The sequence below is a fragment of the Castanea sativa genome, chromosome 11, assembly GCF_040712315.1.
Source record: "Castanea sativa cultivar Marrone di Chiusa Pesio chromosome 11, ASM4071231v1".
NCBI classification, from domain to species: domain Eukaryota; kingdom Viridiplantae; phylum Streptophyta; class Magnoliopsida; order Fagales; family Fagaceae; genus Castanea; species Castanea sativa.
The window spans coordinates 14,111,581-14,183,669 of NC_134023.1; the positions used below are offsets into that span (position 1 = coordinate 14,111,581).

Sequence of the window (72,089 nt, forward strand, 5' to 3'; positions counted from 1 at the left end):
AAACATTTGAATCTACCCATTTGTTTGAAATAAAAGTGAAGATTTAGAAAAGAAATGGGGTAAAATTAATGGCCGAGGACGATAGTCGAGGAGAAAAAGAATTTAGAAGCGTGAAAACTTACGAGAAAATGAGTAGACGACTCTTCAAGAGCTTCTTGAGAGTTAAGAAAATGAGGAATTCTTAAGAGCTGGTCGATTTTTAGAGTAATGGAGAAATTGCAACTTCCCAGGCGTTTTATATGAGAGACGGCATCGAATGGGAGTTATCCCGCTCAAAATTCAACGAAAAGTCTAGACCGTTAGATGTACATCTCACCGTTGGACGTGAGAGACAATGCATTGCTTGGGGCAACTAATAGGGGTGTTGTGGACTTTGAGGCGTTAGAAACAGTTTTGAAGGAGGGAAATGATGTTTTTACCTGTAGTAGTTTAAGAAGCGTGCAAAAGCTAGGTCATGGGGTCAAAACCTCAATTTTCTCCTCGGATGGAGAAGAAAAATGAAGTTTTGAGGGGCTATTGTGAGAATAAAAGGTCCAGGGCATGTTCTTGGGTCTTGGGCCTGATCTGAGGTTATTTACTTGTCCAATGAGGGTTTAATGGTAATAATGATATCAAACTTAAAGGCCCATGAGCAAACTGTTGCGAGAGAGGCTGGCGGAAATAGTCCGAGGAGGGGTATCTCTTCGGCTAAGTGAAGTGAAGGTTAGTTGGTAGGCCATGGTGATTAGAATGATATTCTAGAAGGTCTCGTGGATGAAGATATGTTTCACAAGGGCACAGAGAGGAAGAATGGATGGGAAATATCTTAGGGAAAGCTGCTACCACCGCATTAAATGCTCCGTACCTAAATCTCTGGCCGCATTAATGAGGAAGTGACATCCGAATAGCGGTGATCAGCCTTACAGCTATCGTCTGAATAGTTCGAGAAAGGGGCTGATGGGACAAGTATCTTGATCGGTGATCTAATCCATACGTGGAAGATGTGGAGAAGGAGGAGGATAATGTAAAAGGAAAAGAAAGACATTCAGGAGGGGAGGCAGAGAAGAAAGAGAGAAAACACTGTACACACCACCATCCATAATTGTAACCTATTTTTGGAAGAAGGAAATATCATACAAATCATCATCGGCTTGTGTCTGAGGAGAGATTCAATTACATAAACAGTTCATTGTATGTGACGTGGAAATCTAGTCGACCATTTTTGTTAACCTATATCACCAGAACCTAGATTTCAAGCCTACTTTCTACAAATTTCATTTTATTGGGCTTTTTGGGCCTATCCTCTTCTTACTGTTGGGTTTGGGTGCAAATTGTGACCCTACAATTATTATTATTATTATTATTATTATTATTATTATTATTATTATTATTATTATTATTTATGTTTTGTCACTCCAGCTATTTAGGAAGATCAGAATTTTATGGAAATAATGAACTGATGACTTTTGAGCTAGACATTTAGCACGTTGTCAAGGAAACTGCAAAATAAGAAAAAGGCATCATCCTGGCATAATTGTTTAACTAAATTATTTTAATTTAGGCACATCCCAAATTCACAAGTAAAAAAGACCAATCAAGATCTTAGAGGTTTTGGGAAATTCTGATTGCTCAGTTTTTATTCATAATGATTATGGTTTTGATATTCCTAATCATTGGTTATATATGGTGCAGCTGATGAAGGATGTTCTTGACCTCCTGGTTTTACAAATTTTTATTGTACTATGAAATACGCTCATGACCAACATCGGAATGCTTCGATCGATTAATAAAAGTTTAATATATATAAAGTAATAACATCAAAAGAGGGTCCAATCCGAAAATCTTATTACACACCCTGTATTGTACATTCTGTACACACTTTGTTTCTCTTCTGAAATATTTTTTCTAAACAACTCATAATTTCAATTTTAATTATGAAATCGTGTTTTAAAATCATTATTTAGAATTTAATAGAAATCATTTTTTAAAAGTAGAATTTTAGTTCATGTGGTAGAATGTGTAAGGTGAGTGTGTATTACGGAGTATGTGACGTGTTGTGATATCATTAGTCGGTTCTAATTTTGTGTTGTAAAATTCCAATTCTTGCATACAGTGGTAAAGTCAATATCATACTTGGTTTCTTTTTGGGAGAAAAAGTAGGGGGATTTAATTAATGACTAACTATTTACAATTTGATTTAATTAAACATACTTTAAATAAAAGATAAAATAGAATAATAATAGATGAACATTTATTTTCTCTTCTTTTTTCTTTTTTTTTTTTATAGAAAAAATTTCATAACAGTTTGATTTATTATAGCAGTAAACTTACATTCTTTTGAGAGTATCCAAAAAACAGAACGTTAGATTCAATTTTGAAGATATTTTACATTCCTTTTGCTAAGGAAATTTTATATATGCCAATAAAATTCTTGTGTATTCTAGTTGCACTCTCTTCCCTTGTCATTGACACATTTCTGAAGCCTTTTTAGTAAGTTGAATTTAGATCAGCTATTGAAAAAAATTTAATTGTTGTCACTTTTATTTTGCTTCATGCTAAATCACAAGAGCTACTTTCAAATAGCATGACATTTATATATTTTAGAGATAAGTACAACATGTTGCTAAGCACTTTGTACATGGGGAGATGTCAATTCAGCTATAAAGCCCTTGGTCAGCATATAATCTTTTTTAGATGCATGTAACCATGAGGCATATGCTCATTGCCTACTCTGTGCATCTTTGATGTGGGGAAGAAAGCAAGGAGGGGACCTCTACGATGTTCAAAATCTTTTGTTTTGGCTTTTGTTTTTGTTTTGTTCATTATGTAAAACTCATATTGCTCGCTATTTGATAAATATTATGTAGAGATAAATAAGTATTGTTTTATTCTTTTTAATCATCTCTTGATAACTTTGGTCATATTTAACTCCAAAACATTTTTTTCTCTCCTGCTCTAGGGTAGGAGTTCTCTCTCTCGTGTATACGAGTCTCTTCTTCCCTTAGTTTCTGCTAAGGGTTTGATTCTTTCCTTTATTTTGGTCTTTGCCCTTACTGCATTATGGCGGATGATGTGATACATAGTATGGAGAATATGAAGTTGACTACGGAGGAGGAAGAAGTTATTGCTATTTCAGATGAGGGAAGGCAGGAGGAGATTGAGAGTTGTACTCACAGTTTGATTGGGAAGTTTCTCACTTGTAAGACCTTTAATAAGAGGGCTGCTCAAAGTACACTGAAGAGAGGTTGGGGTTTAGAGAATAAAGTCCAGGTGGTGGAAGTTGGAGCAAACCTCTTTCAATTCAAGTTTCACAATGAATTTGATATGGAGAGGGTTCTGAGAGATGGGCCATGGACGTTTGATAATCAGGTTTTATTGTTAATCAGGTGGCAAGCTGGGATGACTGCAAGCAATGTCAGGTTTGAATCAGCCTCCTTTTGGGTGCAAATTTGGGGGGCCCCGTTTGATATGGTTTCTCCAAAAGTTGCAGAAGAGATTGGTAGCCGTCTAGGGGCTGTGGAGGAAGTGGAGAAGAGGCAGAAAACGGATGCGCCAAACTTTTTATGAGAGTAAAGGTTGCACTCCCTATATCCAAGCCTATTCGGAGAGGGGCTTTTTTGGCTGGATCGAGTGGACAGAAGACATGGGTAACGTTTAAGTATGAAAGGCTATCCCTCTTTTGCCATCACTGTGGGTTGCTTGGACATGATCTGAAACATTGTGCTCAGTACTTTGCATTGACTAAGAATAAGGGGGAGGTAGCATGCCAATATGGGGAGTGGATGAAGGCATCGGGAATTCGTGTCCGTTCACCGAAGTCGTAGAGGTCAAGCTCGAGAGATGGATGATCAGAGGTCTGATGAGAGGAGGGCAAAGTCACAATGGGAGAAGGTGACGGTAGGGGTGAAGGATGACGGCGGCAGGGATGAAACAGAGGCTAGGGTTGGCGTCGACAAACGTATTGATGGCGATAGCATGAATATCGGGATTGGTCCAAAAATTTCGGTGCATGATTCCGTGGATCATGGAGAGAGGGATACGGAGAGGGATGACATGGATGAAAGCACGTTGGGTGATGCAATTGGTAGTCCTAGTGTGGATGGGCCAGGGGCTCTTGATGGGCTTAAAAATGAGTGTGGAAATATTAGGCCTCAGGAACTTGACAAGCAACGTACCTGGACCAGATTGACCCGCATGAATTATGGGCCTTTGGAGTTAATAAAGGATGGTGCAAAATCAGTTTTAGGCAAAAGAATAAACCAAGAACAACAGCAAGTAAGTCTGGGCAGTAGTGAGGAGCATGCAGAGAAGAGGTTTAAAACTGGGGAGGTTTTTCCATCAATTGAAGCGGCGGGGGTGGTTGAACACCCTTGCCGAACACAATGAAACTACTAAGTTGGAACTGCCAAGGGCTTGGGAACCCTTGGACAGTTCGAAGCCTCCACAATTTAGTGAAGGACCAAGCTCCCAATGTATGTTTCCTTATGGAAACAAGAATTGATAGAGAAGGCTTTATGCATTTTTGTCGAGACTTAGCTTATCCGAATAAATTGATTATTAAGAAGCCTGATTCTGGTGGAGGGTTAGCATTGATTTGGAAAGAGGAGGTTCGGTTAGAGGTGATTAACTATACAGACAATCATGTCTTGGCGAAAGTGGTAGAGGATGATGGTCTTCAATGGTTTTTAACAGGATTTTATGGTTGGCCGGAAACAAATCAAAAGCACAAATCTTGGGCTCTTTTAAGGCATATCTCTTCATTGGTGAATGGTCCATGGTGCTGTGTTGGTGATTTTAATGCATTTTTACACTCGTCGGAGAAGTTGAGTATTCACCCGCCACCAGTAAAACAGATGGAGGAGTTCGGGGCTGCTTTGGAGGCTTGTCAGTTGATGGATTTGGGATTTCATGGATATAAATTTACTTGGAATAACAAGCGTGCAGGTGCAGCAAATACTAGAGAAAAACTTGATTGAGTGGTTGCGAATAAGGAGTGGACTGATATGTTTTCGGCAAGCATTGTGTCTCATAAATTCTCACATGCTTCAGACCACTTGCCAATATTTTTACAAACCGGGAGGGATAACAGGTTTTATGGGAGGATTGCACGGGGTTTTAAATTTGAAGAAGTGTGGCTGTTAGATGAGGATTGTGAGAAGGTGGTTGGAGATGCATGGGACTGAATGGGGAGTGGAGGTTTGTCACTAGCCAGTGTTAATGCAAAAATAAAGCAATGTGGGGATGATTTACATGCGTGGGGTTCATCTAGGACAAATCCTCAGGTGGCCGAAATTAAAAGATTAAAGAAGGTGCTTGAGAGGTTAAATGAAAGTGCTCCAAATGAGGAAACCAGGTCTGACTTTGTAGCAGCCAGTAAACAGCTTGATGATCTTCTTCTTAAGCAAGAAATTTTTTGGGCACAACGCTCTCGGTTGTCTTGGCTAAAGTCTGGGGATAAAAATACTAAATTTTTTCATTCAAAGGCTTCGCAACAGCGTCGTAGGAATTTTATTGAGGGCATTAAAAATTCTGAAGGGGTGTGGGTTGATGAGATTGAGGATGTAGCGGAGGTGGCAGTCCACTATTTTGAAAATATATTTTCTTCAGGTGGAGGTGACCAGATGGATGAATGTCTTAATGCTGTCAATCACAAGATGTCTTCAGATATGCTTCATATTTTATCCAGTGAGTTTAGTGCTGAGGAGGTAAAGTTGGCGGTGTTTCAAATGGGACCAACTAAAGCGCCTGGACCGGATGGTATGAATGCCCTTTTTTATCAAAAAGTTTGGCATATTGTTGGTAATGATGTGACTAATGCTGTTTTGGAATTTTTGAATACTAATAATATGTTGCCTGAAATAAATTACACCCATATTGTGCTCATTCCTAAGGTGAAGTCTCCAGAAAAAATGTCAGATTTTAGACCTATTAGCCTGTGCAACGTTATTTATAAAATTATTTCTAAGGTACTGGCTAACAGATTGAAGCTGATCTTGCCCCAATTAATTTCACCTACTCAAAGTGCTTTTGTTCCGGGACGATTGATAACTGATAATGTGCTTGTGGCCTATGAAACTTTGCATGCCATGCATGGCAGGAAAAAGGGTAAAAAAGGTTCTCTTGCATTAAAGCTGGATATTAGCAAAGCGTATGACAGGGTTGAGTGGTCTTTTTTGAAAGGGATGATGATAAAATTGGGCTTTTCCCAAAGATGGGTTGACCGGATTATGAGTTGTGTCACTACTTCCTCTTTCTCTGTCCGTATTAATGGCAAGGCATATGGTAATTTCAGGCCCACTAGAGGGATTCGCCAGGGTGATCCCTTATCCCCCTATTTATTTCTGATTTGTGCTGAGGCCTTTACATCTTTGTTGGCTAGGGAGGAGGAGAACGGTCGGCTTCATGGTGTGTCCATTAGTCGAAATGCCCCCACCATTTCCCATTTGCTTTTTGCTGATGACTCTCTTCTGTTTTGTCAAACTACACAGGAGGAAGTGCAGGTGATCTCTAAAGTCTTAGAATTGTATGGCGTGGCTTCTGGCCAATGCATCAATTTAGAAAAGTCCTTCGTGTTTTTTAGTAGCAATACAACAGAGGTGCAAAGAGGTTGGATAACCGCTGCATTGGGAGTGAAGGAGGTGGACAAATTTGAATCCTATCTGGGATTACCCACATTGATTGGCAGATCAAAATATCAAGCTTTCTCTTTTCTCAAAGAGAGGGTTTGGAAGAAGATTCAGGGATGGAAAGGGAAGTTGTTATCTAAAGCTGGGAAGGAAGTCCTCATCAAAGCTGTGGCTCAATCAATTCCTACATATACGATGGGAGTTTTTCAACTTCCAGAAAAACTTTGTCATGAATTAAATATGATGTGTGCGAGGTTTTGGTGGGGTCAATGTGGGGATGATAAGAAAATTCATTGGAAGAGTTGGGATTCACTGGTTCAGCCAAAAAAGGAGGGTGGTATGGGGTTTAGAGACATTCGAAGTTTTAATCTAGCGATGTTGGCAAAGCAAGGGTGGAGAATGTTGACTGATCACAACTCTCTTCTCTATCAATGCTTTAAGGCTAAATATTTCCCTCACTGCACCTTTTTGGAGGCGGTTGATCATCCACACAGCTCCTATGTTTGGAAGAGCTTAATTGCAGCTCAGCCGATTTTGAGAAAAGGATGTTGCTGGCGTGTGGGCACGGGCTCTTCTATTCAGGTTTTTTCTGACAAGTGGATTCCAAACCACCCCACTAATAAAATTCTGGTTCCACCCAATGAAATAGATGAAAGTTGGCATGTGTCGGAGTTGATAGATTGGGCAAACTTTCAATGGAATCGTGGCTTCATAGAAGCGGTTTTTAACAGGTATGATGCTCAGGCTATTTTTCGGATTCCTCTAAGTCGACGGTGTGTACCAGATGTGATGGTTTGGCTTCACAATAAAAATGGAAGATACTCAGTGAAGTCTGGTTATCATACGGCAAGGATTTTGATGAAAGAGGCAAGCCGGAAGGGAGAAGGGTCCAATATGATGTCTAGCAGCAAAGTTTGGGCAAGAATTTGGCAGCTTCACATCCCAAATAAGATTAAAGTCTTTGCGTGGCGAATGCTTCACAATATTCTTCCTACTTATGATAGATTACGGCAACGGCGGATTTTAGAGAATGATATGTGCCCCATTTGCAACCGATTTCCTGAAACTACAATACATGCGCTATGGGAGTGTGGAGCTGCTCAGGATGTGTGGGCTGGATGTGCACACCGAATATTGCAGAAAGGGCTGACCGATCAGGCTGATATAATACATTTATTTGAGAATATTATGCAAAAGGCTTCTGAGGACGTGCTTGAGTTTTTCTTGGTGCAAGGGTGGCTAATTTGGCATCAACGTAATCGGGTTGTGCATGGAGGTAGGTTGCAGGAACCGGGTAGGTTGAATGTGCGGGCTAGCAGCTTTTTAGAGGAGTATAAGGAGGCACAGTCACAATTAGCGGTCCCTGTTACTATTGGTCACTCACAGTCATGGCTGCCACCTGAAGGTATGATATATAAACTAAATTTTGATGCAGCAGTTTTCATGGATGCTTCAGCTTCAGGTGTTGGTGTGATTATTCGGAATGAAAGGGGTGAGGTTATGGCAGCGTTGTCATCAAGGGGCAGTGCAGTGATGGATAGTGAAGAGGCAGAGGTTTTGGCGTGTAGACAAGCTATGGAATTTGCGATAGATGCTGGGTTTGCTGATTTAATTGTGGAGGGAGATAATTCAACTGTGATGAAGTCTATTGTCTCAGCTCAGACAGATTGGTCTCGCTTGGGAAATATTTATGATGATATTCGTTGCTTGGCTGGAAGGATGCGACATGTGGAATTTCGGGGCGTTCGACGTAGCGCCAATGGGGTAGCACATTCTTTAGCTCGTTTTGCTAAGCATATTAGTGAGGATATTGTTTGGTTGGAGGAGTCTCCTCCACCGGCTTTAGAAGCTTTGTATTTGGACTCAATTGCTATTGGTAATTAAATGATATTGGTTTTGCTTTCAAAAAAAAAAGATAACTTTGGTCAAAGTGCAAATAATTTTCTTTCATAAATACCCTTAAGTTATTACTATTTGTTATATAATGGAGAACCTTTTTCTAAATATGTATACATCCATATTTAATGTTTTAATAAGATAAATGATATGTCCACAACATTTTTATAACACTTTTACAACAAATCCTAAGTGACAGGCTGTTACTGGTTGTTATTATTGGGGTAAAAAAGTAATCTTAGCATTAGATTCAAATTTGAACTAAAAACAATTAACCACTTGTGATTTGTTGTAAAAATGTTGTAAAAATGTTATGGATGTAACATCTTTCTTTTAATAACAACTAATTGGGGGGAGTTGGCTTAGGGGTTACAACTAAGAAAAGTTTAATTAGTTGCTTTATCTCTTAAAACTTTTATGAAAGAAAATGATATCATTCATTTTTTAAGTCATTCATACGCTAGACTCCTTTAACTTTGAAGACGTGTGACACCATCGGTAGTCTTTTTTTTTTTTTTCTTTTTTCTTTTTTTAGGGAAATACCATTAGAAAACTTAAATCCTGTTTGCGTTTTAACAAGTCTTTGATCATTCTTTGGGACTTCAAAAGACTTTGAAAATTCAAGTCATGGAATTTTGTTCTTTGATTACTATAGTCTTGGAATTTTGGACTATATTAGAATTGTTTGATGCAACTTGCAAAGTTATAGACAAAACGTGTGGCAACTGATTAAACATGTAGCAATCATGTTATCCGAATAAGTTTTATGTCATCCTTTCTTTTTTCTCAAATTAATTAATAAAAATGATTTTATGATTAGATATACTCATTTTTCCTTGTAATAATCAAGCAAATTCATTTTTACATAATGCATTTAATTACAAACAGTACTTAATTAAAGCTGAAGCTCTAGGAGGAAGACAAGCAAGATCAAATGATGTCGTCCAGCTTTAGTTAACAAAATTATCAAAACGACGTCACTCAACTTAAATGAATCCTCATTGAACCAAAACATTACCGTTTACATTAACTATACAGTACTGTTTTGTGGCTGAACTGGAATATGACCGTTAGAAACATAGCCGTTAGAATCTCTTTTTTCTAATCTCCTTTTTCTATTCTTCTATCAATTACACTACTTTGTGTTCAGGGGTCATCCTAATCCTCTTCCAACCTTTAAATAAGACTAATATATATATATATTCGAACTTAATTTTTTTTCATTTAAAATATTTAAAACTCTCTTAATATAGTCAAGAAGAAAAAATCTTATATGTACTACGTAGCCTTATAGTTATTCTTTTTATTATTATTATTATTATTATTATTATAGATAATGAAATGAAATACTAATGCAACTTCTCAAATAAATGTGTCAAATTTTATATATTGTTGTTTAGCTTCAGTTTCTTGTTCGTTGCTTTTGACTCAATCTTTCATGAATGTGTGTATTGGAGAAAAAAATAGCACTACTCTTTCTATATCCCACAAATTCATTCAACCATGAAAGCTCATGCTGGTTAATAGACAAAGATCCCAAAGACTTGGTGAAATGCACGCGGGTTGAATGAAAAATATCTGTCATCAATTTGTATGCCAGAAAACAAAATACAACTATTCTTACTATAAGGCATAATGAAAGATATATGTCATCAATTTGTGTGGAAGAAAATAACATACAATTATTCTTACTAAAAGCCATTGAAAACATGTGGTATAGGTTAGATTTCCAGTTAATGCTTCACAAGTTTTTGGTCATTGTTTAGAACTCACAAAGACTTTGGAAAAGTTGTAGTCATGGAAATTTGGACTGTATAAGAATTGTTTGATACTGATTGCATAGTTGCGGGCATAATGTGTAGATATTATGTTATCTAGTTCCCTCTATTATTCATGCTAGATTGAACATGTGGTATAGGTTAGATTTTCTAGTTAATACTTCACAAGTTTTTGGTCATTGTTTGGATTCTGCAACTTTGCAATCAATATCAAACAAATCTTATATAGTCCAAAATTCCAAGACTTTGGAAAGTTATAGTCTTGGAATTTTGGACTATATAAGATTTGTTTGATACTGATTGCAAAGTTGCAGAAAGATAATGTGTAGATATTATGTTATCTAGGTCCCTCTATTGTTCATGCTAGATTGAACGTGTAGCAATCAAGTTTTTGGGTCAGTTTTACTTTTATGTCATTTGTTTCTCTTTCCTCAAATATTTTATTATTAAAAAATATTGGTATACTTACAATGATAGAGAGTTCAAAAAAAATTATTTATTTATAATAATATTATTTATGATTAAATTTAGAATTAAATTCTCTCTCTCTCTCTCTCTCTCTCTCTCTCTCTCTCTCTCTCTCTCTCTCTCTAAATATGTTAAGTCATCTTATAATTTTTAATGTATCTTTCGTTCAACAAGCATCAATCGTTTTCACCAAGTCTTGTCATTGATCAAAACTTCCAAAGACTTGGAAAGTTGTAGTCTTCGAATTTTGGACTATATAAAATTTGTATGATGCAAATGGCAGAATTGCAAACTAAACGTGTGGTCATTGAACATGTAACAATAATGTTATCTAGGTCCCTTTGTTAAACCAAGCCAGAATGAATATGTAGAAATCATGTAGTTTAGGTCTGTTTTATGTCATCCTAAAAAAAAAAGTTTGTTTTATGTCATCTATTTATTTTTCCTCAAAATAAATTAGAAAAAAGAGAGACTAATTTATAAGTTCAAATCTACATGCAATGACCCTTTGCAACAATCAAGAAAAATCAAAAAAAGTTTTTTTTATACATATTTATTCAAGTTTAAACTACAAAATACATAACTTTAATATATTTTCAAATTAGACATTTAAATTTCATTTCCCCCCATTTTAGTCTTTCAACTGTAATCTAGTATTAATTTAGTCATTGTGTCAATTTTGTACAATGTCACTATAAGTTTTAGATTTTTCACTTTATAAAACGATGTTGTTTTAGTGAATTCTATGAGGTGGATCCAATGGGAAAGCTAAATTGAAAATGAATGAAAATTAAAGGACTTAAAAAAAATTAAAACAAAAAAAAAGTGAAAAAAATCACTATGTTGAGAAGAATGCAAAATTTGAGTGTAATTTGTAATTTAGCCTAATACTTTCTTAGAAGAGAGGAAAGTATTACTAATCTTCGCACTAATAATTGTGTTGATGGATGTAATAAATCCTAAAACTACCTGGGTTGGTGTCTATGAATGATTCCTATAAATATAAAGTGGTTTGTGTACACTGTGAAAGGGTGATGAAAATACGGAAAAAAAGAAAGTGAATTTTGTGGCTATGGGTTGGTAACCTAAGCTTTAGAGGTTTTTAGCCTACCACAAATGATAATCCAGAGCACTTTTAATTTGAATACTGAGGCTGCGTTATTGGTCATAATGTGAGGTTTCATGTAATTGGTAGTCGGTTCCATAGATCGACTGAAACTGTCCATAGATACTTCAGCATCGTCCTTAGGGGGGTCCAAAAATTATATAGAGCTCTAATAAGACTGCCTAGTGAAGATACACCCCCAGAGATAAGGGATAGCAGAAGGTTTTACCCCTATTTCAAGGTAAATATTGAGACTTGTGTATATGTGTAAATTGTGAAGGTTTTTGTAATTCTAAATCATTATGTTTGTCGAAAATTAGGATTGTGTTGGAGCAATAGATGGTACACATGTTCGTGCATCTGTGCCACCTGAGATACAAGGAAGGTTTCATGGTCGCAAAGGTGGAACCACGCAAAATGTGTTAGCTGCCATTAGTTTTGACTTGAAGTTCACTTATGTATTGGCTGGATGGGAAGGCAGTGCACATGATTCACGTGTGTTAAATGATGCATTTGCTAGGCCAAGGGAATTTTCAATTCCTTCAAGTATTATAGGATTACTTCACCTTTTGAGTTAATTAGTTTAATAAATTTTGTGCATTTTTGTAAGCATAATAGTAATTTGGTTTTATTTTTGGACATATGTAGGTAAGTATTATCTTGGTGATGCTGGGTATGGTAATAAAAATGGAATTTTGTCACCCTATCGGAGTGTGCGATATCACTTGAAAGAGTTTAGTGATCGTCCTCTTGAAAATGAACAAGAATTGTTCAACCTCCGACACTCTTCCTTGAGAACTACCATTGAGCGAGGGTTTGGAGTGTTGAAGAAACGTTTTCGAGTGTTGGATGCAGAACCATTTTGGTCTTTTGAAACCCAAGTGAAAGTAGTGTTAGCATGTTGTGTGATTCATAATCACATTATGGGGGTTGATCCTGCTGACTATATTATGGAAGCTGCAATGAACCAAGTAGAGGGCAGTGGCTCCCAACAAGAAACACAGTCACGTCGGGAGTCCGTTGAAGACAGTAGAGTGCGGAATGCTAAGAGAGATGAGATATGCAAAGCTATGTTGTCTGATTATACCAATAGTGGAGAGTAGAACTTTATTTAGATTTATATGATTGTCATATGTACTGTATTCTTGTTTTCTATATGCTCAGTCTATTTACTGTAGACTTCTGGTGGTGTAAGGATTATTATTTTCAAAAATACATTGTTATTTTCAGTAGTTGTTTCGTTTTGTTGTGCACATCTATAATCGTGGTTGTATGTGTGTTTGATTTGTTGTTCATATGCACAGTAATTCGTGAATGCTACTTGGATTGTTTAAATGCTAGTCTCACTATACAATTATCATATGTAGTAATGTCGAAAGGAAAAGAAAAGGTGGGTAGTAAGCAATTCCAATGGTTGCCACCAATGCACACGACAATGCTAACTGTACTTGCCGAAGAGGCCACGAAGGGCAACAAGCCCTCGAACACTTTTAAGCCCGGTTCCTTTGCTACTGTCGCCAAGACGATAACTGAACAGTTTGGGGTCGAGTGCCACCCCTCGTATGTTGAGAATCGGATGCGTACTTTGAGGACAATGTGGACTACCATTCAAACTCTTCAAAAGAAGAGTGGGTTCGGATGGGATGATAGCTTAAAAATGATCACGTGCGATGCGAAGACGTACCAAGAGGAAGTTATGGTATGGATTTCAACTATATTTGTGCATTGTATTTTCTATTGTTCTTATCCCATAAATCATGGATTATGTCTCTTGTGATAATAACAGCTTTTTCTTGTTTATCATTCACATAAATCATCTAATGACATCTATATTAAATTGAATATTGAATTTATGATTGAAGTGATCATTGCATTGTAATTGTATGTTCCTGTCTCCCTTACAAGCGTATCGTAAGCATGCTAATTTTTTGAACAAGAAGATAGAGATGTATGATGAGTTGGCCATTGTAATGGGTAAGGATTTGGCCACAGGAAGCTTTGCTAAGTCATATGTTGATATTGACACAGAGCATGACAATGCAGAGAGCACTGAGATGGTGGCTGATAATGGGGAGGAGGGTGTGGTGGATAAGGGGAAGAATGTGGTAGAATCATCCACCACTGGGTCCACACTTTCGAAGTCCCGCAAAAGAGGCCGTGCACCTCCCTTTGATGATAGTGCTCTGACTGATTTGTCTGATCAGCTTAAGGAAATTGCTGTGGCCTTGAAAGAAATCAATCGGGGGCCTGTTGATTTTAGTAGTCTTTACTCTAAGGTGATGGCTATGGCGGCGGATGGGTATAGTGAAGATATGCTCGCAACTGTCTTTAACCTTTTGTGTGAAAATAAGAAGGTAGCTAGGGGATTTCTGGCCAAGAATGCTAAGCTGAGGAAGCTTTGGCTGGATAGTTATTTGTTCACTCAACTCTGACTTGTCTGTTTAGTGCTGATTGTGATGGTAGTAGCTTTAGGGATTGTGTGTGATGTAGTACTAGTATGATCCTAACATTGTATGATATATGTGACAATTGTATTATTGGTAAGCAGCCTATGTATGTATTTGTAACCTGTAGGATGTGAACTCTTTTGTATTATTGGGACGATACAATTGCCCAAGTTATGTATGGTGACTTTAAGCATGTAGGGCACATGTGTACTGTTCAGATACCACGTGTAGGTATCAATTTTGCACACCATGGACTTGTAATGGTGAAAGTACATTATGTGCGTTTTGATATAAATATTACCACGTGATATTCGGATGCACTTTGTTGATGTTGAAGTCGATGATTATTTTTGTGATGCTTTTTGCAACTGTTGAAGTGGATGATTATTTTTGTGCTATTACAGGTTCATCTAGGCAATGCAGGTTTTTATTTGTAAATGCATTTCATATTTTCCGTAAAATGTGTGAACAAACCAAACAAGGGAAAATGAATACAGTAAAACGAATTTCCGAAAATGCCAAACAGTGGAATTTGTTTTTTGCCTTATTTTCCATGGTGCAACCAAACAGCTTGAGTACATTTTCTTTACGAGAAAATATTTTCCCTTGAAATGATTTTCCGTCCAGAATTAATTTACCGTCGAACCAAACGCAGCCTAAGTTGATACTTGAGAGGTGCGTTTTCCTTATTTTTAGTGCTCAAAAGTTGTGCAATTGGCAGTAAAAGCAAAAGCAATGCAAACAAGGGAGATACGTGGCTACAGTGATGTGTGAGGTTTCCTAGTTGGACTATTCGTATGTGAACGTGGTGTGCGGACATGGTCATTTTTAAGAAACTATGGAGACCATATATCCTTGTCTACATTACCAGCTAATAGTTGAATAGTCCGCTATCTTTTAAAGTCTACTCAAAAAATTCTCCAACAAAAAAATAATGTTTACTACAAATAAATAGATAACTGAATTATACTTGTTTTTATCTTTCAAAAAAGAATTATACTTGTTTTTATGGCTGGGGGATTAATAAGGGTCATGTTAATATGTGTCATTTTAGTTTAATAGTTTTTAAACAAACTAGTTGCTAACTCGTGTGATGCACGGGAAAACTATTAACCCTAGAAAAAAAAAATCCAACAATCAGTAAATAGACATTCTGAAAATAAATAAAAAATTAATTAAAATTAATCCAAACAAATAATTAATCAACCAAAAATATAACTTTTAATAAGAAAACAAAAAATCACATGAACCTAAAACTTCAACCTACTGAGATGCAAATACCAAAAACCCCAAGACCTAAACTTTCAAAATTTATAGAATTTCCAAATTCTACTTCAAAACCAAACCAAATTCAACAAATTTATATATAACATATCAAATAAAAATTTATCGTTTCCTAGGTTGGAAGACATAGGTTGCATCTCTGATTTTTTTATTATTTTAAATAGAGATGCCTTTATAATTATTTATCGTTTCCTAGACTTTGAAATGAAGATTTTCTTGAACATTTTTGAATGTATTACTGTTTCATATCTCTCTCTTTCTCACTGAGACATTGATTAGTTTTTCCTCATTTGTAATCAGTATATCCCAATAGTCAAGAATGCAAGCAACGAAATGCATATTTTATACATGACACTTAATCTCAAGGATGTCAAAATCCTAAAATTCAATATTATGTTCCTTTTTTAAGAGATGCAATAACACCGAAAAACTCCTGGTGTTGTAAGCATTTGATAGAAATGTAGTTTCAAAACCTTAACTGACTTTAATTTTTAAATCCTGGATTTAGATTCTAGGTATCAATCCCAAGTTCAGAGTATTATAAATATGCCAAACTAACCACGTGTTACTATATACATATATAAGTCCCCGGTAAGATCATTTAGTCCGATAATAATTATATAAGTAAAGTTTCATGCTTTCCATGTTCATAGTGATGCATCTTCTTTACATATAGTGAATAATATGATTATTTATGTTTACAGAATATATTACCCCTTGATCTTGACAATTCTCAGCACTTTCCTGGAGCATGTTTACAAAAAAATCAATTTTCTTTGAAACTTCTTCCTCCATCGCTCTAATACTCTTTCCAGCAAAAGAATTAGGACATGCTATGAATTGGATACCCACTATGTCAACCCAAAAGAAAAGGCATACAATGATTGAGTTTGAGTTTAAGTTGGACTTGTTAGAAAGATAGAGTTTCACTCTTTGTTAAGTTTTGATTAAATAAAAATAATTTTATTTAAAAAAAATGATAATGATGAGTTTGAGTTTAATTTTATCGGACTAAATGATAATTTTATTTAAAAAAAATGATAATGACAATTTTAAGTTTGAACTAAAAATAATAATTTTACTCAAATAAAATGATAATTTTATTTGAATGTTGTGCTGAGGTGGAAAATTGTGAGAGCTTCATTAGAGCATTCATTAACATTTCCCATATAAGTATACTAATTTTAGCAATTTGATTCAATGAAATTACACTTGTAATGATATTATTGATCCTTTTAAAAGGCGTAAAAAAAAATTATAGATCAAAAATCTAAAAGAAAATTAAGACCAAAAAATTAACACAACAACAAAAGTTACAAATAGTGAAGCTAAAAAAGATTAAACCCAATCAATCAATTTAAATCAAACAAAAACCCAGCCCTTCCAAAAATTTTAAACAAAATAGTTTTGTCTTTATCAAACAGATGTACACATCACACACACACACACACATTTTTATTTACCAAACATGTGTACCATAGTCTTTTTTAAATTAGTCGTATAGGTTGGCTGGAGGCGAGTTCCATAGAAGATTTATTCATAAAAATCTCCCTTTAATAGGAGTACTATAGTTTTCTGATGTAAGAGTTAAAATTTAATTCTAATTGAAATAAGAAACTCAATTTATTTCATAACAAAAATAACCTTGAATTATAATAAACACAATAATATATCTTATCAAATACTAGGGCCTTGAAGAAATTCTAACAGACAGAATCTAATAGTGTTTAGCAAGATTGAAGAACAACAAACAATTACACAGAGAGAGAGAGAGAGAGAGAGAGAGAGAGAGAGAGAGAGAGAGAGAGAGAGAGAGAGAGAGAGAGAGAGAGAGAGAGAGAGAGAGAGAGAGAGATTGTGCTTTGATCTTGCTTAATTACATTCTTGTGCTAGATACAATATTTATACAAGTAAATCTCCCTAACTGAATAAAGAGAACCCCTGGAAGTATGAATTAGATTCATAAAAGGTGGAGTTGGTTGATCATAGCTTCCTAACTGAAAAGCTTGCCAATCAAGAGAGTTAATATCGTACCGGAGGTCGTTTTGATTTAATCATAGGAACGATATATTATGGTATCGATTAATACCAGTGTACCGTTTCAAAATTACTGCAAAATTATATATATGTATATATATTTATTTATTAATATTTAAAATAAATAAATTTAGTATCCTTTAAATAATTTTTTTACTAGTATATATTTTTCAAATGAAAGAATCAAGAAACAATAAATACATCTCCTGTATTCTTATCTTTTCACTCATTAGTACTGCTGCCTTTTTTACTTTTTCCTCTCAACACGTTTCTCTCTCTCACAGTCACTGGTTTTCACATCCTGCAATAAAAAAATTATTGATATACTCTTTTACACTTTCTTCTCCACTTTCAAATTTCAGACGATTTTAGCTCTCTCTTCTTCATTTTGTCTTTTAAGCTTTCAATTTTGTCTCGTCTCACTCAATTTTGTAGTTTTGATTCTGAGTTCATTTTGTTGCTTGTGTCGCCGTCCATCACCACTCAAGATTTAGTGAGAGGTCGTCAGCTTCAGCAAAAAAAGAGACGGTGAGTGCATAAGGGATGAATCCATTTCTAGGTTACAGGTTAGTATCCGTGCGAAAGATACCGACGATACCAGCTGGTACGGTACGGAATTCACTCCCTCGCTGCCAATACCAACTGATTCTTGAACCTTCAATACGACACCGTTTAAGCAATACCAATACATTATCTATTTGATTTAATGAAACGGTGCGCTTGACTGCCTTTGGTCTTCAAACTTAATGAAACGAGTGTTTAGCTTTATCATCTTCAGCATCCCCCCTCAAATGAAAGGAGGAAGAATCACCATGAGTTTGCGTTGTTGAGCTTGAAATAAAGGGGCAGTCAAGGGCTTGGTAAAGACATCAGCCAAGTTATCCTTGCCAGAGACAAAACGAAAACACATATCCTTTCGAAGAAGTTTTTCACGGACATAGTGATAATCCACTTCAATATGTTTGGTGTGCGAATGAAAAACTAGATTTGCAGATAGTGCAATAGCAGACACATTATCACACCATAGCACATGAACATGATAAAGGAATAGTCGAAGTTCTTTAAAAAGAATACGAAGCCAAGCTAATTTAGTAGTAGTGGTGGCCAATGCTATATATTCAGCCTCAGTGGAGGAACGGGAAATAGTAGACTATTTCTTTGAGGACCATGAGACAAGATTGGACCCAAGGAAAACTATGAATCCAGTGGTAGAACGATGATAAGTGGAGTCACCAGCCCAATCTGCATTAGCAAAGGCTAATAAAGTCAAGGGACTTGGTGAGAAGTGAATGCCATGATTCAAAGTACCCTTTACATAATCCAAAACACGTTTGGCAGCTTCAAAGTGAGTGGTAGTGGGATGATGCATAAATTGACATAGCTGGTGAACACTAAAAGCTAAGTCAGGTCTTGTAAATGTCAAATATTGAAGAGCCCCCACCATTCGTCTATAATCAATTGGATTATAAAGGGTAGTACCCTCATGTGGCAACAATCTGATACAGGGGCAACAAGGAGTTTTTGTGGGCTTGGCATTCTCCATTTGGAATCTATGAAGCACATCTGAGGCATATTTGGTTTGAGTAAAGGTACAACCAAACTTAGTAGGAGAAATCTAAATGCCTTAGGAAGTACTTGAGAGAGCCCAAGTCCTTAAGTTCAAAGGTGTGATTGAGGGCAAAGATGAGACTAGAGATCTGTAAAGAACTGTTGCCTGTGATAATTATGTCATCAACATATAAGAGAAGATATATGATGATACTTGGAGCTTGGAAAATGAAGATAAAGCTATTTGCAAAGGAAACAATGAACCCTAGATGAAGAAGATTAAAGGTAAACCTCTCAAACCAAGCTCGAAGGGCTTGTTTGAGACTATAGAGGGACTTTTTCAATTTACAAACATAGTCAGGATGTTGAGAATCTACATATCCTAGGGGTTTGGCATATAGACCTCTTCTTTCAAGAAACCATGTAAAAAGACATTAGAGACATCAATTTTTCTCGAGGGCCAGTTGAAGCTAATTGTAATAGCTAGAACTAATCTCATTGTAGTAGGCTTAATCACAAGACTAAAGGTCTCAATGTAATCTGATCCAATCGGCTAATGAAACCCTTTAGCCACCAATCTTGCCTTATACCTGGCTATAGAACCATCACAGAGACCATTTTTACCTACCGTTTGGTTGGGTGAAATTTGAGCTTAAACACCCACTTGAAAACAACCAAATTTACATTAGGAGTAGGTGGAACCAATGACCAAGTTTCTTGCTTTTGAAGAGCTTGAACTTTAGCATCCATAGCATCACACCACTTAGGATACTGAGAGGTAATTTTGTAAGTGGGAGGTTCTGTGTAAGAGTAGTCAATAACAACTTTGTAGCACATTTTTGGTTTGGTAATACCATTTTAGATCTAATCTGCATAGGATGCTGATTTTGGATAGTGTTGATGGATAAGGAAATAGGAATAAGGTCAAGAGTAGAGGTAGATGTAGGTACTGCAGAGTTAGGGACTGTAGAATTTGGTACTGCAAAATTTGGTACAACAGAAGTGGGATTGTCATGTGGATGAGAGTTAGGAAAAGGAACAATGGGAAGCTCAATAGTGTTAGGAAGAGAAGTGAGATCAGGTTGGGTAAAGGTAGTGGGAGGAGTATAAGATCCTAAAAGAGAAGGTTGATTAGTGGAATGGAGATAAAGGAGATTAGACAACCACAAGGGGTTAGAAACTGAGAATGAGAATGAAGATGGAGACACAAAATTAGAGGAAGGAATGGTGGAAAAGGTGAATTTGGACTCATTAAAGAGCACATGTCTAGAAGTGTATAGGTGCGTAGTAACAAGGTCAAGACAGTGATAACCTTTAGAGACTATGGAATAACCCAGAAAAAGGCATTCTTTAGATCTAGGTTCTAGTTTATGAGAATTATAGGACTTGAGATAGCAATAATAGGCACAAGCAAATACCTTGATTTGAGAGTAATACAATTTTTGCCAAGGAGAATAAAACTCAAGACAGAAGTGGGAAGTAAATTGATTAAGGAGACTGCTATTTGAATAGCATAAGACCAATAGGCAATTGAAATGGAAGCTTGAGACAAAAATGTGATTGTAGTCTTAATAAGATGCCTGTGCTTCCTTTCAACTAAGCCATTTTGTTGAGGAGTGTATGGGCATGAAATTTATGTATGATACCATTTTGAGATAGGGAAGACTTAAAATGTTAGATGTGTATTCGCCACCTCCATTAGACCTAAAGATCTTAATCTTGATAGAAAACTGATTTTCAATCAAAATTTTGAAATGGACAAACTTATCAAAGACCTCTAAGCCATTTTGCTGAGGATTGTATGGGTATGAAATTTATGTATGATACCATTTTGAGATAGGGAATGCTTAAAATTTTAGATGTGTATTCGCCACCTCCATCAGACCTGAAGATCTTAATCTTGATAGAAAACTGATTTTCAATCAAATTTTTGAAATGGACAAACTTCTCAAAGACCTCAGATTTACTTTGAAGCAAATAAAGCCAAGTTAATCTAGTAAAATGATCAATGAAAAGAACATAGTATTTAAGGCCATTCACAGAAGTATCAGGAGCTAGACCCTATAAATCAGGATGAACAATTTCAAAAGGACTAGATGCAGTAAAATGAGACTTGGGATAAGGAAGTTTATGCATTTTTCCATATGAGTAGTGTGTATAGGAGTAATTAGGATTGGTACACTTATTTGATACAAATTTGAATTTTGGAAAAAGAACACGAAGAACTTGATCATGTGGATGTCCAAGTCTCATGTGCTAAAGGGTTTTATTGAAAGCAGAGGACAAAGCAACACTGTTGCAAAGTTTTGAAGCAAGTGAAAGCTTTAAAGCTTTGTGAGGATAGATGGGATTGACACCATCTTTACTCTTGCCCTGGTAGAAGACATTCCCCATGGCCAAAGCCTGAATAGAGAGTATGTTTTCATCAAAATAACACCAACAATTATTATCATGACAAATTTTATGCACAGATGCAAGATTAGAAGCAATGAAAGGAACCCTAAGGACATTTTTAAGGTGAAGAGCAGAATAAGATGAAGGAATACTGGAATTACCCACATGAGTGATAGGTAAATTTTGTCCATTTCCAACTGTGAGATGATCTTGACCATTATAGGGCATAGGAAAGTTGATATAATTAAGGCTTAAGGTCACATGGTCTGTGGCTGCACTGTCAGCAAGCCAGGGCTGTTCTTGAGCAAGATATGCATTAGAGTCAGTAGCCATAGTAGCAAGCTTGGTAGGTGGATGCTTTCCTTGATAAGCATAGTCCATCCTATGATAGCAATCTATTGCCAAATGTCCAAATTTACCATAGAGTTGGCAAGTAGCCCTCACTGAGTTTGCACTAGAAAAGTAATTTTGTTAGAATTGGTTGAACTGATTCTGTGGAGTGTTGGAAATTCTTCCTCCTCGACCTGCTCTATTGTTGTAGTTACCTCTACCCCTTCCTCTATTGTTGTAAGACTGATTGTAGGACTAATTATAGCTATTATTGTTGTTTGGCCTTGACTAGTGTTGGAAATTCTTCCTCCTCAACCTTCTCTATTGTTGTAGTTACCTCTGCCCCTTCCTTTATTGTTGTAAGACTAATTGTAGGACTAATTATAGCCATTATTGTTGTTTGGCCTTGAGTTTGAAACAGCTGCCATAGCAAAGATAGGATCTTTAACTTCCTATCCTTCATTCAAGGACTCTTCTTCTACATTGAGCATTGTAGCAAGCCCATCAAAGCTAAGTTAAGCGCTTCTAGTCCTTATAGCAAACCTGAAGGCATTATAGTCCTTTGGTAGCCCCTTGATTGCTATATGAAGCAATTCTTCATCATCAACAATTACACCAACAATCAAAAGTTTGTCCCTAATCACTTTAATTTTTTGCAGGTAAACATCCACAGAATTAGTGCCTCTCTTGATGTTATGCAACTCTCCTTTGAGATTCATCACATGAGGCCTAGAAAATACATGAAAACCTATTCTCTAGAACCTTCCACACCTCCATTGCAGTGGTACATCAAACTGTTAAAGCCAGAATAGAAGGGAAAGTGTGGAACTCATAAAGGTGAGCAAAGCCTTTTCTTTTGATCTCCAATTCACATAATATAGATTCAGAATAGTTGTGAATGAACCAGAAAGATCCGTAAGGAACTTCTCTGGAATTAATTGAAGTTCCTCCAACAGCTCAAACAATGAGTAGGTTTCTAAGACCATAGTGATCTGGTGCTTCCACAAAATGTAGTTTGTGTTGTCTAGCTTAATAGTCATCATGTTACCCATGTTTGATAACAACAGTAGAGGTTGATTGATTACACTTACAATGGAACTTGAAGGAGCTGTAGAGGAAGAAGCCATAGCTAAGCTTGGTGCTGCCATGGTTGAATTATTTGCAGAGAACGATTGATCTGATACCATGAATATATTCTAACAAAGAGAATCTAACAATGTTTAGCAAGATTGAAGAACAACAAAAAATTGCACACACACACACACACACACAAACACACACAGAGAGTTATTAAAGATAAATTGTATTTTGATCTTGCTTAATTACATTCTGGTGCTAGATACAGTATTTATACAAGTAAATCTCACTAACTAAATAAACAGAACCCTTGGAAGTACGGATTATATCAGTGAAAGGTAGAGTTGGTTGATCATAGCTTCCTAACTAAAAAGCTTGCCAATACCAACTGATTCTTGAACCTTCAATACGACACTATTTGAGCAATACCAGTACATTAGCTATTTGCTTTAATGAAACTATAAGGGACTTGGGGCAGGTGATCGATATAGACCCACCAAACTTAAGCACAAATACTCAAGCCAAAACTAGCTCGAGGGATGGGAGCTAAACTGAATCCTGTGGGGATGAGCCCTACCCAACAATAAGTGTATTAGGATCTAGAGAGCAATGTTCGGTGAACTCATTAAGTGTTTAGTCACATCTCGGCCCACTACTAACTGTTAAGACAATAACGAGGAAGTAGAGAAGTTCAGAGATTCATCGAGCACTAGAAGTGCTTTTAGGAAGTTTTTGCCGGGTATTGTTTGGCGTTTGGAACAAGTTTCAGGAGAATCCTCATAAGACATTATAATTCCTTGGGATTCTAGGTGACAGTGGGGTTGCAAAGAATTTGGCAAAATGGTAATGATTTGAACCCCACTTAGAGGAGATTATATAAGGGGAGTGAGTGGCTCAAAAAGGGGGTAGAGTGTAAAAAGTAGGTAAGAAGTAAGTAAGAAGTGAGAGAGAAGACTGGAGAAGAATAAACACATGAAGGGTGGACAAAAAAACTGAAAGAGATATAGGAGAGATGGTAAGAGACAAAATCTAAGACAGAGAGGGTTTTTGGGGCTAGAAATCACAAAAGTACTTGTAGTTAGGCTATCTAGGCTTTGCTTGAGGCTAAACCTGTAGGATTGTGAGGAATCCCACCAACAAATAGATTTGGAGCCCAAATTCACCCCCATACTTATCCATGTCAGCAAGGTTGGGGCACCATAATTGGCACCATCTGTGGGGATCTTGCTCAACTAGAGGCTTCGAGCTAGCTTAACATCGTCTAGCTATGGAGGGTCTGCATGTTGGAGAAGGCTCTACTATAGTAAATCATTCGAGGGCTTCCTTAAAGGGTCAAAGGAAGTTGGAAAAGGAGTGTAGATGGGAACATTAGTGCATGCTTGAAGGATATCAAACTGAACAGGATTTAGATGAGGGCTCTTTGTAAGGGGAATGAATCATGTCTTATATCCTTGAGCGATCTCATCGAAGCGATCAGGAGTGAGAGCTGGAGAATTTACGAAAGAAAGTTAAGGACCTGGGGATTGAAGTGAGAGGCCGACGCTACAAGAGGGACGAAGATGATTCATCTGACGACCCCGATTACAGAAGGGAAGAATCATCTCGCGATGGCAATTCATGTCGGTCAAGGGACAAATCTCATGAAACCATGGAGGGTTGGCATGAATTCCCCCATCGTGATAGGCACGGGCGTCATAATTCCATGTTGGATGCCATGAGCTAAGGCATTGAGGAGAGCTGTCTGATCACCATTTTTCAACAAAATTGAGCATACGAAAATGCTGAGGCAGTTTACCCGTCCTCCATTTACCATTTATGATGGAAAAACTGACTTGGTGGAACATGTAAGTCACTATATTCAGATGATGCCACCTTATTCTCAGAATGATGGTTTGATATGCAATTTTGGGGAGTTGATGTAGATGTTCAGGGCAAGATTCATAACATGTAGCAAGGTTCCTCAACTATTCAACGCATTGTTATCCATGAGGATGAGGAGTGGGGAAACCCTCCGATCTAACATGAATAGGTACTGGGAGTTATATAATGAGATAGGAGGAGGAAATGAGTGGGTAGCCACCAGTACCTTCCAGCTTGGGCTCCTCAAGAGTCAGAACTGAGGGATTCTCTAACTATGCGTCCCACTAAGGACATGCATCAACTTATGAGAAGGATTGAAGAGTATAAAGATTGAAAGATGACTAGCCACAGGGCATAAGCAAAGCCCCAACCTCTTCACAATATAACAAAGATTATCGTCTCGAAAGATTTTAGCCAAGAACTAGGAGGGAGCCAAGAGTCTCGAGTAAGGAGTTGACGTAGCGGGCCAAGGGAGTTAATGTGACGTTTAAAGAGCCTATCTGTAAGATCCTTGAGCACATTAAGAATGAACCTTGCTTTCAATGGCCGGGGAAGATAGGTGGGGACCCAGCTAGAAGGAATTAGAGCTTGTATTGTACTTACCACATGGAGAAAGGTCATACTATCAAGTAGTGCTGCGAGTTAAAGGACCACTTGGAGCAGCTTGAAAGAGCGAGGCATCTGAAGGAATTTCTAGTCAGCTAAGAAGGGGTAAGCATAGGCCAAGGATTGGGAAACCGAAGTAATAATGTACTTCCCCCTCCCTTGGGAATTATTGAGGACATTTATGCAACATCCATGAGAGTAAGTTTGAGTTGTCGGAGTGGCATATTAAGTGTAGTGACCCCGCCTGAAGTAGATGCTACAGACCGACCTAAGAAGAGGCCCAGGAGGATTTCGATCCCAATCACTTTTGGTGAAGTAGATTTGGAAGGAACGTCCCAGCCACGTGACGACGCTAGTGACTTCTTGGATTGGCAGATTCTTAGTAAAGAGAGTCATGGTAGATCAAGGGAGTGGGGCTGAGATCATGTAGCTTAATCTATATAAGGGGCTGGGGTTGAAGTTCGAGCATTTGAGTAAATATGACACATCGCTCGTAGGGCTTGACAGGAAGGTTGTAATGCCCGAGGGGAAGATAAAGGTCCCGACGGTGAATAAAGGAAAAGAAGCTGAAGTAAATTTTCTTGTGGTTAATGCCTTTTCGCCATACACACCGATTTTGGGACGGCCTTGGATTCATGCTATGGGGCCAATACCATGGCACTGTTCATGGGCCAGCCAAGTGATAAAAATGAGTGAATAGTAATTTGCAGTAATAAAAAATATTTTGTTACAGCGTTTTCAGTAATAAGTTTTCAGTTTTCAGCAAAATAAGCGATATCCAAACACATACTAAAACTTATTTTCCTCTTTATTATGTATATGTACACGTGCATTTGTTTCTCCCAAAAAAAAAAAAAAAACTTGTACAATCTTCTGTTTTTGAATAAGAGATCTAGGTTTTGAATTTTGCTTATTTTAAAAATTAGTTGGTGTCTTGGCTTAAAATAAAAAGCAGCCATTATATAGCAAACCATATAATTTGAAATTCTATATTATCTATAAAAGAGAAGATGAAGAGAAATAATAAACAAAGATTAAAACCAAGATAGAGAAATAACACAACAGACTAACTTTGTTCAACGTTTTGGCTTACATCCTGTAGTATAAAATCCCAAATGTCTATTATATATCTTTATTATTTTAATTATGTATCATAAAATATAACCAAGTACATATAAAAATATAATATTAAAAGAAAAAAGGCACACCACAAATTCCTCTAAAAAAGTCATAGTAACTTTTAAAGGAGAGTGAAACAAGTTATTCTACATATAATACATTCTCTTAATATAGATTATTATAACATGATTGGTCTATATTCATATTATAAAGCTCAAAATAACTGCATGGTTATATCACGAGATATACTTCAATACAATAGGACTTAGATGGCACTCCCAAATGTATTGTGTATTACAACACATATCAATCTTACAACACCATATATTACAACGCCATATCAATAGTAAAGGCAATATTATTGTAAAAATTCTACGAGTTTGCTAAGAGTCTTATAATTCAACTCTTGTAAGGACGAAGCTATGGGGGTGGGACCATGATCCCCCTAATTTTATAAAATACTTGTCTTAATACTAATAAAATCATAAATTTATTTGTAAATATCCTATCAACACCCTTGGTTTTGCATTTTTCTCTTGCTAGTTGTTTGGCACTCTATCTCTCTCGTTCTTTGTTTTTAATGTTTATGTAATGTCTGAGTTGATAAGTAAATTGAGTAACTAGAAAAATGTTATAATCATAACCTTTTACACTACTTGCGACGTGGCGAGTTATGAGCAGTGGAAGTGTGGACTTACTATTTTTTTCCACCACTCACAACTTGCCACATGACGAATTATGACAAAAGTTGTGTAAAGAGTTGTAATCATAGCATTGTTTGAGTAACTGATTGTGTATATTAGAAATGTAAAAAAAAAAAAAAAAAAAAAAGTTTTGGTACCTATGTAAACAATGTGCTTCACAATTGCATAAGTTTGGTACCTCAGTTATTTCCACAATATTGCCACAACTTCTCAACATGGGGACTTGTGAATCATGGAATTGTGGACCCATATGAACCTCTACCAATTATTTTATATAATTTAATATGTGTGACATTTTGTTAATTAAGTCGTGTATTTGTTTTGAGTAATACTACGATGACTAAAACTTTCACAACATTTGTCTCAATAATTAAGTTGGCAAGCTTTTAATGATTTCTATCTGGACTCATTGTTGACATCATCTTACCACCTACCACTAACAATCTCTCACATTGACATTATTAGCGAAAGTGAAAAAAAAAAATTTTGGTGTGTTTTTAGACTCTCACATATGTTTTTGATACCATTCATATCTTTTGTTATAAATTGTTGAAGTTGCTATAAATTTTATGACAAAAAAACTTTTAAATTAATATAATAATGAATTTAAATAGTTTCACCTCAATAACAAAATAAATAAATGCAATTCGATGAACCAATATAAATCGATATTGCTTTCTCAATGAACATAACGATGATAAATATTGATTAATACAATACCGGAATATCTTGTTAATTAAAAAATGATTAAGAGTTTTAAACTTTATTAACAGTATGGAATTATTGTTGTATCTGTATGGGTTGGTTGGCTTCCTCTTTATACAATCTTTACATGATATCATAGTAGTTGCCGACACCTTTTCTTCTAAGCAGCCACTCTGCAATGAAGATGAGCGGTCAGCGTTGTTGCAATTTAAGGAAAGCATTGTCGTTAACTGTGCATCTCATGATCCTTATTCTTTCCCAAAGGTTGCATCATGGAAGCTTGATGGAGTTGGTGGCGGGGAATGCTGCTCATGGGATGGGATTGAGTGTGATAAGAACAGTGGCCATGTCATTGGCCTCGACCTCAGTAGTAGCTGTCTTTATGGTTCTATCAACACTAACAGCACCCTCTTCAGCCTTGTTCACCTCCAAAACCTTAATATGGCCTTTAATGACTTCAACAATTCAAATATCCCAGTCGGATTGGCCAATCTTTCCATGCTAAAACATCTTAACCTCTCCGATTCATCATTTTCTGGCCAAATTCCGTCACAAATTTCTGAACTGTCCAATCTGGTTTCTCTTGATCTATCTTTCAATATTGATTCATCTTACCAAAGGTTGTTGAAACTCAAAATTCCCAATTTCAGCAGCATACTTCCAAACTTGACCCGCATTGAAAAACTTCATCTCAGTTATGTTGACATGTCATCCACAGTTCCCTCAGTCTTAAACAATTTATCTTCTTTGACCTCTCTCCATCTTGATGATTGTGGATTGCTTGGTGAATTCCCACCTGGCATTCTCCAGCTACCAAATCTGAAGTCTCTTTATGTGCAGGGCAACGAATATCTGACAGGCCATTTGCCCAACTTCGAATGGAACAGCACCCTCGAAGCTATATATCTCGGAGAGACGAGTTTATCTGGCAAGTTACCAACTGCAGTTGGAAACCTCCAATCCTTGAATGAATTGGGAATCTGGAACTGCAATTTCTCTGGGCCTCTTCCATTTTCACTTGGTAACATTAGCAATCTTAAAGTTCTTGATCTTACAAACAACAGTTTTAGAGGCCAGGTCCCTTCATCAATGGAAAACCTTTCCCAATTGACTTATTTGTCACTTTGTCTCAACAATTTCAGTGGCAGCAACTTTCTTAGGTTTGGTAAGTTGAACAAACTCAAGTATTTGATCATTTGCAACGTCAATTTAAATAGTCAGATCCCTTATCTTGCCAACTTGACCCAGCTTAGCTTTTTACGCCTTTCGTCCAATCAATTAACTGTTCCAATCCCATCTTGGCTTATGAACCTTACCCAATTGATCCAGCTAGACCTTTCATTTAATAAGCTGCATGGTCCAATTCCAAGCTCAGTCATTCAACTCAAAAATCTTGAATTTCTTCACCTTTTCCAAAATGATTTGAGCGGAACAGTGGAGCTGGACATGTTTACTAAGCTTAAAAACTTAACTAAGGTTCACCTATCACTAAACTACATAACATTCCTCTCCAAAACCAGTCCCAACACCACAGTTCAAAAGTTTAAACATATAGGACTGGCTTCATGCAACTTAAGCGAGTTTCCAGATTTTCTTCGAGAACAAGATGAGCTGGAGCTTGTAGACCTAGCTTACAATCATATTCATGGCCTTGTGCCCAAATGGATGTGGAACACAAGTAAAGAAAATCTGGGCTTTGTGAATTTTTCTCACAACTTCCTGACTGGCTTTGACCAAATGCATGATGTTTTTCCATGGCCTCGTTTAGGCATCCTTGACCTTAAGTCGAACTTGCTGCAAGGACCACTCCCAATTCCACCACCCTCCACCCGCATTTATCTAGTCTCTAACAACATGTTGTCTGGCAAAGTTTCATCTTTGATCTGCAGTCTAAATTCACTATATGCCCTGGACTTGTCTCATAACCACTTGAGTGGCACTCTTCCTCCTTGTCTGGGAAACTTCAGTAGTTTCCTATCAATATTGAATCTCCGAAGCAACTACTTCCACGGCATGATTCCTCAGGTATGCACGAAAAAGAGCAGCTTAAAGATGTTAGACTTAAGTGAGAATCAATTAGAAGGATGGCTACCAAGATCACTGGCCTATTGTGCAAAGCTAGAGTTTCTTATTCTTGGAAACAATCAACTCCATGATGTTTTCCCTCATTGGTTGGGAAAACTTCCCGAGCTAAAGGTTCTCATTTTGCGATCTAATAGATTTCATGGTGATATGGGGAGTCCTGCAACCAATTTTGAGTTCCAAAAGTTGCGTATTCTTGACCTCTCTTACAATAATTTTAGAGGTAAATTGCCACTTGGATACTTCAAAAATTGGATTGCAATGAAAAATGTCCCAGAGGAACAATTGACGTACATGCAAGCAATTGCCACCATCTACCTATTGAATTTTGCATTGAATGAAAATTATGATTATTCAATGACAATAACAAACAAAGGTGTTAAAACAGTGTATGCAAAGATTTTGGACTTCTTCACTGCCGTTGATCTATAATGCAACAAGTTTGATGGAGGGATTCCAAAAGTTATTGGGAATCTAAATGGGCTTCATTTGCTCAACCTTTCTAACAACTTTCTCATTGATCGTATTCCATCATCTTTGGGGGATTTACATCAATTAGAGTCATTAGATCTTTCTCAAAACAAGCTCTCAGGAGAGATCCCACAGCAACTTACAGAACTCACTTTCCTTGAATTTTTCAATGTATCTTATAATAATCTCACAGGACCTATACCGCAAGGGAAACAATTTAATACATTTCAAATGAGTTCATTTGAAGGAAATTTTGGACTCTGTGGAGACCAAATAACAAGGAAATGTGGCGATTCCAAGTCCTTGGCACCCCCTTCAATTTTTGAGGACAATCATGGATCAGAGTCTCCATTTGATTTTAATTGGAAAGCAATCCTGCTAGGGTACGGATGTGGGCTAATAATTGGAGGGATTATTGGGCACATCATGATCACCAGAAAACATGATTGGTTTATGAAGAATTTTGGAAATAGACAACACCGAAGGGAAAGAAGCGCCAAGAGAAGGGGAAGTAGAAACTGAACTTTGCAAGTGAACATGCCCTTTATAGACGGAAATCTTTGTATATGATGTGGCTTGACCATAGTTTTTTCTTTTTCTTTTTTGTATTTTTTCTTTTCAAGGGGGCTTAAGAGTGTATAAGAGTAAAACTATAGTGCAAATGATGTAATTCAATAACACATCCACAAATGTGCAAATTATATGGGTATAAAAATGTATGTCGATTGAATAAATCCGTAACTTTTCTAGTGTAACGGAGATCAACACTAATAGATATATTAAGTAAAGAGAAAGAGATGGGGAGACATAATAGATGCAGATCGATGGGACGATGCCAACATTTCGCTAACCCGATGTGTGGCTAGGCAACTAAAACTTGAGAGCTTTGAACATTACATTTGGTAGCTCTTCCCTTCGGCTGCTATGTTAGTTCCCTTTTTTTAATCAATAGAAATTGGATATTAATCCTATGATAAAATGGTTTTTTTGCAATTTTTATTTTTTATTTTATTATTATTATTATTACTATTTTTTTTATTATATGTTTTCTGGGTTTTGTTTTTGTTGTTTATTGGGCTTATGTTCTTGTCAATGAGGCCCGATAGGTTTTCCTGAACCGTAAAAAGAAAAAGACAAAAAATTAAAAATTAAGGGTCAAAGACTTGTTCAAAACATAAATGAAATAAGGAAAATTTTTTGGTTTTGTTTTCCCGATTCGTACAAGAAATTAGAGGAATAAGCGGAAAACTATTAAAGGTTTTTTCCTGTCGGTGTTAGTACTTAGAATTGGATTTTCCACTTTTCCTTTGGGCATTGGGATCCTACTCGGTTTCTCGTGTTGTCATTGGATTTCTAAAGCTTTTTAGGACTTAACGCTTAACAGCACTAGTATTAGTAGAGTAGTTATTAATAGACTTAAATTTTTTTAAAAAAATAAATAAAATAAAACTTTACTATAAACAAAATGCATCATCCTTTTATTATGATATGTTCCAACAAATTTTGTATTCTTTAAACCAATCAAGATTAAGTTGATGCAATGCTCTACTATTTTATTTTTATTTTTTAGGGTAATCATAGCTTAGAGGATGACAAGAACCCTTTTGTAAATATACTATGACAAATTAAAATTTAGTCCAAGAAAGTTGTAAAGTCTAGATGACAACCATAGAAATTTTTGTTTTGTTTTTCCGATTCATACAAGAAATTAGAGGAAGAAGTAGAGTAGGATAACTTTTTTTTTTTTTCCAAAAAGGAAAACTAGTAAATACAAAAGGACAATTGAGGCGTCTTTGTTAGGGCCCATATTGGGGGATATTGTCTTCAAACTCACACGAGATTACTGGACCAAGTCTAATATTATATATAATGACCTAAGAAAAAGTGTTAGCTATATCTGTGCTATACCTCAAAAGAAATAGTCACAATTGAAGTTTCTTGTAGTTGTTAATAAAACTCAATTCAACTTAGTATAAGCCCGATGTGGGATCCATTACACACCCACACACATCACACAATCAATCAAATTGGGGCATCACAGTTAGCTTTGTGGACACTCCATTGGTCTTTCAATGGAAAAAACCCTAAAAACGAAACATATCTACACATGGTTGTACCATTAAGTGAATTCAGGATTAGAAGATCTCGAACATAAACTCACTAGTGAGAGCTTTGCCTTGCCATTATGTGTTCGTGGTTGTAAGTCCCTGAGTTGCCTCAATCTCGACACCATCAATGGGATTCTCAAATCACTGCTTTCATTATCAACTGCGGGTTGTGCTATTACTAATACGCTCCAAATATTAGCTTTAGATTCCGTTCAAGTTCAAGACAACTATTTTGGATAATGGCTTTCATGTTTCAAGGTCCTTAGATATTGAATCTTACTAGAATAAGTGGGATAAAGAGTGTGTTTATCGTCAACTCTCTTGACATGTTACAAATTATAAATTGCATTGACCACACGGATATTAGTATCTTAAAAGATAAACAAAAAAACTACTTGGGACATTTTGGCACCCTATATCTTCTAGCAGTGGATCATTGAAAATTAATGCAATCTTGAAGAATTTCTCTGGTATGGATACGCTGTGGATTAATATTGCATAGGGGATTTCACTTCCATGTCACAATTGCTTTTACACTGTCTAATTAATTACAAGGTTTTGAAACCCGGACCGTTCATTGAACTGTAAAAGGGAGAGGTTTAAGGTTTTCGAGGTCGAACCGAGATTGAATTGGGGTCAATCTGTAATGATGTCATAATTAATTAATAATTATTTAAAATATAAATAAATATATTAAATTAGTATAAATTGAAAAATTAACTAAAATGGTTCAATTAAAATAAAGATCCATATTTCAAATATATTTTTCATATCATAATTTTTACAAAATAAAAAAAAAAATCATATCTTAAGCAAATATAGATATAGTATTTATTTATTTATATGTTAACTAGTAAAACCTTGATAATAATAATAATAATAGTAGTAGTGGTAGCAGTAGTACAATAATTTTATAATATAAGAACTTGTGTGGCAAATTGGCAATACACATATATACTGGAGGCTTATTAGTACAATAATAATAATTATTATCAAGTCACATCATGTACCTTCCCCATGGTTGAACATTCAGCTCATTTTTTACTCACAAATTCAAAGTTTTCAACATTTCCAATACAAGTGTTAGGCAGTAGTCACGTGGAGGCTTAGAAAACTTCAAAAATAAATACAAAACAAAGAAAGAGAAACCACATATAACATAAGTTACATAGTGGTGTTCTGCAAAAACAAAAAAAAAAAAGAAAAAAAAAGAGAGGAGATTAGTGATTACAGAGGAGTGGAGACGGACACTAGAAGAAGAAAAAGAAGAAAGAAGAAGAAGCTACTGCTTCGTGGAGCCACCCCTGCTTCTTCGTCTTTTTGACCTATGAGGGTTGATTTCTTCATTTTTGCTTTTTTCCTTCTTCTTCCTCTGCTGCTTCTTCTTCTCTGTTATTTTATTTTTATTTTTTCTCCCTTTCATTTGGTTCCAGATTTGAAAAAACCCAAAGTACTACTGAAGTATTGGCCGAAACTTTGCCAAAAAAAAGGAACTGTCCAACCTCAAAAACCGGTCACAATTCTTAGAATCGTACGGTCCGACCGCGGTTCACATAAGTCCCTGCTTTTTTCCCATAGGGCGATTCTTGATGTTAAAAAACCCACAAAATTAAGAGGTTCACGGTTTTCTCAGTTGGACCGTACGATCTGGTCCAGGTTTCAAAACCTTGATTAATTATACGAACCTTCTTCTAACTGCAACTTGGATAAACTACTTCACAACATTCAAAGCACACCAAAGTTCTAGCACTATGCGATAAGTCTGTTGAGGTAAAAATTATCGGCTGCTCCTTTTCCAAACCTAATCTCTTTCTTTCTCCGTTAGTCTTTCTCCCTAGTTTCCCTTCATACATACTAGATATTTCTTCAAGTATTAGGAAGTTCAAATTTGAAAATTAATATTTTTTTTAGAGTGTAAACATACAAAACAGATTTGAATTCTAAGTAACATTGTAACCATGGACGGAGTCATTAATTCATGTTGCCCCCAAAAATTTTCCAAAAAGAATTGAAGTATATATATAGGTGTTAAGCACCCCACAACGCCTATCTAATGACAGTCCTTTGTTTTGATAAAACCTTAATTTTCAAAAATTGGCAGTATTTCGACATTGGGTTTCGGGGCTTTGCATACATGGGGCTTTGAGGTTTGGCTTTTGAATATGTGTGGTCCCAATCTATGCTTTCCTAGGGAATTCAGGAGAACTACTAGATTTCCACGTTGAAAACCTGGCGACATGTCACCTTGCTTTTGTTGCGGAAATTAGGCATCGCTTGCCTTAGGTGACATGGACTATGACAATCACACCGAAAGAGGCAAGCAGGTATATATATACATACATCATGCACAATGCAAGCACAAAGAGCAAGAAAGTAAATGCCTACATCCCTAGAGCATGACCCAAAATATAGGTGCAGGAAAATAAATAGTGGTTACCATAATCTAGAGATGAGGACGAATGGTACATGACATGATATACCTAATACAAACCATCTAAAGAGAGAAAGGGAGGAGGAAGGAAAGGGGGTAAACTGAACTCCTAAACCTACTATACACAATTGTTTGGCTCAAACCTATTGTACTCCGTGTCCTCGCTCCATGTGTGTACATGCAAAGGAAAAGACAAGAAACCAGCAGACAAGCAATGGGAAGAAAAAGATGCAAAAAGCACGTGGATGAGGCATAAAGCAAATAAGTGTGATAGACATGGCAAGCACACGAACAAGAAAGTAAACAAGTAAAAAGCAAACAAAAGGTGGTGGCCGCTAGGGACAAATGTAGGTTTGGATCGGATGTCCATAGCTTCATTGTGTTGAAGTAAGGACGACACACTAGCCAACAAGACTCATGCATGGACATGTAAGCAAGCATGTAAAGATGCAAAGAAAGCCAACGGGTGGCATAAACAAGCATGGCAAGCATATCATCGCACAGAGTAGAAAATGGGAAAGGTATGCACAAAGCAACCCAGCATCCGGAGATGCCTCCCAAATGGTTACGTCCAAACAAGGCCTCATGGGCGTTGGATGTAACCACACAACCCCAAACCTGCTAAGGGTGTTAAACGTGGCAAAGCCTAGAACTAGAGAGGCTAACACAAGCATAAACCATAGAAGCAAGTAAGCATAGACATGCAAAAAGGAATGATCCAAACCCTTTAATGTGGGCAAAAGTGTACGGACGATGACAAAGACCATAGGATCTAGATCGGGTCTAAACCAAGAGGCCAAAACGCAATAAAGAAAGACAAAGCGACAAAAGGGCTACAATAGCACATGGCATGATGAACATAGCCTAGGTCTAGGCACACAAACATGGCATGGAGCACACAAGCACATGGAAGATGGCATAAAACATGTAAAGATCATAGATCCAAATACACAAGCATGTGAAAACATAGATCTAGACATATAAGCATAGAAACACGCATGAAAACATGTAGATCCTAGCACATAAATGTGGAAGAGCGTGAATCCAAGCATAGAAGCATGTGAAGACACGGATCTAAACATATAGTATGGCAAGATAGGCATAAATGCATGTAGATCCAAGCAAGGCATAGCCAAAACATCATACAAGCATGTGAACATGAAACCCTAACATCAACATGGAGCAAAAACATGAAACCCTAACATCAACATGGAGCAAAAAGATGAACAAAGTATGGGAAAAGATGAACAAAGTATGGGAAAACATGACACAAAGCATAAACATGCAGATCTAAACATATTAGCATGTATACAAGCATAGAAACACATAGATCTAGCCAAACAAAACACGTAGATCTAGCCAAACAAAACATAGAAAAGATAGATTTAGGCACAAACATAAAGCACATAGATCAAAATAAATAACATTTGAGTAAGCTTAAAAGAACATGGATCTAAGTTAGAAACATGCTAGAAACAAGATAAAGCGAGAAACAAGTCAAAGAAAAGAATAAATCATGTTATTCAAGCACAAAAAGATTTAAAAGGTTAGGGGTGTGGATGGTAGCTAAAAAATCTACATCCACACCCCTAAACCCCTAATCCAAGATGTAGAACCAAGGAGAAGAAGATTGAGCACAAGAACACTACCGTGTATTGTTGGTGAAGATGCAAGAATCAAGAAGCTTTGATGTGTGTTTTTTGTGAGTTTTTTGTGTGTTTGGAAGAGAGAAAACATATAGGTAGAAGGCAAAAATTAGAAAAATGTGTTCCTCCAGGTCTAGTGGGTGCCTAGGGCTATTTATAGCCCCAACACGTGTTTTGAGGCGGCAGCCCTTCAAGGACCTCTGGCCTCAAAAGGTCTCTGATTGGCTTGTTCTTAAATCCTCTAGATAGATTTGGACTTCCTGTTTCTGAATTGGAATAGAACTCAAAAATCCAATGTCCGAATCAAAAGTTATGGCTCTCGGAAGTTTGTGGTGCATCGATTAGTGCGTCATCCTAGTTTTTGTGATATCTCGGGTATAACTCCGATTTTGACCCATGAATAGTCATTGGAATGAGAATTTGATAATCTTTACAATGGTGTTGGTTTCAACTCATTCTGACAGCCCGATAAAAATTAGGGTTTTTGGGCCCTCCTAAGATCGATTTCAGGTCAAACTTGGTCAAAATTCTTCGAGAAGCTTGGATTTGATGTAAAACTGTGGAAAATGTTTTTTTGTGAAGTTTTGGCTTCGTTTGACCTTCACTCAAACCTAGGGTTGACCAAGGGCATTTTGGTCATTTTAGTTGAAAAACGGCACTTCAGGTGCTTTCATGCTCAAATGGGTTGCGCCACATTGTTCTGGATGTTCTCGCGGCCCCACGAAGAGAAAATGATATTTTTGGACTTTTCGGGGCTCGGCACACAAATTGAGGGTGGACAAAATACGGTATCAACACATAGTATTATATCCAAGGCAGACAATGATGGTTCTATTAGGTGTTTCTCCCTTTGTAGGAGGAGTCCAAGACTAACCCATCTGCTCTTTGCAGATGATAGTTTTCTTTTTTGTAGGCTAATAGACATGACTGTCAAAAGGTGTTCTAAATGTTGGCGACCTATCAAAGTCCACCACAGAAGCAACAAGAGTGGAAATTAAGAAAGTAGTTGGGGTTACTAAAATTATGCACTATGACAAGTATTTGGGTTTGCCATCACTTTTTGGAAGACACAAAAAAGTGAGTTTTGATTACATCAACGAAAGAGTTTGGAGAAAATTACAGGGTTGGAAAGAGAAGTTGTTGTCACAAGTTGGAAGAAAAATCTTGATCAAAGTAGTGGTTCAAGCCATTTCAACTTACACAATGAGTTGTTTTGAGCTTCTATTAGGCCTTTGTCATGAAATTGAAGGTCTTATACATAAATTTTGGTGGGGCAGCAAGGTGATCGTAAGAAAATTCATTGGGTATGGGAAGATATGTGTGATTCCAAGTCGGAGGGTGGAATGGGTTTTAAGGAGTTGACACTATTTAATGAGACCCATTTAGCAAAAAAAAAACTTGGAGGTTGCTGCATAATAAAAAAACTTTGTTTTACAAAGTCTTTAAATCAAGGTTCATTCCAAATTGTTCTTTTATGGAAGCAAAAGAGGGCCATGGAGGATCTTATGCATGGAAGAGCATCTTGAAGGGTAGAGAAGTTATCAGGCGAGGAGCAAAATGGAGAGTTGGAAAGGGGGATTCTATCAAAATTTGGGGTGAGAATTGGCTGCCCTCATTAAAATCTCCCTGAATCTAGGGCCTTTTGATAGCTGAAATCCATGATGCTACTGTAAGTACTCTAACCAATCCATTACAAGCCAATGGGACTTGACTTTATTGTCTACCATGTTTAGCCCCACAGAAGCTGACCTTATACAAAAAATCTCACTAAACTGTGGCTATTCAGAAGATGTTCCGTATTGGCCCTATATGCAATCAGGTCAATACTCAGTCAAGTCAAGATTTTTCTTTCTCAAGTCTAAAACTAGCTGCCATGTTGTTTCAAATCATGTACAACTGGCTCACACAAAAACACTCCGGAAACGCATATGGAAATTATCGCTGCCTAGTAAAATTAAAAATTTTCTATGGAGAGCAAGGCGTAATACACTTCCTACCATGTCCAATTTGGTTTGCCTTAACTTCCCAAACCAACATGAAGAAGTGCTGCATGCACTTTGGTACTGTCCAAGCATATCTTCAATTGGCGACGAAGAGCCTCAATGGAATTTTAGTAGAAATATGAGTTTCTCGGACTTTCCACTATTGCTATCATTTGTTCTAGATTCAGAATGCAGCCCAGAATTTTTTTCAAAGCTCACATGGACCATATGGTTTAGGCTCAACAAGGTCAGATTTTCTCCACTAGGTTTTCCTCTTGATCAAGTTTCACAATGAGCAATTATTTATCTTATGGATTTTCGGGCAACACAACCAAAGAGGTAGTCCTTAATGGTTAGACCAAGAGCAAGGTGGACAGTGCCTCTAGGTGAGATTTATAAAATAAACTTTGATGGGGCAGTGTTTATAGATGAAGATAGAGCCGGGATTGGGGTTATTATTCAAGATAGTCAATGTATGGTTATGGCCTCCATTTCTCATAATATTCCTCTTCCCATATCAGTAGTGGAACTCGAAACATTGACAGTAGCTAAGGCTCTAGAATTCTCCATAGACCTAGGATTTGTTTCGGCTATTTTAGAGGGAGATTTGGAGATAATTATGAAAGCTTTGATGGATGATTCGCCCTCTTTGGCTTCTTTTGGCCTTCTAATCAGGGATGTAAAAACTTATGCGGAACAATTTCAATGTATTAGTTTTTCAAATGTTGGTAGAGAGGTAATTTTGTAGCTCACAACCTAGCTAAGCATGTATGACATGTCATTGGTTTTTTTGTGTGGATGAAGGATGTCCCATTACACAACTTTAATGTTTATCAGGTAGATTTGCCTTTGCTTTAATAAGAATTTCAGTCTTTTTTTCTCCAAAAAAAAAATTTCACAAATTCCAACCATTGACTAATCTCATCCTAAATTCTTGTGTAAAGAATATATTCAACATTATATATATATATATATATATATATATATATATATATATATATATATTTCAACATTAATTTTTTTAAAAAAATATTATAATTAATAAAGTATGAATTCGTTAGCTGAACTCCTCGTCAATATTGATGGACGATGATAAGACAGCAACTATGGAATCTTGCAAAAAAGGATAAGTAGATTTGGAATACACTTGTGTGGAGTGTACCAAAGAGTCTCCAATGGGTTAGTCAGTAAAATGAAAGTTCAATCATATAGATAATCACTATTTGGTTGGAACGTTTTTGTGTATATGTTGCATAACTTTCTTTGATTTTTTGTGCCTTTTTATAGGCCTTTGCTCCTCAGGATGAGAGTAATTGCTAATCTTTGTGATTTTGGATTTGTTGGTAATGAATGCTATGGTGTTATAAACTTTAATGATCTTTTGTCCATTGGTTCGTCGGTTAAGCTTTTGCATGTCTGGCATGTTAACTATCACTCCTGTCATTTATGGGGATCTCAGTTAATGTTCATTGTAGTCGTCCATACCATGGACGATGGTGATTTTTCTCCTCTTCAGTTGCCCCTCTATTCCTTTCATCACACTTATGGACATAGTGGGAATATGAAAGGTCAAATCACTTTAACTTCCGTACTCATTGCATTTATTGTGAAAGACATTATGGGTCCTTTCACGACACATTCGTTTTGCAATTGCCTGGACGTGTTGAATCCATTTCTTGGGTTTCCTGCACAAGAGTTATAGGAGTTTTATTTTTTCCCTCCTTTCTTTTGTATATTACAGATCTAATTTTCTTCTCTGTAGTTTGATCTAAGGTTGTGATGGAACTTAAGTTTATTTAAATATAAAAACTAGAGCACATTTTTATATACTCAAAAGGGCATTATTCTATACATAGATCTAGAAATTTTTCATTCCCTTTTGGAGCTACAATTGGACCTTGTGCAAACAACAGATCCAGTTATAAAAGCAAAGTTACTGCATCTAAGCAACCATAGTTGCTAATCTAATTCTTTGAGTGTAGATCTCAAAGTGACAAGCTAAAGAGTCCATGAATTTGGAGTTGTATGTGGTCACATCAATAAGTGCTACATGAGGTAGCAATAGATTTAGGGTTAAGTCCATTGTAGAATCCTCAATTCTATTTGTGAAATGTTGCCTTGAGGATTTTTTAGGTTAAATCATCACCAGATTCTTTTACTTGGAAACCACAATTTCAAAAGTGTTCCTAGGTCATCATTCTTTGTGTTCATGTGATTTGTGCTTGTCTGGTATGTTAATTACTTTAATCAAGATCATAATTAATTAATTACTTGGTTAAAAGTTGGTTAATTTGGTGATAATTGGGGTCTAAAACCCTAATAGATTTCAATTGGAATTTTAAGCCACATGTCTTATTTAAAATTTTTAATTTTTGTGCCAAATAAGTTATAGTGTAAAACTTGAAGAGTTTATATAAAAAAGAAGAAAAAAACTACAAAAATTCTATGAACCCGAAGAGTTTATATAAAAAATTATATAAATGCTACAATGTAGAAATTGGATTGTCATAAAAGCTAAAATCTTTGAATTCTCTCTCTTTAATGGAAACCATGAAATTGTTGGTGAAGTTTTAGAGCAAAAAATCAAAGCAAGTAACTTTGTTATTACTCAAAGGTTTTAGAGAAACTTTACGCTCAGGGGAAATTACCATTACACAGTGATGTCTTTTGGGCTAAAGAATGCTGGTGTGATGTATCAACGACTAGTTACTCGGATGTTCAAGGATCAAATCAGGAAAATTATAGAAGTTTACATTGATGACATGGAAATGAAGAGCAAGAAGAGTGAAGGGCATGTGTGTGAACTAGTTGAGGTCTTTGAGATACTGAGGCAGCAAAAGTTACGCCTTAATGAAGACAAATGTGCCTTCAGAGTGGGATCAGGCAAGTTCTTGGGTTATATGGTAACCACACGGGGCATAGATGTTAACCCTGACCAGATTACAGCAATTCAATAGCTACACCCACCCGGTAATCCTAAAGAAATGTAAAGACTTATTGGGATGATCTCCGCCTTGAATAGGTTTGTCTCAAGATCGGCAAATAGGTGTAGACCATTCTATCAATTGTTGAAGAAATGAAAGTATTTTCAATGGATGGAGGAATGTGACATGGCATTTAGAGACTTAAAATCCTATTTAGCAAGTCCACCTATTTTATCTGGACTCGAGCCTAAGAAGATTTATATATGTACTTGGCAGTATCCAACCATGCTGTTAGTTTGGTGTTACTCAGACAACAAGAAGGGATCTAGAGACCGATATATTATCTCAATAAAACATTGGCCAATGCAAAGACTCGGTATTTGCCTTTAAAGTAAATGGCACTGGCAATGGTGCATGTTACAAGGAAACTGCCGCATTATTTCCAAGCACGTATAGTATGGGTACTGACCGAGTACCCCTTGAAATCACTTTTAAGGAGGTTGGATTTCACTAGGAGGATAGCCAAATAGGGAACGAGGCTAGGAACATTTGATATACGGTACAGGCCGAGGAATTCCATTAAGGGACAAGTGTTGGCAGACTTTGTGGTTGAATTAACTCCCGCACCAAGAGCCTCTGTTGGAATATGCCAAGTCAGAGTTAAACAGTGGCAAGTGTATATGGATGGTGCATCTAACACGAGGGGGTCGGGAGTCAGGATTGTAATGGTGTCTCCCGAGGGACTAAGATTGGAAAAGTCACTCAAATTGGGTTTTTGGACTTCAAAAATGAAGCTTGTTGGGAAATTTAGACCTCAGTTGATATAGTTAACAAGTTTTAAAATCAATTTGTTAATTAGATTTATTATGAATAAGCCTTGTTAAAATAAACTAACATCAATATCATGCACAACAAAAAAGTAAATAAGACAAGATATGATAACCTAGGAAAACCAATGAAACAAACTAGTTTCACTATAAAAAAATCTGGAAGGAAACCTTCCCGAAAAGCAATTCACTATAGTAAAGAAAAGTTTCAAATTTAGTACAAGAACTTTGACCTTAGACTCTATAATCCCCGTAGATGAACTTACAGCGCAAATCTTCTACTGCTTTAGAACCTTTGAACTCTTCAATATATGAACGCCACTTTTTTGCACGGATCCCAGTACATGACTAACCAATGATGCACGGCTCCCAGTACGTGACTAACACACCAACTTGAAGAAGATTGTTGGCTGCAAAGTTCTTCACTTCATTAACAATGAAGATTAAGAAGTACTTGGTTACAATACCCTAAGGCGCAAAGACGTAATAGTTTCTTTCAAAGAGAATAAGGCATCGATCACTTTTTGCATGTGTTCTCCTTGTAGTCTCTTCTGTGATGGCCTTTAAAATAAGCCTTATATATGTCTAAGGTTGTGAGAAAAGAAACCCTGCACATACATGTCAGCATGGGCCAAAAATCAGATCTAGAAATTCTAATTTCGTAATTCTTGATAGATAGTATCTGTCAAGCAGTTATCGAGCCTCGATAGATAATATTTTTTGAGCAGTTGTTGAGCTTTAATGAATCAACACTTCTTCACTTGTTTCTTAGACAGATTTGCATAGCTTCAATACTAGACTTGGACTCTTGTTCTTTGAAGTATTAAACACATCTTAGATCTACCCAATTACAAGTAAAGTGCATTTTGTCAAAGGATTAGCCAATTCTAAATGACATATGTTCTTAACATGATTCACATATGTCCTAATAATCTCCTCCTTTGGCAATCCGTGACAAAACCACAACAAAAAAATGAGCATATGAGAGAAGTCATAAATCACTCAACTCATACTCACTTGTTGAATACAATAAAATCTATCCTAACACAAACTCTTGAAAAAACTTTGCAAGAAGAAAGTTCATGACAAGGAAGACTTTGACAACCTGTTTTTCTGAAACACTTAAACAAAACTCATCACGGCATCTTAGTGTGAAATAGAAATAAAAGATTGCATACAATAAGAAACACGTGTATAAAGAGAGAAAAGAAACAACACATGTAGAGATAGGTGAAGAAAACATACATCATATATATGTATATATATATATATATATATGTGTGTGTGTGTGTGTGTGTGTGTATCAAAGATAAGCACAATGTATGTAAATATGGTCACAAGACCGGTGTACAAGAAGAAGAAGCTAAAAGAAGCTCCTACAACAATAAGGAGGTAAACGCTCCCCCTAACAAGATGAAATACAACTCCCTTTACAAAGGCGTGTATTTCTCCCCCTTTTTGTCATGATTGACAAAGGGCACAAGAAACTAGAAAGCTTCACCTGAGAAATATAAAGATGATAAAAAATGATCAAGGGGCAAGATAATAGAAAGATGCAAAACATGTGAAAAATAATGCATGCAAGAGGATCTCGACAAATTGAGAAGCTGTCGAGCAGCTATCGAGCATCTATCAAGCAAACAGAAACTTTCTCGATGGATCGAGAATCTGTCGAGAAGTTATCGAGACAAAGTCCAAAAATCTCGATGGATCAAGATTGCGTTAATTTTGTCGAGACAAGAAGAAAAAGGGTCTCAATGGATAGCTAGCTGTTGAGAGGTATCAAGAAGCTATCGAGGTTGCTTAAAAACAGTTTTTCAAAGAAGAGAAAAACACAAAAATGAATGCAATCAAGCATGCTACTCAACCAAAGATCCGAACAACATTTTAAGCTCTCAAAAACATCTCTCAACAAGAAAAATGTTATGCATATAGATCCAAAACACACTCGCACACTAAACAAGTCTAACCAATTTTATATTTCAAAAACAAATCTAGACAGTTTAGTGAGCATACATTTACACATGTAAACCTTGTGATGGCTAAATCACATTATACCCACACATGTATCAAAAGTAGCAAAGAATATATTGCGTGTTGTGTGTGAAAAACATCGCAAGAGTACATAAGTGTCTACATGTTATGACGATTTGAGATATGAGCAAATTCATTTTACTCACACACAATCATAACTGCTTAATAGGGACTATCACCTTCGAGGTACATCCTATAACTTCCATATCTCCTAAAAGACACACTTACGATCACCTTTAAAACATTTTAATTCTTTTTGCTTTAATTTTTCTTTGCATATTTTCTTTTATTAAGCATATCATGCATAGGCATATAAGAGAGAGAAAAAAAAATACCCAATTATGTTAAGCTTTTGACGTTTTACTTTTGCTATGCCGAAGCATATAGATGTCATTTCATGATTGGCGGACAATAGTGGTGAGATGGTTATTTATGCATTTCTTTTAGGATTTTTTTAGTCATACTCGTCAAAAAGAGTAATACGAGTGTTAAGTACAAGAGATTACTCAATCTTACTCATCACAAACACAAGCCACAAAGCTCACTTGCTTAGTTGTGCATAGAGATGCTCATCTAAGTTACAAGAGATACAAAGTTTAGAAAACTTTGTTTCAATAGTCATTCAAGATATACAAGAACCAATGTACACAAACACACACTGTTTTTGTATTTTTTTCGATTTTTCCTTTTTTATTTTGAAATAAAAACAAAATAAAAACTAAACAACCAAACAAAAAGAGACAAACAACATGAGAGCATGAAAGAGAGATGAATATGCATGAAAGAAAGATGTATATGCGTGAAAGCATAATTCCAAAGCAGATAAGAAATCAAGTAAAGAGAGTCCTACTTTAGATAGAAAGAATTAAAGTAGAGGACAAACAGAAAAGACAATTAAGTTTTTGACTTCTTTCTCACCCACACAGCACGAGTCTTTGGCTATAAAGATGAAAAGACACGTGTCCTAGTATGTCTGCTAAAGGACATACAAGAATTAAAATTCTCTTGAAATTAAGTTAAAAAGCTCAAAGTTTTTAATAACTCTCCAAAAAAAGGTGTAGGTTCTTAAGAGGAAACTTGTGACCGTTTGAACACTTTCTTTTAAGGATACAACTTAAAACAATTAAGACGAATGTATCCAGAAACACCACAATAGTGACAAACATGAGCAATTATAGAACTACTTAGCACTCTAGAAGGAGGTCTAACCTTAGAAGTTGACAAATACCTTAACTTAAGACAATTTGGCCTAATATGACCAATAATATGACAATGATGACAACTGGGGACAAATTTAGAATTTTTATTCAACCTAGAAGGGATTTTAGACATAGGTTTAGAAACTTCAGTGTTAATATCAAATTTTTTACCTTTGTCTATCCTAGCAATATTAGCCTTCAACTCTTCATTATTCCTTTTAAATGGAGGAATGTAAAAATCTTTTTCTTTTGAGTTAGGCTCAACAACAAGTTTGGCACCAATTAATTTTTCAACTTCAGTTTTAAATTCAACTAGTTGCTCTTCCAAACTCTTAATATTGTCCATCTAAGATGAAATTTGATTTTTAAATTTCTTATTCAAATGATTAGCTTCATCCAATTTTGCAATCAAATAATCTCTTTCAAGTTTGACCTTTTTGAAATTAGCTTTTAATTTTGTAGAACATTCAAGAGATTTCATACAAAAATTATAAATCTTACAATAAGCATCTTGAATATCATTATCATCATTCAACACAAGATCGTGCAAATCAAAACAATCAAGAGTTTCCATACACAATAGGGGTCAAGGATCACACTCAGGAAATTAATCCAATCAGAGTGTACTCGCTCTGATACCACTTGTTGGAAAATTTAAACCCCAGTTGATATAATTAACAAGTTTTAAACCCAAGTTGTTAATTAGATTTATTATGAATAAACCTTGTTAAAAAAAACTAACATCAATATTACGTCAATATCATGCACAGTGGAAAAGTAAATAAGACAAAATATGATGACTTATGAAAACTAATGAAACAAACTAGTTTCACAGTAAAAAAACCTAGGGGGAAACCTTCCCGAAAAGTAATTCACTATAGTAAAGAGAAGTTTTAGATTTAGTACAAAACCTTTGTCCCTAGACTATACAATCCTCGTAAATGAACTTACAGTAGAAACCTTCTACCGCTTTAGAACCTCTAAACTCTTCAATATATAAACGCCACCTTTTTGCATGGATCCCAGTACGTGACTAACACACCAACTTGAAGAAGATTGTTGGCTACAAAGTTCTTCACTTCATTAATAATGAAGATTAAGAAGCACTTGGTTACAAAACCTTAAAGTGCAAAGATGTAGTAGCTTCTTTAAAAGAGAATAAGGCATCGGTCACCTTTTGCATGTGTTCACCTTGTATTCTCTTCTATGATGGCCTTTAAAATAAGCCTTATATATGTCTAAGATTGTGAGAAACCATATGCATACATGTTAGCATGGGCAAAAAATCAGATATGAAAATTCTGATTTTGTAATTCTCGATAGATAGTATCTGTTAAGAGGTTGTCGAGCCTCAATATATAGTATCTATTGAGCAGCCGTTGAGCTTTAATGAATCAACACTCCTTCACTTATTTCTTGGACAGATTTGTATGGCTTCAATACTAGACTTGAACTCTTGTTCTTTGAAATATTAAACACATCATAGATCTACCCAATTACAAGTAAAGTGCGTTTTGTCAAAGGATTAGCCAATTGTAAATGACATATGTTCTTAACATGATTCACATATGTCCTCACAAAGTTGAATATGACGCCTTCATTGCTGGACTCCGAGTAGTGCAAAGGCTCGATGCTGAGGAAGTAGAGCTGTTCTTGGATTCAAGATTAGTGGTGAGTCAAATAGAGGGGAGCTTGAAGGCAAAGGACTACTACATGTCACAATATTTAAAGTTGTTTGGATCCTACGAGCGAACTTCCAAAAATTCATGCCAATTCATTGGCCACTTTGGCTTTGTCTTCAGATGAATGCATGCCCCAAATGATCTTTGTGGAGCTTTTAGGGCAACCGAGCATAGAGCAATAACCGATTGTAGCTGCTACTTCGATAGTAGAGCCTAGTTGGTTGGATCCTCATATTGCTTTTTTATCTGATGGGTCTTTGCCAACTGATGAAAAGGGCAAAGAAGGTGCAGAGAATGTCAACTTGTTTTTGGTTATCTGAGAATAAAAAGTTGCATTGGCATTTGTTTGAAGGTCCATATTTATTATGTCTCCACCCGAGTAAGACCATTGAGCTGCTAGCTAAGTTGCATGAAGGGATATGTAGAGGGCACTTGTGGGGAAGATCGCTAGCCACCAAGCCATAACTCAAGGATTTTGGTGGCCGAATATGCAACGAGAAGCGGTTAACTACATAAAAAAGTGTGATCAATGCTAAAGACATGCTCCAATCATGCATCAACCAGGTGAAAATTTGAATCCGATCATCAGCCCTTGCCCCTTCGCTCAATGGGGGCTAGATATAATTAGACCATTCCCTCGTGTGTTGAGGAACAGGAAATATGTATTCTTCGCGATTGATTACTTTACCAAATGGGTAGAAGCCGAAGCCTTGGCAAACATCAGGGATGTAGATGGGAAGAAATTATTATGGAAAAATATCATTATGAGGTTTGAGGTTCTAAGGGTGATGATATCGGATAATGGGCTTCAGTTTGACAATAAGGCCTTTTAGGAGTATTGTAGCAGTCTCAACATAACCAATATATACTCATTACTAGCATACCCTTAGAGTAATGGACAAGCGGAGGCAACAAACAAGACAACAATTAACGGTTTGAAGAAGAGATTGGAAGGGGTGAAAGGAAATTGGGTTGAGGAGTTGCCAAACGTCTTGTAGGCCTACTAAACAACACCTAGAAGATTAACGGGTGAAACCTCTTTCTCCTTGACGTACGGAGTAGAGGAAGTCATACCAATTGAGGTCGGCTTGTCACGTATGAAGGTAGCTGATTTTACACGAAGTAATAATGATGTGCAAATGGTTGGGAATTTAGATGCCTTGGGAGAAAGATGAGATATGGTATCCATTCAGCTTGCGAATTATCAGCAGAAGTTGGCCCAGGGGTATAACAGAAAGGTGAGGCATTGGGAGTTTGTGGCAGGAGACCTCATTTTGCGAAAAGCAATAGGAAGTATAAAGGATCAAAGTGCAAGCAAGTTGGCTCTGAATTGGGAAGGACCCTACTGAGTGACAGCAATGGCCAAGGCAAGAGCTTATTACTTGGAAGATATGGAAGAAAGACCTTTACCCCGACCATGGAACTTTTGTAATCTAAAAAGGTATTACCCATGAGTGTAGTGAGAAATGTGAAAGATATGTCTAAGGTTGTAGATAGACTTGAAAAACGAGTGTGGAAGGAATTCAATTATTTTGCATTGAATTATTTATGAGCATTTATAAATTTCTTAAAGGATAGAAACCTGGGCTCTACCTGACTTCGATCACCGACTAGGTGGAAATCTTAGTAGGCTTTTCTAAGGATAGAAACCTAGCATCGGTTTGGCTTTGGCCATCAACTAGGTGGAAACCTTAATGAATTTTCCTAAGGCCAGTCGACCTGACTATCAACCAAGTGGAAACTTCAATAAACTCCCCTAAGGAGAGGAACTTGTTCTTAACATAAACCTATTCACCAATTAATCTATTAAGCAAATAGTAATGGTGCTTTCTTATGAAATGGGGGTTATCTTAATAGAAAGGCCTTAGTTGTGTTAATTAAATATCATATCCTTTGGTCCAAGAGTGCATAGTAAATCAATCATTTGTTCGGGAACATGAATACATTGCATGTGTTGCCGAATGTTTACACTTAGAATTATTTTGGGGTGCAATGGTGCAATTTTCCTTAAAAATAGTAAAACCGCCCATGTTTAAGGAGCTCGATCATGCAATCACATTATAAGGAAATAAAATAAAGAATCTGACCAAAGAAACTTAAACCATTAATATTAAGTAAACTTAACAGAATTTAATACACACATACTATTCCAATCAGTTAGATATAGAAAATTTTGGTGAAGCTTAAATAAAAATAAAAAAAGAAAATAATAAAAATAAAGATATAATATAAAGGGGGGAAATACACAATTAAATGGCTTAATAAAATCAAGTGTTCATATTATTGGATGCGCGGGGCTTGTCAAAGGAACTTCACTAGCACCAGGAGGGGCCGAGCTAAGAATTGGTTGGGTAGGGCCCTGCATCTCGGTGGGAGTGGTGGTTGCTGGGTTATCCTCATCAAGTACCACCACGTGGGAGTCAATCTGTTGAGACAACTCCCTCATTCCGGGGCTTTCTACCCCCTCCTCCCCTTCACCACTGTCCTTAGATTGTTCTTGAGCTTAGGCTTCAATCTGTGGGTTCTCGAGCAGTGAAATTTGGTTAGCACTCTTGAATGGGGAGGTGTCAGGAAGACCGATAGCATTCACCATGGCCATCCAACCCTCCATAAACCCGAACTTCCAAGCCTGAAAGATCATTGGTCCAGTCGAGTTCTCAGCGTCTTTAAATCCCATATTGTAGTAGACTTGTTCATAAGTCTTTAATGTCTCCTTCAAGTCAGCGAGTTCTTTGTCACAAGTGGAGACAAGGCTCGTAGCCTTGGCAAGTTTAATTTCAGCCTCGCCTAACTTACCTTGAAGATCTTTTGCTTTTTGCTCAGCTAATTCCCATGTCTTTTCAGCGGTAACTGCTCGTCGCTCCACTACATTTAGCTCCAAGGTCTTTTCATTCAAGCTCGCCTCGACTACTTGTTTTAAGGCTTTATCCTTGTTAGCCTCTTCCACCATGCCCTTTAGCCGGCCCTCTACAACATGGGTCATTTTGGCGGCCTAAAACAATGGTAGAAGTGATCAGGGATCAGTACAATCTGAGCACCAACACTTAAAGAAAATGAGAGATAAAAAAATATACATACATAGAAATGGATAACAAATAAAAACAATGAAAGTTAAATAATAATAATAATAATAATAATAATAATAATAATAATAACTACTACTACTACTACTACTACTACTCATTGCTATGGTATGCTATTTCAGTTTAAGAATGAGATCCTCATCTTGACAGCCCGAGTAATGCTCCAGATCAGCAAGAAGTAATAGAGCTTGCCCGAGGCTATCAGATACCTGTCCCCCAAGGCTGCTCCTCCAAGTCCGAACGTAGGAGTTGGATGGCAAGACTTTGTCCCCCAAATGGAAGGAACATTCTCATCCTGTAAAGGGATTTGAAAAGGTAGAGGCCACTTGACAACCAATGATGGTCGGTTGAGTTGTGGGCCTTGTCTTTTAGGGGGTCCTGTTGGGCAGTTGAGTCACCACCCCACCCAAAAATGGAGTATGGGGCTGGTCAACAGGTGGGGTATCAAACTCAGTTGGGGTGTCATCAATACCCCTATGTCTCTTCCTTCATTGATAGGGGGTGGGGGGAGTTATCTGTTAAGGGGTTGGTTAAGGAGCGGCATGGCTCCTAATGGGCTGTGCAGCTAGGAACTAGTGGATTAAATCCATTGTACACCTTTGAACCATCCTTGTAGTTGGATTGATAGGAGCAAGGGCTTCTACAACAGGGGCTTCTGCAATAAGGGCTTCTAAATTGGGGGCTTCTACTAGAATATGCCAGGCTTGGCCTTGAAAAACAGTGCCAGCTGAATCATCACGTACAGGTTTGAGCGAACCTGGTTTGACTCTTGTAGGTCCTTGGTGTCTTGCCTTGCCACTGGTAAGTCAGTTTGGTAGAAATCTGTGTAACTGAACGTTAAGGTAGGACAAAAGTGGGCTGCCGACCATCAAAGCTCCTAAGGAATCTTGGCAGCTGGTGTAAGAGGGTATGTAACCAAGGATTAGATGGGACACTCTCAATTGCCCATTGTAATGTACAAATATTTCCGAACACAGGATGAAGTTGAGTTCCCGAGTCCCTACCACACTTAGATCTGGTTGAAATTTTTTGAAAACTGTAGTGAGGAATAATGAATGAGTCAATGAAAAATGTATATGAGAACAACAATAAGAACATACCAAACGCTTAAAAAAAAACTTAAAGTGAAAAGTATGCACAATAGGGTAAGTTGGAAAAAAAAGTACCAACCTATCTGATGTGGAGAGGTCGGGTAGGTAAGTTTGCCATTCAGCCAATTCTTGCTCACTCTCACAAAGTCCCCCGCAGAGTTCCTATTGGAGTCAAGGACACAGGATATCAACTTAACCATGTGTTTCAGGTTTGAAGGTATTACTAGTGCTTCAGGCTCCCCTGAATAGCATACAGGAAGTTAATATCATGATGGGTAAGGCTAAGGCCATATAGTCAGTTAAGACGCCTCACACAGCTGACCACCCTTTAAAAGTTGGTTAAACATTGATCGGGGCAAAGCTTGTAAAATCTGAGAGTTATAAGCAACAAAGGATCTACTAGAAATCTAACACCGCCCTCTAATATAGACATTATAGGAAAAAAGACTACATCGGGTAACCTTTCATCTTCTATGTTTCCCTCATAACAGTACTATATGTTCACATTACAAGGGATATCAAACCTAGCTTGAAGGATTCTACGTCTACGTCAGTTCTTAAAAGATATTAAAACCCATTTTTTTTCCTGTCAAGTTTACTAAGATATAGATAATAGGAAGAGAACTTACTGAGTAACTTCTTGATGATAAGAATATTCTTGGAATGAATTTAAGGACTTAGGAAGAAGGAAGGCTCTGAACTTGAAAAGAACTAAAGAAAAGAATAGCGTAAACTGTGTTAGTATTTATAGGAGTAAATGTCATTTAATGCAATTGCCATAAATTTTTTAATACAAACTGTCATTTCTTTTCACACATCTCGGCAATCGAAGCGTTAGTTCATCACGACCGTTTGATATAATGAATATTGCCATGTGTGCCCCAAAGGTGAGTTGTCATGTCTGCTGTATCGATTGACTGACACTTGATCATCCTGAGACATAACAGTCATTTTTTCAAAAATCTAGCTAATCACCAAAGTAATAATCCCTAATCCTATCTCCATTTCATGAAAATAGGATCGTGGGAGGCTATTGTAGGGGACTTGGGCCAAGTGATCGGTACAGGCCCACCAAACCTAAGCCTAAATACGCAAGCCAAAACTAGCCTGGGGGATGGGAGCCGGCCTGAATCCTATGGGGATGGGCTTGGCCCAACAATAAGTGTATTAGAATCTGGAGAGCACTATTTAGTGAACTCGTTAAGTGTTTGGTCACGTCTCGGCCCACTACTAACCGTCAAGACAGTACGAAATTAACAAGGAAGTAGAGAAGTTCAAATATTCACCGAGCACTAGAAGTGCTTTTAGGAAGTCCTTGCCAAGCACTATTTGGCGTCTGGAATAAGTTTCAAGAGAATTCTCAAAAGACATGATAATTCCTTGGGATTCTGGGTGATAGTGAGATTGCATGAAATTTGGTGAAACGTTAATGATTTGAACCCCACTTAGAGGAGATTATATAAGGGGAGTGAGTGGCTTAAAAAGGGGGTGGAGTGCAAGAAGTATGTAAGAAGTGAGAGAGAAGATTGGAGAAGAGTAAACATTAGGAGGGTGGACAAAAGAACTAAAAGAGATATACGAGAGATGGTAAGAGGCAAAATTTGAGGTGGAGAGGGTTTTTTGGGTTAGAAATCGCAAAAGTACTTGTAGTTGACTATTTAGGCTTTGTTTAAGGCTAAACCCGTAGGACCGCGAGCAGGGCTGGCCTTGGGCTTAGGCCAATTAGGCCATTGCCTAGGGCCCCCTTACAAAAGAAGACCCCAAATTTGGGGGCAAATTTTTTATTATTTTTTATATATAAATATTTTTGGGAGATATCAAAATATTTTAGCTAACATCTTTTTTCACTATTAAGAAACTCAAAGAATTGAGTAATCCTAGAGATAGAAATAAGACAAATTTAAATGAATAGATCTTACAAATAGACATGTTACTAATAACAAGTAATTCAAATAAGAAAATGTTAAAAATATTATAAATTTTACTACATAACTTTTATTTATTTAATTATTTTATAGAAGATAAAAAGTATACTCTAGCCTAATCTAAGTATATATGCGTATGAAACTCTCTTCTAGACACTTAAATCTCAGTCATTGCCCCCCACACCCCACAAAAACTTATACTTGTGGAGTGGTGGTCTCCATAACTTTTATTATTTGATGTGACAATGAATATAATAGGTGGATTTCAACAAACTATTGATGTATTTTTAAATGAATATTTGTAATTGGTAATATATCTTTGTAATTCTCATGTTGTAAATTTGATAATATTTCTAGTATTTTTGTAAGTCTCATGTCATTGATCACATTCATTACAACACTAGTTTGTAGTAAAATTTGTTATAACTTTAGCATTTTCTAAAAAAAAAATCATATTAAAAAGTAAAAAAAATGGATTTTAAAAAATTATTATATAAAATGCTAGTTAAATATTATTTAAGTGATAACATAAAGGTCCCATCTGAAAATTTCACCTTAGGCCTCCAAAACGCTTGGGCCGGCCCTAACTATGAGGAATTCCACCAACAAATAGATTTGGAGCCCAAATTCGCCCCCTATACTTATCTACGTTAGCAGAGTTGGGACACCACAGAAACGATACATTTGTCTGCCTTTGGTCTTCAAACTTAATGAAACAGAGTGTTTAGTTTTATCTTTAAAAAACTAATATACAATTGTCTTGAAAAATTAAATAGTACTAGTGGACGCGCCGTGTTAAGACATGGTTGCTCGAGCATATGCCATCATTCGAGTGGGTCAAGGAGAAGAATTGGTAGTCACAATCTGTTTAGGTTCAAAGTCCAACATTGACCTCTATACAAAGGTCTAATGAACCAAACTATCAGTTTGGAGTTAGTATACAAGCTTCGGAGGGTATTATGCACCCAAACTTGCCCGATCGAGTGGGTTGGCATCCATTTGTCTTATCATGCCATTTTAAATAAGGTGATTATTAAGGGAGCCCAATACTAATCATACATTTATCTAAATCAAACAAAACGCACACAAGGAAACATGAAATCACATCGTGAGGCAAAAGGAAACAAAATGAAATCCAAATTCAGATAAAAAATAATGTCAAACAAAATCAGAGCACACAATGACAAGGACATATTTTATGTCAAAGTCATATTTAAAACTTGATTATAGTTGAATCTTGATTGAATTATAATGCAACAATCATGAATTAACACAAGTGAGGATAATTAATACTTAAATAGTTCAAATTAACTATCGAATTATCGGAAAAAAAGAAGAAGAAAGCTAGTATTTTAAAATTAAATGCTGACAATATCTCAAGCCATTGTCATTAAAATATCTCGCCAAAAAAATAAAAACTTGTCATTTAATAAGGTGGGTGTGATTTCTTTTATTTCTTTTTTTAGGTTTCAAAATTACTTTTTATATTCTAGGGAAAGAAAACAAAAACTACGAAAACTCATTTTCTTAAAGAGAAAAAAGAAAGTGAAATTCAGTAACAGTGAGTGAGAACAGGTGCACAGACCGTACTCACTTTTTTTTTTTTTTTAATCATCAGTACCAACTTGCTTGAATAGAGAGCACCAACAAAAATTTGCAAGAGATTGTGGGCTTTGCATAGACCGAAGCTCTCTTTCTCTCTCTCTCACTCTCCTGTTGAGTAGATTAAATTGGTTAGTCTTCATAAGGGAATTTCACACACACATATACTCTAATTTTAAGATGTATTTAATTCAAGCATTCTATCCAATTTTGTTAAAAAAATTTCATTAATTTTTCAATTAAATAATCAGAAAATAGTTTTGAAAAAAAAATATTATCACTTAATGTAATATATCTTTTTCATGTGAGACAAATATTTTTTTTAAATGGCAATTTTTTAATGAAATTGGACAAAAGGCTTGAATTGAATAAATTTTAAATTTAGAATACTCAATTGAATGAAAGTAAAGTTAAGGGATTGAAATGAATTTTAGTCAAACTTAAAGAATATAATTTACATTTTTGCCTAAATATACAATGGCAATTTTGGATTTATCGAGAATTAATAGATTAGCTCAAAACCCATTGGAATTAAAGATCAGTTTATTTTCCACTACATGTTTTGTAGAAGATGCAAAGCCTTGTTTTCCAATAGCTCCGCAGTGAAGCTAAACCACGTGCGTTAAGGAAAATTTGCAGATTTTGGCAAAAGACACTGTAAATTTCAGACACTATAGTTGGAAACATTGTCATTTGGGGTCTATTATGGTACTTGGGCAATGAAATCTCATAGGTCTTTTCCTTTTTCATCTTTTTAAAAGCGGGTGCTATAAACCATTACACACCATTGGCATATATAAAGAAAGAGGGAAAATACTAACGGATGCCGTTATACTAATAATTAATAATCCATTTAAAGAAAGTTTTTATAAAAAAAAAAAATTAATGTTTTGACAGCTTTTTCTATTTTCTATAAAAGTAGTGTCAAAACTTTCTTAAAATAGATTGTTAATCATTGTCCTAAGGGCACCCGTTAGTATGATCTAAGAAAAATTAGGTGCTATTAGAGCTCTATTATTGGTGGTGCTAGTTAGCTATATAACTATTTTTACCACCACTAATTCTAAAAAGTGAGCTACGATGGTGGAGCTAAACTTAAAAATTTTAGCTCCTCAGCTACAGTGCACAGCTATAAATGGTTGTGCACTGTAGCAAAAAAAAAAAGAAAACTTTTATTAGACTTCTCTCTCTTCCCTCATTAAAAAATATTTTCTCTTTTTCTTTCTTTTTTTCTTTCTCTCTCTCTCTCTCTCTCTCTCTTCGGCTTCTCTCCTTTCTTCTTTTTTTCCTTCTCATTTTTTTTTCTCTCTAGCGCCTCCCTCATCTTGTCTCTGCTTCGCCAACCAACTCGCCGACCCATCTCGTCGAGACCCCATCTCCCCAAGCCCCATTGCTGCCGAGTTTGTGCTGGATTTGTGTTTGTGTGCTAAGTTTGTGTTTGTGCTAGGTTTCTGTGAAGTTTGTGCTGGGTTTGTGTTTGTGTTTATGTGCTGACTTGGGGTTGCTGGGTGCTGAGTTTCGCACTAGTGGTGGAGGTGGTGCCTGAAGATGGTGATGAAGATAGTGAAGAATAGGGAAAAAATAATAAACAAATAAATTGTTTAATATAATAGATATATTATTTTATTGTGTTGAAAGCTAAAATAAAACTGCTGATCAATCAGAGATTTATCATTTAATAAGATACATATATGACTTATGTTGAATCTTCGTCTCTAGCACGTGGAGTTGGAACAGTCACCCTGGAAAAACGTGTTTTTGCTAAGATTTTGTTTCCTTATATGATTTTGCTGGGAATCTCACCGGACACTGAGTCAGTCGCAGAGGGAGACCAGGGGCCCCTCATTTCAACTGCCTCTCCAAATTGCCAAAGCTCAATTTTTATTTGGTCCCCTTAAAAGAAAACAACAACAACAGTAATGGTAAAAAAGAAAAAACTAAAGTTTAAATTTTTATAATAATAAAAAAAAAAAACAAAACAAAATGGTATTGCCAAACCTTTTATGAACTCCATTTTTAATATTTAGTTTCAAAATTAAAATACAAATATATTTCATAAAATGTGAAAGTGATTTATTAAAATTTTCGTGAACGAAATTATTCGCGTCAATGATATTTTTTATATTTTAATGTGAGGTGATGCTCAAGATGGTAGAATTGTCAAGATGAAATGTCAAAGTGATTTATTAAAATTTTCGTGAACGAAATTATTCGTGTCAATGATATTTTTTATATTTTAATGTGAAGTGATGCTCAAGATGGCAGAATTGTCAAGATGGACTACTCAAAATAAATTGCCAACCATATATTTTCATTTCAATGAAGAATACAGCTTTGTTCTCTCTGAAAATGTTTTCTAGCTTCACCACTCACTACAGTTTTGGAGGTGTCATTTTAAGTATAGCTATAAATGAACCAAGCTCTTTATAAAAAAAATCTGTTCATAATTTTTTGTTTATAAACTAGCCAAATAAGGGTGGTGAAATTGGACACGACCCGCAAACCCAACAAAACATGACACGACACGACACAAAATTAGCAGGTTATGGATTAAGGCTTAATAGGTTTGTGTCATATTCGGGTTGATACAACTAACCTATTTAATAAACAGATTGGGTTAGTATTCAACATATGGAACTCGTTTGAACTGTTTAATTAAATGACATTTCATTAATATACCCTTCAAACCTTAAGTCCATAAACTTATTAGTTGTTGTGATTTATTTTCTTTGACATATTGTGATTGATTATTTGTGATATTGAGATATGCTTTAATTTCGGATGATTATTTGTGATGCAGTTACTTATTAGTTTTGAATTTTATATTAAAAATGTTTATGTGCTTGTTTTATCATAAATACTTTTTTTCATTTTGATAAAATTTAATAAACTGGTCGATACAACTGACTTATTTAATAAGTAGGTTGTATTTGGGTTGAAGAATTTTGACCCGTTTAATAAACATGTCAAGTTAGTGTTGATCTAAATAGTCGGATATTCATGAGTTGGCATGACACGAACTCGACACGCGAATACGAATTGCCATCCATAGAGCCAAACTTGAGCCTTAATTTTATGCTTACTTAAAAATGAGCATAGCTCATGCAAAAAAAAAAAAAAATCATGAACAGGCTTGTGGACAATAGGTCTCAGTAAAATACAAGCCGAACTTAGGTCAATTTATGAGCTTGTCAATAATAAGATTGATATGAACTTAAAAAATAAACTAATACCTTATTAAAATTTTAATTAATTGGGAATTGAGGACCACATGCCTAAATCAATAGTTTTGATTGTATTCTGAATATAAGCATGATAATATACTTGTATAATGTCTTAAGCTCAAAAGCTTAATATTGAGTTTGACCTTGGTTTGACTAATAAGTCATGTTAGGCCAAGCCGAGCTCAAGTTCTTGGAGTATTTGACAAATTCATGCCTAAATAATTTATAGGCTTAGTTCAAGTTTAAGAAAAGTTTGAACATATTATATTTGTTGTCTAGTCAAGTTTAAACATCTAAAACTTAGCCTGAATGCTTTTAAAAACTTATTAGAAACTCTAAGATACAAATTGAAAGAGACGTATCAAAAGAATTAAAAAAAAAATTATGGGAGGTGTGCTTTATACTATATTATATATACATTGTTTCTTTTCAAAGTTCTATTAGCATTAGGTCATTGTGATTCCTATTCCATATAGGCGTATAGCATTAGTATTAGGTTGTTTTTTTTTTTTTTATATTTATAAATCATTACTAGGTTGGACCATAGTTTAATATTAGAGTTATGACAGTTTCAGAGTTCTATTAGTTAAGGCTGTTGAGTTCTGAACCGTGTAGCATATAGTTATTCCTAATAAATAGAAAAGTTTTGTGTCTTATACTCTTATGTGTAGTAGGGGCAAATAAGACATTTCAGTTCAATATGCTATCATTATTGGTAAACCTTTTGAAAGTTCAGGGGGCACCTCTCCCCCCATAGAAGTCATGAAAGTAAACAATTTTACATGGAATTATCTGAATCAGTCCAATTTTGTGTTTGAGTGGAGCTAAGGTTACTTGAAATGGCGTCAATGTGTACACACGTGACCAAAAACAAGCCAGCCCAAACTATCTAGACGAACAATGTCACAATAAATTTCACAAATATTATATTCATTCTTAACAACTTGCAATACATATATATACCAACAACAATTAACTTACAATTTCTAGTGTGGCTAAATTGTCCTTGTTGTCAAACGGGAAACAACTAAAACCATACTTATTTGAAGTTCTCTATGTGGAGAGAAAACTAACATCAAAAACGTATAATGAATCCAAGCCCTAATTTAAAGTAGAATATGCATTATTAAGAAAAAAATTTATCTTTTCTAAATGGAAAATAATCCATTAGAGGAATTCATCATGAAGACCAGAAGATGTATAGTTTAACCCTTCAAGTGTCTCCCTCTTTGTGGTTACTTTTGCTGATGATTGGTACAAAATTACATTATGGAGCAAGAAGGTGTGTCATACTTGGGAATCTCATAGTATGTGTACGGAGGCAAACCATAACTAGGAGGCCCAACCATGTACCGTATCTTCAGTTCATCTTCCTTTTCTTTTTTCTTCTCTTCTGCAACGCTTACTATGCTTGCGTGCCCTACTTTTTTCCTTAGTAACGTTGCAAGTTTAACGGAATCGATCCCCTCGCCTTTTACCTCTATTTGGTCCTTGTCTTGCCCTTTTATACTTGCTGATTCCACTCCTGTAAGTGTCACATGCATCAACAAATTAATTAACAGCTATAATAAATAGGTTCAAGTGGTGTTAATATGTAGTGTTACAAATTTTGTAATACAATACAACGTGGGTTTTGTTACCTGAAAGGCCAACTGCAATCCTCGTGGCTTTTTTGCGAGCATGGTCGCCTTTCATAATTTGGAAACAACACCTCTGCCCATCCATGGTAACCTGGAGGACCACCGTTTGCTGAAGAAACAAAACAATAATAATCATAAATGAAGCAACTTAGAATTATAGGAAAGTATATTTATTTTTAAATAGCATAGACATCTTATACCTTCATGGTTTTGGTTTTTTAGAAATGATAATATATGGGGATGGACCAAACGCCTCACACCTTGTGGGATAGAATAGTATTTGAAGATGGAGGGAGAAAGAGAACTCTTGTTGTTTTGAGGTTTTCGGTGCAAGAGATGATACTACTAATTATAGGTCTGTTATCAAATTCCTTTATACTCTGATTAGAGATGATAATGTTATGGTCAAAAGATTTGTAGTTGAATTGGTATATTTCTATGCACAAAGTGCTTAAGAGTTTAGGGAAAAAATGTTTCGAGCTGCGGGGTTAGCAATATATTATAATTATCTTTAAAAAAAAAAAAAAGATGATACTTTTATCAAATTAAATATTAGCAAAAAAATAGTATCAATTTAAATAATAGTTATGAACTTCAAAACTACCCTTTTTATTTTTTATTTATAAATTGACACATCTTCAAAACTTCTTTTTTTTTTTTCTTTTTGTTGAGAAACAAGCTAATTGCTAAGCATATACACGCGCACACACACTTTAATTACACTCTCTCACCAAACTCAAACACATTACTTATAGTATAATAAAATTTCTAATAATATTACTAAAAAAAGGTTGATATTTGATTCATGTACTTTCAAATTATGACCACTTTTCACTTAAAATTTCGGTACTCTAAATTATGTGCACATAGTTAATGTAGTACATTAAATGAAAATTCTTGAATGGAACCAATTTTTTTTTTTTTTTTTTTTTTATACAAGATAGAAATTCTACTCAAACTTAATCTAAATATGTATGTAAAACTCCCTCTTAGAAACTTGAACCCTAGCACTTACTCCCCACACCCTATAAACATTTATACTTGTGGAGTGACCATCGCACTAAGGGTATGCGATAGTGAATAAAACCAAACTTAAACCTAATATTTAATCACAACTTTTCATATGTTTTTATTTTCTTTCCATACTAATAACTAAATTTAAAAATTAAAAAAACAAAAACAAAAACAAAATCATAGTATTATGTAATTGGTGGAATATAAAATGAAATACCAAAAATGAGACAAATCATTTTTACTTCTCATTTTAAGAGTTTTTGTATGTCAATGTGTGTGTGAGATTAACATTAATTAATTAATTAAGACAAAAAGGAGAGAGAGAGAGAGAGAGAGAGAGTTTTCACTTTCCAAAACAATTTGATTTCCATTTTTGAAATAAACATGATTGTCATTATTATTATTATTATTATTATTATTTGAAAATATAACCATCGGTACTTATAAGACCATCTATAAGATAATTTTCTAATCTCTTACATATTTTATATATATTAGTGTATAACTCTGTGCATATGTATGAGTACAATTAAAAACAATCACAATTATACATTTTTTTTAGAAGAGGTTCAAATTAATGGTTTTTCATTATCTATCTATCTCTCTCTATATATAATTTAATTGGTTTTAGATTCTTTAATTTTTACACCCAATAATTTATTTGCCTCAAAAATTAAAAAAACTTAAATAAATACAAAACTAAAAATTGGACTCCAATTAAAATTCAATTTAAAATCAACCTAAACAATCCACGCACCATCGCAAAAGATAGCTTCCTCACTTTATAAAAGATAGCTTCCAACTTGGAGTATTAAATTCTGAATGTGGTCGTTTTCAAGAAACTACATAAACAGCCCGCATTAGCTGAATAGTACGCTGTCTCCTTGAGTTGACTTGACTTGTAGTCTTCTTAGCAAAACTAAAAAAAGACCTTACAGTTTTTTTTTTTGGATGGTATTTCTTTTCCTCTTCTTCTTCTTCTTCTTCTTCTTTTTTTACATTAAAGTGATCGAGTGTTACAATTTGACTCGACTTCCTAGTCTGATTTGGTTTTGGATTTTCTTAATGTGAAACGAAATTTAGTCATGCTTTTAGGATAAGAGGCGGCTTGATGCATTTAGGAATTCAAGGCGAAAATTAATTATATTATTTTATATGCAAAATTACTACTGACTAACATGAATTTCTTTTTTTAAAAATTTTATATATACAAAAAATTTGACAAATTTTTTCATATTTGTTGATGTGGCAAATTAATAGTGGTAAGTAAAAGAGTGTGGTTAATGGTAGACCTAGATGAAAACTAGTAAAATTTTACTAACTCAACTCTTATTATTATTTTATTTTTTAGAAGTACAACATTCACAATAATTTTCACAACAAATTCTAGGTTTTAAGTTGCTTCTTTTTTTCCATTTGAAAACACCACTATAATTTTTTTTTTGCCATCAATAACAGGCTGTAACAACCTATTATTTAGCATTTGTTGTAAAAGTATTGTGAAAAATATTATGAACATAGCATTTTTCTCTCTTTTTTGTTTGTTTTTCATTTGATAAAAAAAAATTATTTATTAATTATAAATAACACTATTGATTAAAATTTGGGGTTTTTTTTTTTTACTTGGGCCTTAGACGACTGCATCTATTGCTTTTATTATTCAGCCGGCCCTGTTTAGGATTGAAAGATAGATACCAGCATGGAATAAATTATTCTACTTTGACTCAAATTCTTAGAGAAGAACTTGTGTGTTTTTTCCAAGAATAGTTTAGTAGTGATTTTAGAATTAGAAGATACCCGCGTGTGTGAGTTTGTTTATAATGTGAATGTGAGAGATAGATTGGAGCTTTTTGATTGTGAGTTTGTGTCCATAAGGTTTGTGGGTTAATTTGTTTGTTTGGGAGAGAATTTTAGAGGTTGTGTTCGGAAGTTATGTTCGTGAAAGTGAGTTTATTTAATTGTGAAGATTAGTTGAGAGTGGTTGAATCCACATTTTTTTTTTTTTTTTGTGAGTTTATGTCTGTAAGGTTTGTGGGTTAATTTGTTTGTTTGTGAGAGAATTTTAGAGGTTGTGTTCGGAAGTGATGTTCATGAAAGTGAGTTTATTTAATTGTGGTGGAATCTATATTAATTTTTTTTTTCACAATATAGACAATATAGATTCAACCACAATTAAATAAACTCACTTTCCTTCTCAAAAAATAAAAATAAAAATAAACTCACTTTATTGTTGATGATGAATTTTTACTATATTGTTGATAATGAATTTTCAATGATTCTATACTTATGAATATAAGTTTAGAGTTGGTTTAACCATATTAAATATTATCATATACTCTCTCCATTTCAATTTATTTGTCCTATTTGAAAAATTAAACTTTTTAAAGGAATATTATTTATTTTCTTGTTTGTCTTATAAAAATGTATAAGTTTACAAAACTACCCTTAAATAAATTTATTAGCTTTAAAAAAAATTATTCTTAATGAGGCAAATAAAAAGATGCTCTAATTAAATTAATTTTTTAAATATTTTTTAGTTTTCGATTCAAATATTTTTGAAAATAAAGTAAGAATATAGTAGGAACATTAGCAAATTAATAACTTTTATTTTTAGAAACATAACAATATTTTAAGACATCCTAAAATAAAATAAAAGATGAAGTATATATATTGTACGGTCACAGCCCAAAAGCTGGGCTTAAAAGGGTTTGCCTCCCAATATTGCATCTTGACCTTACATGTACGAGCCAATAGATCAATAAGATGGTGAACCCGGTTAAGAGGAGTTGGACCCTGAGCACACTCTTTGACATACTGTGTTGGGCACCAAGTACTACCTTGATGCTACACCGGACCTCCTCATTGGTTAGCACATTACTCGGACAGCGTAACATACACGTGTATATCTCTCTATGTTTTAGGAAATTAAATTCAAGTTCTCGGTGATTGCATAGCAAAAAAGAAAAAGGGTTTTCAACTTTCCAATCTTGCAATTCTAAGATTGAAGTTTGCAGGGATTTTTCAAAATATAACTTTGACGTGGGACCTGAGCCAATCACTTGTTTTATTTATTTATTTATTTATTTTTTAACAGGGACGAAGTGACCAGACCACGCCCCAAGGGGGTTGATGGTGTCGGCGGACTATTGGTTGTGGCTTTGTAAATGACCGGCAGTGGGGAGAAAATGGATATTTGTCCTTTTTGCCATAACTTTTCAATAAAATATCTTATATTTGAAATCATTTAAAGAAATGCTCATGTTTTGAACTTCGATTTTTAAAAAATCGAGTTTCAATTTAAAAATCGATTTTTGGACAATCGAGTTATAGCGAAGTGAAAACGAAAAAAAAAAAAAAATTCTAAAACTCGAGTTCCATGTGAAGTACTCGAGTTCATGGAACTCGAGTTCCTTGAAAAAATTCAAGTGGAACTCGAGTTCTATGAACCTGAGTACTTTACATGAAACTTGAGTTCCAAAAAAAAAAAAAAAAAAATCTAAGTCCACGTTCGCTATATCTCGATGTTCTAAAAATCAAGTTTTACATTTGAAACTCGATTTTAGAAAATTGAGTTTCAAAACAGGGGCATTTCCCTAATTAATTTTAGATATGAGGCATTTTGTTGAAAAGTTTGTGAGAAATAGGTAAAAATCAATTTTGGCCCTGGTAGTGGGAGTGCGTAGAGTTTTTATTTTATCTCAGAAAATTGAAATCAGAAAAGCATAAATTTAGCATTTTAATTAAATAGATGGATATGTGGAATATTTTTATTTGTAGAGTATATTGAGTGAAATAGGAAAAGTGAGACAAAAGATTTAGACTTGAAATAATTAAGGCACGAATCTTGTTAAGCGGTGACTTTAAGACATTTGTTAGTGGATGGTTTTAGGAAAATTTTAATACTACTTTCATATAAAATATAAATTAAAACAAAACTATAAAAAAAAAAATCAATTAATTTTTTATTTTCTTTTAAAAATATTTCCTAAACTAAAAACCCTTTTAGAATTTTCCCAACCCATCAAATACCAATATCGATCAGGTTAGTTAAGAATATTGGTATTAACGTGCTCAACCCGTCTTGTGCACAGTGCTAATTAGAATGATGGTGATGGACGCCTCACAAGGGAATATAAGAAATTATTGATGACTACCGGAGACCAGAGTAAGGTAATATAGACAAGTTCCAAGTATAGCCAAACAAATTAGGTCCATCGTGCTTGACTTGTCCAAATTCCCCACTCTGCACGGAAATGGGGACTTCTTTTTACTGGGACATTCGGAGTTTAAAGCATCCATAGTAATGCATCTAATCCATTGCTCCAAGTTAAAAGCCACGTTTTATGTTCACTTAAAGACCCTTTTGATTGGATCCTCAAAAAAAAAAAAAAAATGACCCTTTTGATTGATTGGAAATTGTTTTAATCTTGTCTCTACAGAGATTTTTTAGATTTCTACATGCTTCTTGATAAATCTCGAGCAATAATGCAATGCTCTTTTTGGGGTCAATCTTTTGGTAAAGGACACAATAAAAACTCACTTCATAAAGTTTTCAAGAAAATATTGTAAACTTTTATTGTGCCTATTGATATGTATGTATATTTCCTTTTTTAAAAACCTTTTTTTATTAATAATTTATTTTTTAATTTTAAAACAAAAAAAGACCTATGTAACTTTTACCCTCGGATAAAAATAATTTTTCAAGTTATTTGCAACCAAAGAAATATCAATCAATCTTTTTCATCACAATAATATAAGTGGGTTGAAGGATTCGAATCTAGATTCTTTCATATGAGAAAATTAATATGACAGGAAAAATTAACCAATGAAATAGTATTTAACAGTAGCACTAGATATTAGGGTGGGTCCAATGGTGAAATTCCTAATAAGAGTGATTCCATCGGTGTCAAAATATTGGAAAAGTTCTAAAGAGAAAGGAAAGTACAGGAAAAGTCATGATGGACTCCCAGTCTCCTAGCAAACGGTTGAGAAGGTATTGGTGCATGGAATGGAATGTCTCATAGTTTAGTTGGTGAAGTTCTCACGCAACTATGTTAACACCTTACACCTTCATATGTTGAAAAATATGAGACATCCCATTCATGATGCCTGGACTCATAAAATAATTCTTCGTCTTCTTAATTAATTAGGTGCTTACGTACAATGTTTTCAGCTTAAGCAAGTTCGTTTAACTAAAAACACAAAACAAAATGCCATTATGGTCCAATTTGGCTGCAAGCAAAAAAAATAGAGAAAAAGAAAGACACGTTTTCTCGCAGCACCAAAGTAATTGCGTTTTCAACAACACCTCACGTCTCTATTGCTGCTTTCCTCACAGAATTGCTTTATTACGTACCAGCGATGACATAGCTCAGATTGGCAGATACAGGCATTTTCTGGGAAAAAAACTACTGGATAGAATTTCTTTCTGAAATGAGTGATGCTAAGACTACAAACTTTGCCACACTTTGTCACAACTATTTTATGTAATAAACTATGATTATTTCTTACTTTTATATGAATTTATTACTTTTTCTCAATTACTCATATTTATCCATATAAGATAGTTTTGACAAAAGTTGTAAATTAGTTTGTAATTCTAGATTTATTTATATGGAATTTGGAAAAAGTATGAGTCATGGTGATGAAAGAGAGAACCTGGTGGCTGAGAAGGAAGGGAAGCCACCAAGGGCATGAAAGAGAGAAAGTGAAGAGTGGGTTAAAAAAAATGAAATGAGAGATACTACACATTTTATTATATAACATTTACAAATTTTATAATCAAAGAAAGCTTTTTTATATATTAATTTAATAATTAAATATATAATTATAACAATGGAGAAAGGAAGATTCAAATTATGGTTCTCCCGTTAAAGAAGAGAATGCCATGCCACTAAATAACATGATTCTTAATGGATGAAAGACATTACTAATTAGTATCATATGATCAAACTGGGTAAATAAATAATTATATGTAAAATAAAGTACATATTTCAATTATATAACTAAAAAAAAAAAAAAAGATAGAAAGATGAAAGGGAAAAAACTAGTTAAAAACTTTGTGGAAAAAGCATATTGCTGTATGATTGCATATTTGTAAAAGCTAAAAATCATAATAGATTATTAATATGATTTAAAATAAATAACCAAAATTCATCTATATTTTTGAAAATTTTGGAATTAGAATGCTAATGGAATACTGCTTTTAAGCTCTTTGAAATTTCTATAATAGAGTTTCACATAAACTAGGTTAGTACATACGAAAAGGAGAGAGAGAGAGAGAGAATATGTCGTAGTTATTATAATCAAACCATAACTTAACCTCTTGACCTATTATAAGCTTTGGGCCAATGGGTCAACCGATATTGAGTTACCAAATGAACTGTATATGAATAAAATTTTAAATAAAAATTATGTATATTCAATAAAAATATCTATAAAACATGAAAAATAATTGAAATTATTTAAAAAACCAATCAACAAAAATATCTAAAAACATAAAAGAAAATTGGTAGATCATTTAAAAAAAATAAAAGACAGTTTCATAAAATTTTAAAATAAAAAATAGAAGCATGTAACAAAATATACAGTATTAATTATTTAGCACTTTTTGTATTAGTTAAGATAAAGAGATCAACAATTTTTTCTACAAAAGTTTGAAATGATCAGAAAATTTATAAAAACTAGAAAAATCATTTATACTAAATAGTTTTTTAATTTTTTATATAAAATTTCTTGTATTACATAATGTGTTTTTGCCACATAAATTTATCCAATTTTCCCTTTTATTTTTACACTAGATTATTTGTGCCTCTATCATTAAGAATTTATAAGTAATCTCCCAATTTATTTTAGGATTACATATATTTTTTCCTTATCCTTTCTTGTTTAATTTGAATTGTATCCTTTGAATTTCTACTTCTATCATTTTGTTTTCTCGATTCACAATTGAATCTCCTCATATTATATAATACTAGTGTTTAACTCAAGGAAGTCAATACCGTACCGGAGGCTGTACCGGTTTGGCCACCGGTACGATATATTTCGGATACCGGTCAATACCGGTGTACCGTTTCGGGTTTACCGCTATTTTATATATATATATATATAAAATATACACACACTAAAATCTCTAGAACCATGGTTATAAGCATATAATATTTCACTTATATTATAGTAAATATAAAAGTTTATCATAAAATATTACCTCAATTCAGAAAAAATTATTCATAGTTTTAAACTTTAGTATTAATTAAAAGGAAGAAAAAAAAACACAATATAAAAAATAGAAAGCTTAGTTGTTCATTGCATACTAAAAAAACAAATAATACTAATAAGTTATTATTATGTCCTTACAAAAATTCAAAAATTACAAAACTAAAAAAAAAAAAAAAGTTTTTTTTTCTGTACCGGCCGGTACGCCCGGTATTGGCCGGTATTACCCGAAATTGGCCGGTATGGCCGGTATGCGACCGGTACGGCCGGTATTTTTTTCGGTACAAAATAGAAGTGTACCGGTACCGGTGCACTGACCGGTACGGTACGTACCGGCCGGTACGGCCGGTACCGGTACGGTATCGACCACCCTGGTTTAACTCAAGCAATGCACGGGATCATCTTACATGTTAGAAGACAAAACAAATGAAGAATATGAAAAGAAGATTATCTCCATCTTGTGATAATGATAAAAACACCGCAGCTATTGATGAGGGTAATTTCTATCTTCAACTTGTGATCACGAAGAAGATGCAATGACCAAAAACCTATTATATAATATAGCACATCAAGGGAAATAAATATTAAAACAACCAAAGATTTAAACATACTAAAGACTCATATAAACAAAAACAGAACTTTAACTAAAGTGTTTGATTACCATAGACAATGTGGCTTAAGTCACAGCAAACCCTAAAATGAAAATTGAAAAAAAAAAAAAAGACTCAAACACCATACGAACCAACTACACAAACTACCTAAGTAAAATTGATCAATTTTTTTTCCTTTAAAATGCATGCATGATAATTTTATAACTCAATAAATATTTTTGGCTGAATTATTATATAAAACAATCACAATATAAGCAATAAAAACTGAAAATTTGAGAAAACCCAAGTAAGATATGCTAAGTTTCCTCTATCATTGTTACATGCAAGATTCTTGATGTGTCCTAATTACATAGCATTTTATATATGAATGTCTATCGACATCTATATGTGTATAAAAATTATGCCAGATTCATTGCCAAGAACATAAATATAATCATTGGTTACTAAAGCCGGCTGCTAACAGTATTTTAATATCAGAAATCTCAAATTGGTGAAATTCACCTGCTGCATCATTGCAGTATTTTTACTTTCTTCCTTTAATTGCGAATATACCCAATTATCACCTTTAAAAAAAATGAAAACAAAATTTGTCACTTCTAAAATATGGTTTTAGAGAATCAACATGGTGACATGAATATACACATTTGTATGATCTAGAGGACAAATGATATAATACTCATTACAAAATCATTCCCAACTGCCATATATGCAAGAAGATGAATGTTTGAGACCCACCAATTAAATTGCAGAAGAAAAAAAGAACAAAAAAAAGCCAAGTGGAGCTCAAAAATTAGACTATATAATATGCAATAAGTTACCTGAGTTGCAAAAGGGAATTATTAAATGATCATCCCAACAACGTTGTGAAGACAAACAAAGAAAACATATTGAAACCTTAACTATTATAATAAATAACTAACTATTATCAAGTAATCATCCTAAAGAGTAACACATACCCAAACGTAAGCCTAAATCAAAAGCAATTCAATTGAAATACCAAAACCTAAAACATATTTTGTCAGCAAATTTTAAAATCATTTTACCGGCGATGTTTATAGGAGCTATAATGGTGACTCAAAGGCGGAATTTGGAGAGAGAGATCGGCCTAATAAAGTCTCTCACATTTCCCTATCTCTCTCTCACTCTCTTCGGCTCTTATTTGTTCCTAACTATAGTGAAAAACTTATTAGGGTTGGTGGGCTTTTTTTAACATTGTAAAGGTTCAGTAATACTGCCAAACCAAACGATCCCTTAAAAAGTACTAAAATAGATCGGTCAATATTGGGCCAAACGAATCGTTACTCATTTATTTATTTTTTGGTTTTGTTTTGTGAATGGATAAGAGATGGTGGTTTTGGCCTTTAGGACGTTGAAGATGCAGAGGAAGGATTTGTGAGAGGATTTCTATGGGTTTTAAAAGAACGTTTGAAGCAATAAAAGTTTGATAGGCTAAGAATGTATTGACTCATTGGGTAAATTAACCAATTAATTATCTAAGTGAATTAATTAAGTCAATTAACATGCAATACGCGTGGTAGCATAAAAAAATCACCAAATAACTAAATGCAGCGAAAATTAAATGTGACACGAGTGATTTGTTTACGAATGGGGAAAACCATCGAGGCAAAACCCCATCGGGTGAATTTAAGGTTACCACTCCCGAGAAACCACTATTATCAAAACAAGCGGTTACAAGTAAAGAAATCACAGTATCTTATACCAACTTACAATTGAACTCTTACCCCAATACACAATTGGACTTGTAATGTAGTGACAATCTCTCCTTTCAATGCATGGCTCAAAGTACGTGGCTAACCAATCGATGCACAGATCTCAGTATGTGACTAACACACCAACTTGAGAAGGATGTTGGCTGCAAAGTTTTTTAGTTCATCCACACGATAAAGATCAAGAAGCTTCTTGGTTAAAAAACCGTATAGCGTACAAATGCAGCAACTTCTTCAAGAGAAAGATGAATTAGGGCAAATTGTCTTCGGTCACAATATGATGTAACAACAAGTGCAACAACCTTATGACGACCCTTAAAATAATCCTTATATATGTCTAGGGTTGAGAGAAAAGAAAAGCTAAACAAATAGCTTGGATATGTGTGAAAAACATATCTGAAAATCTGAATTTTGTAATTCTCAATAGATACAACTGTCGAACTATCTGTCGAGTTTCGAATATTAAACCTCAATAGATACATCTGTCATGCTCTTTGTTGAGTTGTAATGAACGATACTTCTTCACTTGATTCTTGGACAGATTTGCATGGTTTCAATATTTGGACTTGAACTCTTGTTTCTTGAAGTATTAAACACATCATAGATCTACCCAATTACAAGTAAAGTGTATTTTATCAAAGGATTAGCCAATGCTATATTACATATGTCCTTAACATGTTCCACATATGTCCTAACAAAGTTAAAACTTTTAGGGCACGTTTGTTAGACTATAACGGTAATTACATATATGTATTACAAGAAATATAAGATGTTGTAATGTAATATGCATTACTAGTCATTTGTATAGTGACACATAAATAATAGAATCCTAAAGACAATGAAATAAAAGCATTTTAAATCAAGCTTAAACTATAGGCAAAAATGCACTTTTATTCCCTATATTTTGGGTCAATTCCCATTTTGGTCTAAAAATTGATTTCATTACTAATATAGTCCCTAAAAAAAGAAAATCATTTTTAAAATGGTCCCTAAAAACAAACTTTCTATGTGGCAGATGGAGTGCCCTACTTGCTGACGTGACCATTAAAATATTATTAAAAATAATTATTTGACATTTTTAAATACCGCATCAGCATTTTAATTAATAAAATTAAAAATAAAAATAAAAAGCCAGATTTCTCAATTTTAATTTTAATTAAAAAATAAAAAAACAAACAAAAAAAATTACTTTTTTTAAGCTCTAAAGATTGAAGCTCAAGCTCCATCGTGTTCTCATTCAAAAAAAAAAAAAAAGCTCTCAATGTGTACTCATCTCTCACTTTCTCACACACACTGAACCCGAGCTCTCCCATCCATTCCTAACAAGAACACTTCTCTTGGTCTCAAGAGCCAAACAGCATGACCACTCAAAAATCAAGATCAAGAGAACCCACAATCTCATGATCCCTAATCCAACAAACCCTAACCCTTTGAATTGAAGACCTATAAAACCCATCCCACGATCAAACCTTAGCAACCCAAGACGAATCAAGTCGGTTCGTGTTAATCTCAACCGTGCTAATCTAGCTCGGGCATTGAGGTTGCCTTTTTCGGTGAAGAAGAGTGCCACCACTTCGATGGTTTTGGTGAACTCACTACGGTCAACAG

General features: G+C 35.1%; 5 protein-coding genes across 5 annotated transcripts; 4 read left to right on the forward strand and 1 right to left on the reverse strand.

The window, feature by feature from the left end:
* The first annotated feature begins 3,039 nt into the window (after positions 1–3,039).
* Positions 3,040–3,546, forward strand: LOC142616110 (uncharacterized). The gene has a single exon (XM_075788996.1). The coding sequence runs from the start codon at positions 3,040–3,042 to the stop codon at positions 3,544–3,546; it is 507 nt and encodes a 168-aa protein (XP_075645111.1).
* An 815-nt stretch (positions 3,547–4,361) lies between these two features.
* Positions 4,362–5,162, forward strand: LOC142616111 (uncharacterized). Its single transcript, XM_075788997.1, has 2 exons — positions 4,362–4,923; positions 5,029–5,162. The coding sequence occupies exons 1-2, from the start codon at positions 4,362–4,364 to the stop codon at positions 5,160–5,162; spliced, it is 696 nt and encodes a 231-aa protein (XP_075645112.1).
* Positions 5,163–28,032: 22,870 nt separating this feature from the next.
* LOC142616112 (receptor-like protein 7) lies at positions 28,033–30,477 on the forward strand. Its single transcript, XM_075788998.1, has one exon. The coding sequence runs from the start codon at positions 28,033–28,035 to the stop codon at positions 30,475–30,477; it is 2,445 nt and encodes an 814-aa protein (XP_075645113.1).
* An 8,555-nt stretch (positions 30,478–39,032) lies between these two features.
* LOC142616113 (uncharacterized) lies at positions 39,033–40,003 on the forward strand. Its single transcript, XM_075788999.1, has 2 exons — positions 39,033–39,419; positions 39,971–40,003. The coding sequence occupies exons 1-2, from the start codon at positions 39,033–39,035 to the stop codon at positions 40,001–40,003; spliced, it is 420 nt and encodes a 139-aa protein (XP_075645114.1).
* Positions 40,004–59,256: 19,253 nt separating this feature from the next.
* LOC142617709 (heavy metal-associated isoprenylated plant protein 47-like) lies at positions 59,257–60,222 on the reverse strand. Its single transcript, XM_075790665.1, has 3 exons — positions 60,115–60,222; positions 59,915–60,023; positions 59,257–59,799 (listed from the first exon to the last, which is right to left on the reverse strand). The coding sequence occupies exons 1-3, from the start codon at positions 60,118–60,120 to the stop codon at positions 59,537–59,539; spliced, it is 378 nt and encodes a 125-aa protein (XP_075646780.1). The 5' UTR covers positions 60,121–60,222; the 3' UTR covers positions 59,257–59,536.
* Positions 60,223–72,089: the final 11,867 nt, after the last annotated feature.

Coding starts and splice junctions, on each gene's coding strand:
- LOC142616112 (XM_075788998.1), top strand. CDS start 28,033: ATGGAATTATTGTTGTATCTGTATGGGTTGGTTGGCTTCCTCTTTATA.
- LOC142616110 (XM_075788996.1), top strand. CDS start 3,040: ATGGCGGATGATGTGATACATAGTATGGAGAATATGAAGTTGACTACG.
- LOC142616111 (XM_075788997.1), top strand. CDS start 4,362: ATGAAACTACTAAGTTGGAACTGCCAAGGGCTTGGGAACCCTTGGACA. Junction 4,924..5,028: donor TTGGAATAACAAGCGTGCAG/GTGCAGCAAATA, acceptor CACATGCTTCAG/ACCACTTGCCAATATTTTTA.
- LOC142617709 (XM_075790665.1), bottom strand. Junction 59,800..59,914: donor GATTGCAGTTGGCCTTTCAG/GTAACAAAACCC, acceptor TGACACTTACAG/GAGTGGAATCAGCAAGTATA.
- LOC142616113 (XM_075788999.1), top strand. CDS start 39,033: ATGGTTAGACCAAGAGCAAGGTGGACAGTGCCTCTAGGTGAGATTTAT. Junction 39,420..39,970: donor TTTCAAATGTTGGTAGAGAG/GTAATTTTGTAG, acceptor GCCTTTTTATAG/GCCTTTGCTCCTCAGGATGA.